Genomic DNA, 72,089 nt, shown 5'->3' with positions numbered 1-72,089 from the left:
CTGCAAAATATAAATAGAAACTCGCCTCGTTATTATTAACTATTTATATTTATAAATCATTACCACTTCTCATTTATACTTAACCGTTACCAGCAATATCGTTAAGACCATTTCGACTGTTCAGTCGTGAAAAGGTAACAGAGACACATACTTTTGTATTTATAATAAGTATGTATTATATGTTAAATGGGATACAGGTATTTCTCTATTTATATTGTTAGGTAAAGTCGATTTATTCTTAAGTCAACATAGCTTTAATATAAAACAGTATCTTCCACTTTAAGCTAACGTATAATAATTCATATAGCAATAGTACCCAATCAGCCACAATACCTCAAATATATAGTTACGTTTATACATTATCACTTATATATAGATAAGAATCAACTAGCAGATTTTTCAGCTATCAATATTTAGTTTAGAACAATAGAATTAATAATTAATGTTAGAATGTTATTATTTTCTATGTTTGTTTCAATAACACAACTGGTATATTTACAATTGCAATTAAATAATAACTCTAAATAAAGACTAATAAAAAGTACAAAAAAATGTAGTTTATTCTTTGAGAGGTAAATTTTTGTAGGTAATAAAACAATAATCTTTTTAATCTGGCACATTGTATTTGTAATATCTCTAAATATAGATACACGAGTCATTTATTATCTATGGTCAAATTATACTGCAAGTAGAAAGAAGTTTTGTAAACAAAATGGCGTTAAATAAAAATTTTGTACAAAATGCCGGATAACTCCAAAAAATTGCGATACCTAACGATGATAAAATTAGACCAAAAAATAAAAGTTTGTACATATTAAATTGTATTCAAAGAATTCCTGCAAATATAATCGTTTTAATACAAAACGCACAATTAAATCATAAAATAAATCAAGTACTTAATTTTTTAAAATGATATTGCATTGTAGTCTTATACAATTGACTGTTATTAAATCAGACAAACTCTGTAGCTGTGATTTCTTGTCTAACTATAGCGACAAATCTGCTAGGCCTACAGTATCTAGTTAACATAAAATAGTTCCGTAATTCAAAGTGCACTTACGACTTTTATATAAAAGTATAAGTATTATATTATATTAAGATTCAATCATGTCCGCGGTCGAGCCATCGTTGATAGCCCGTCTTTACAGTACATAAAATAAAAATATTTACAATATACAAGCTTACGACATTCAATATACTAACAGTTATTATGAAGTAGATGTACTTTTATGTGTAGATAACACATTAAGTTGTGACGCCATTTTGTTAAAAGTCGCCGTTCGAAATTCAACTTCCCGCCAAAATGCTGCGAACTGACACGTTCGGTGCGTCAATATGTTATTTTTCTTCGGTGAACTTTTAACAAACGCACGCCGCTCATACTGTTATGCCTGGGTGACATTTTATACACAGAAATATTTTTTTATAATTAAAAATAAAAAACAATTTATATGTGAAAGTTAATTAAGTGGCAATTCTAATTTTTACTGCACTATATTTTTGCTGACACTTAGGTTAGATTTTTCTCTTTTTTCGTAATTTAATGTATGCACGATCTGCGTTTTTATTATCATTGATTTTCTTTTCTTTAAGCCGGTGTCTTAAGTGATACATACCCTCGAGTCGTTACAACAAACTAATTTATTGATTACAAACGAGCGTAAGTGCCACATAAGACATTTTACTTAGTCTAAACTACTATTGTGTTACTATTATGTAAAAATATGGTTTGCCATCGTTGAACAAAGATGAAAATATGTGTTAAATACATTTAGTTAATGAGTTTTGTTATACTTTTAATGTTCGGGATGGGTCAGAGTGGAGGATGTAAAAAATGTTTCATAGTATTGTGTATTGATCGAATAAGGTTACTAGGTGTGCGGGACCGTCTAAGCGGCCCTTATAGAGACTTAGGGCTTCTCTTGAAATTGTTGTAAGTTGAACATCTATTGTCGGTGAAGACACTTAAAGTACTATTGTTGTAGCATGTAATGAAATCGAATTACGAATTGGTGTTCAACGGCCGCTGGAACCGCGCCATTTTAACTCTAGGCAAAATCATGTGTGAAATTATTTATTTCGCAGTATGTTGCTCAATGGATACTCAAAATGTCTAGTGTTTGATATTGTTAGTTTAATAATTGTAGGATCACACACGACCAGTCCGCGGTACTACTCTTTAATGTCAGTGTTGCTATTTTCAAAATATTAATAGGACTGACAGCATAATTTAATGTGAACTGTATTTAGAAAAATAAAAATGTGTCTATTGTACGTAGTTAGATTTTGTACATACTGCCAAATTAGTGGAGAATTATGTCCAATTCATATAAATTGTTAGAATTAGATTAGAATTTTGTGTAAATTATTTGTGAGGTCCAAATAAATTGCTGCCAATTTTTGTCTTCAAATTGGGTAAATTATAATACTCATAAAACATACAGACAAGATTATGAGAAATATATATAATAATGAGAATAAAATTAAATACAAAATTACTTACCATACGGTGTATTCTTGTTTGTCTCGGAAATTAGTGTTTGATCTCATAAGTGGCGAAAGCCCGGGGTTCCAGCGGCAGTTGAACTGGTGTCTTTACTTGTTTTGATGTTGTTGATATATGTGATTAAGGAATAAACTCGGGTTGCAGTTGGTAGGTAGGTACATATCAATGGTCGGAAAACTTAGTACTGTAAGTATCTTTGTATCTGACGCCTTTGCCTGCTACGATCCATCATTGTCTATGGTTCCACTGTCAATTGTATTTTGGCGCCAAATTGTATTGACTAGTCTTTAATGTTTATTATATGATGTTTTCTTAAAACGGCATTATTTGTAATATTATTTACAGTATATTGGCGCTAAATTATTACATGTCTTTATTTCAGATGTTACAATTTTATACATGTGTTGTTTTTTTTTTCTAAACTGTTTGTTTATGGTGAGCAATAGCGATGATGGACCGGAGCGCAATAATTGCTCTTTTTTTAACTTTCAAGTGAATTGTTTCTTTGATCCGTCTCATTTCTCGTTTCGATATCTGCATTTGAATTCTCACGCGAAGTATAACAGTTGGATGTAATAAAAGTATAAAATAAACTCGCAGTGATTCCATTGATGATGTGTATTTTAATTTATTTTCACCTACATATACATTTAAGAGACACGAACTTCTTAGAACTCCTTGGAGTCACCCTACGGGACCCGGGTGATAATCTTCTTAGAACTCCTTGAAGTCACCCTACGGGACCCGGGTGACAAACTTCTAAGAACTCCTTGGAGTAACCCTACGGGACCCGGGTGATAAACTTCTTAGAACTCCTTGAAGTCACCCTACGGGAGCCGGGTGACAAACTTCTTAGAACTCCTTGGAGTTACCCTACGGGACCCGGGTGATAAACTTCTTAGAACTCCTTGGAGTCACCCTACGGGAGCCGGGTGACAAACTTCTTAGAACTCCTTGGAGTCACCCTACGGGACCCGGGTGACAAACTTCTTAGAACTCCTTGAAGTCACCCTATGGGACCGGGGTGACAAACTTCATAGAACTCCTTAGATCCTATGGGAGCCGGGTACAAAATGTGGCAGAGATAGTAACTACGCGCAGTTCCCTGAAAGTCCCCTTATACCTAAATCCAGCTCACAAGGACACTGGTGTAAGTTTAACGAGCCCCTTTGCTGACGTCAACACTCATCTTCACCGCTTATGTTTCTCTCCCTGCCAAGACAAATCTGGTTGGAGTCTGCTAGTGCAGTTTTAGATACACGTTCTATGTAGTATAGAACCTACTGCAGTTCTAGACAGACCAAGATCTTTTAGAAGATCGTAGAGAGATTTCGCTGGTATACCTCTCGCTCCCAATTTGACCGCATATAAATTAAGTACATAATTATTTTTTGGTAATTCGTTTGTTAGTTCGTATTAAGACAACATAATCTTATATATTAAAACTAGCTACTGGCCACGGCTTCGCCCGGGTGTACCTATATTATACATATATATATATATATATATATATATATATATATATATATATATATATATATACCTTCCTCTTGAATCACTCTATCTATTAATAAAAAGCTCTTCAAAATCCGTTGCGGACTTTTAAAGATTTAAGCATACATAGGGACAGACAGACAGCGACCGCGACTTTGTTTTATACTATGTAATGATAGTGATGCTCGTGTCGCAATGTTTTTATGAAATCTTATATTCAGTATGTCTGAGAATCGGCTACTATATATTTTTCATCAAGTGATAATGAATGTCCAAGCCCAGCGTTCATTTATTTTTGAAATTTTTGTTTTTATAATGTGGCATTAAAAAATAAACACAACCCTATATTTTCTACCATCAACCCCTATTTTTTAATAGCGATTTTAATTTATAGGACTAAACAACATTTGCGGGGTCAGCTAGTAATTATATATATTAAATATGATTAAGTACCAACTGAAAAACTGTATATAGTATATACATGCAACTTTAGTTATATAAATATATTTCTACCCTTACTTAATTGACATATTATTTTGCATATACGGCCCATCTGATGGTAAATGGTTAGCCTATGGACGCCTGAGACACCAGAGGTGGTACGTGCGCGTTGCCGACCCTTAAGAAACCTTAATATATCCTTCTTGAAAAATCCAATGCTGTAGTCTCTAGAAAAAATATCGGAAGGTAGTTACGTAACAGTACTCCAGTCAGCTCGTGACCACAGCCAGTGCAACCTAGTCGTAACGTCGAGTGAGTTAAATACCTTATTTAGCATAAAATTAACGTTACCCAAATACCTATATTAATAACAAGCTGTTCCTGCGACATCGTCCGCGTGGAATTTAACTTCATTTTTCTAAAATAAAAGTAGCCTAAGTTACTCCTTATTACATCAGCTACCTGCCAAAAAAGTCACTTCAAAATCGGTCCAGCCATTTCAGAGATTAGCCTGAACAAACAGACAGACGGACAAAAATTGTAAAAAATGTTATTTCGTATGTATGTACCGTATTCCTATTCATATGCATGTAGTAAAAAACGGTTATTTCAATATAACAAACAGACATTCCAATCTTATTTATACGTATAGATGTGTACGACATGCAAAAGGCTAAAATTGGGGTTTTGGATAACAAAATTTTTGTCTAGACTGTAATAACCAAATGGCTCTATTGAAAATCAGTTTCAGGAGTTTCAGTTTTGGAACCAGTGGAAGTAATAGAAAGTAGTCAACATTTTTACATTAGAAATGTCGTGTCATAAATAATAATCATAATAATATCGTTACCGTCTCGATAACTCGGTCGGTATCCCAGATGGAGTAGTCAGAAATAGAATAGAAATAAAAAGTATTGTCAAGAGATCAGAGGACTAAGATGTCATGCTTATCCTGTAATTTCATTACAAACTGCACTCTACAACCGAAATACAGCTTACAAACCAACACTGATAACGTTTTAAAAAAAAACATCTGCGAAAAACTTCCTTCATGAATTTCTATAAAATATTTTATATATAAATAATTTATTAATTTTATTTTCTAATGGGTATTAGTAGAATAATAGGATTTGTGGTATAAATCTGAAGTTTGGGAGAGTGAACATGTCAGTTTGACCCTCATGTGGACTATTTATTTTATGTCTTACATAGCTATTTAAGGTAATAATATATTTTTAACAATAATATACACTGATAACATTATAACATAGTGGTGGCCCCTATTTTTAACTTACCTGAGTGTACGTCATTCTTGACATTTGTACTGTGATCAAACTGACATGTGTTGACAGTTGTCACTATGTGTTATACTTCATAGTATAATTTGTCAAGTTGTGTTCGAAAAACATTTCACATGTACTTCAACGAAGTTTTTAAAAGAAAATATAATATAATGTTCTAGAAATCTTTAAACAATGGACGCCTATGACATATTTAAAAAACTAACGAAAGGTCTAACCTTCAAACACCGAGTTCTGGGCATTAAAAACAATGTGAGTATACAATTATAACCTCTTAATTTTTGTTATTTATTGTTTATAAGCTGTTTCGCGACATCGTCCGCGTGGAATTTAACTTTATTTTTCTAAAATAAAAGTAGCCTAAAGTACTCCTTATTACATTAGTTACCTGCCAAAAAAAGTCCCGTCAAAATTGGTCCAGCCTTTTCAGAGATTAGTCGGTACAAACAGACAGGTCTATCTGACAGACAAAAATTGTAAAGAATATTATTTTGGTGTATGTACCGTATTTATATTCATATGCATGTAGGAAAAACGCTTATTTCAATATTACAACACTCCAGTTTTATTTATATGTATGTATGGATGATTTTAAAATATTAGTGTCCTGTACTCCATAGCAGGAACCATCAGTAGCTGTTAAAAAAGAAGAATTAAAGATTAAAATTGAAGAACCAGATGAACATGAAATAGAGGATGGTAATGATTCAGATCTATCTGAACCAGAAGCCTCTGACTCAGGGTCAGATAGTGAAAATGCTGACATACAATTGGTAGATGGTGTAATTATTGGAGAGAAGAAAAGAAAAAAGAAGAGAAAAGAACAGTCTGAGGATTTGCAAAAGAAACTTGAGCTTGAAGAGGTGAGTACCATGAGTACTAGACGCATTAATATATTTATAACTAGCAGTTCCCACGCTCCGTCCGTGTGGATTTTAACTTTATTTTCTATATAGTGTGGCACACACTTATGTACATTCTATTTTAACACTATTGTATCCATCTATAGTATTTAATTTTGCCCATGGTCTGTTAGGAAGGTAAGGGAAATTATTAGAAATTCTCAATGGTCTCAGTCCTGTAGCACTTCAGTACTTTGCCAAAATTGCAATGGTCATGGATATGACGATCACTTGAAATAAACATATATATTCATGTGTATAATTTTCTATGTGTATTAGATATGTATTAAAAAACATAATGAAATATTTCTATCAAGTGTACTGTACCAATAGTAGAAAATCTGATTACCTACCTGTAGGAATTATCGTGGGCTATATTATTAAGAAAATGAAATAACCTAAACTAATAAAATTCTAAACAAGACTGATCAAAACAAGTATAAAAATGGTATTGTAATTCTTATACACAATTATAATATATACAATAATAAATTATAATATTTATAATTATAATTTTTATTTTCATTAATTTTCAGCAAAATCGCTTCCGTAATGAGTATGGTATAAAAGTTGTTGGTCGACATGTTCCCGCTGCTCTGAAGCAGTTTTCAGACCTTGTGCCTCAGTACAATGTGTCGCAGGCGCTGGTGAACACGGCAATACAGTGCGGGTACAGTGAACCCACACCTGTACAACGACAGACTCTACCCTGTATGTTGGAGGTATGTTAAATCAAAGCAAACTATTTATTTGATTTGATATATAAACTTCAATTAGAAATTAGGTATAAAAATTTACAATCAGGTACTAAGGGATATACTGGAATTACCCTTAAATAAATTCAAAACATCTGTTAAATAATATTTACTGAGTAAAGCCTATTACTCACTAAAGGATTACTTGAATGACGAGCGTGCATGGCAATAGTTGTTCATGCATGGGATTATCATTTGTTAGTCATAGACATCTATATAAAACATTCTAAAAAAATTGGCTTTTGAAATAAAAAAGTAATTCAATTGAGTTTCTTACCAGTTCTTCGCAATTGGATCTATATACTGAACTGGACAGTAGGGAAAACATTATAATATAAAAAATTTGACGTTCATATGAATTGTTTGTATTACATTCATGATTTTTATTTACAAAATAGGACCGCCAAATACTTGCCTGTGCTCCGACTGGCTCTGGTAAAACAGCAGCGTTTCTTCTCCCTATACTACACACACTAGGAGCACCCCAAGGAGGCCCGAGAGCCTTAATCCTATGTCCGACGAGAGAACTAGCACATCAGATCTACCGGGAGGCACTAAGGTTGAGTGCCTCTACTGAGCTACGATGCAGTGTGGTACGAAACATGAAAGAAAGTAAAGTGAAGGAACGCGAAGCTACAATTAGAAAAAGTGGTAAGTATATACCTAGTTTGACAGCCTCGGTAGTCTAGTAGTGACTTAGCACACTGCTTTACTTCCTATGGTTGATTGCTCGCACGGTGCAAACGGTTATATTCATGAGTATTGTTGTTTGTATTAAAAAAAAGGTAATTGTAAAAAAAACGCAGTATTCATATCCACGAACAGAAATATTTGTATTGTGCGAGAAGTGAGCCCGCGATCTTCATCGAAATTAAGACAATGTGTTTTAGAACTGTACCACTGAGCAGTTGATACTACACAGTTAATAATAATAATAAAAATAATAAGTAACAAGAATTTGGAAATAGGAATAAGTTTTTATAATACCCATAGTCCTCTCATCCACAGCATCATACCTAATCACCTACATCATAGCCTGAAACAATTAAATATATAATAAACACTACATCACCCTTCAAAAGGCTGCCATCTTAAATACCTGTCGTACTGTCCGAAAATTTCTCGAAATAGATGAAAAGGATATAACACCAGTCACACAATAAATACACACACACTCAAACACGCGCGCAAACATGTGCGCACGCACACACGCACGCACACACGTACGCACACACGTACGCACGTACACACGCACGTACGTACACTGCACTTACTTGGTTTCGGCCCGTAAGTGTGGAAAAAACCAGCAAAAACTGAGAAAAAAAAATATATAATAAACTTCTCCAAAAAGCTGTAATTATATAAACCTGTAAAATAGTCTGCAAATTTTTGTCATAATAATAATTTCTATTATAATTGTCATTGTTGGTGATATTCACCCGCAATGACAAGTGTAACACCCCATCAAAGGGAGATATATAATATATTATATATATATATATATATATATATATATAACAACAATAATAATTCTTTGTTGAAACACAAAAATAATATTTTACAAAGTAAAACCACATTAGTAAATAATAATGTGTCGTTGTGTAGTTGATAATCATCACGAAATGAGGAATTCTTTGTGTTCAGTCGTACGGGTAGTTGTTAATGTGTTTGTGATTTGTTTCAGATATTGTCATCAGTACGCCAAATCGCCTATGTTATCTGCTTAATCAAGACAATGTCAGCATCACTTTGGACAAGTAAGTAAAAATAGAGGCTTATAGCGTAGCGGTTATTTATTTAAACTTTATGTTACATAAACTAATACAAATGGCGGTCTTATCGCTAAACAATCTTCCAGATTACCTTTGGGTAGAGAAAGTAACATTAACACATTATGAGCGGGGCAGGTATTTGTACTTGTATTAATAAATATATATATATGTAAATATAGTTTCCCTTGTGTCACTTAAAATTACTTATTTTAAATGGGTAAACTTCCCCATTTATAAGTGACAATCCTCGGAATTATATATATATATATATATATATATATATAATATGACGGATAAGAAAAGGGAATGTAGTGCATGTAATGAACATATATATATACTAACTGACCCACGCAACTTCGTCTGCATGGAATTGATCTTTTTTTTTTCTAAAATAAAAGTAATCTAAGTAACTCTTTATTACATTAGTTACCTGCCAATAGAAGTCAAAATCGGTCCAGTCATTTCAGAGATTAGCCGGAACAGATAGACAGACTGACAAAAATTGTAAAAAATGTTATTTTGGTATATCGTGTTTATATTCATATGCATGTAACATAAAACGGTTATTTCAATATTACAAACAGACACTCCAATTTTATTTATATGTATAGACTATTCTTTATCCAATTTTCACACTGTATATTTCCAGGGTCCGGTGGCTCATCATCGATGAAGCGGACAAGCTGTTCGAGGGTTCTGCAGACCAGGTGTCAGACTTCCGGCAGCAGCTCGACCAGATCATGTCGTGCTGCGGCAGCAAGCAACGCCGGGTGGCGATGTTTAGTGCCACTCACACGCCGCCCGTCGCCAAGTGGACCAGACGGAATCTCAGGGGACTGGTCAACATCACAGTCGGCCAAAGGTAATATAATGATAATAGTAATAATAATCTCAGGACAATTCACACAGCGCCATCTAGTGCCTAGCTAAGCAGAGCTTGAGTTATGAGTACTAGATAACTGATAGAAATGCTTCAATTTATACTAAATAACTCTGGACAATTCACATGGCACTATCTAGGCCCAAGCTAAGCAGAGCTTAAGCTAAAAGCAGAGCTTTTGTTATGGGTATTAGACAACTGATATAAGTAGGGAAGACCGGGGCTACAATTAACAGAGGCAAGTATTAACAAGCTAATTTCTCTAAAACTATACATACTAAACATACAACGCCTGCTTCAAATCGTCGCCTAGATCACGCCACGTGACTCGGGATTGGTCAGTGGTGCATCGCGCGTTATGCGACTGAGCTGTGTATTGGACCACTTTATTACGCAAGTAACGAACATTTTTAACTTTACAATTTTTTTATTTATGCTCACAATATGTGGCATAATATTATGTTTTTTTGTTTTCCTATGAGTATATTTCATACTTAATAATGCCATATAACTCAATTGACAAGATTTTTATAAAATATTTTTATTATGCTATTTAAAACCAAAAATGTACCCTTGGGGCTAAAATTAACAAATCGGCGGGGTAAGTATAAACGTGTTAATATATACCTCAGATATGGTGGCTAGTATTAACAAGGTATCCGACTGTATACCTATGTTTTATGTTCTTTTTTCTTACATTTTATTACATAATGAGAACATACAAACGTAAAACTACTCGAGGAACCAAATCCTTAGAGGTCTACGAGTTGGCTGCGAAAGAAATTATGGAAAAAGTTAGAAATTATACACATGTCTAATATGTAAGTGATTTCACACATGTCTAATGAGCCGGTTGCTGGACCATCAGGAATGCAGAGAGATGTTGGTGACTTCTCGGTTGAAACTGTAAGACCTTTACCAAAACCTCCACCACGAGCTCCACCTACTCGTAAAAGGGCCAAAAAATCTGCCATTCTCTGCGATACGCCCGAAAAAAAGCTCTGGAAGAAGAACACCATATTAAAGAACTGAAAAAGAGGAAAATAGCAGAAAAAAAACAGAACAAAGAGAACAAAAAAGATGAAGGAAAGGGTAAAGGACAGGGTAAAAGCAAGGCAAAGGGAGATAGAAAAATAAATAAAAACAAAGAGAAAATAGAAAAGGCAAAGAGAAAAGTATTAAAAGAAAGTAGTGATTCTGAAGAAGACGAATCTCTTTGTATTGTTTGTGGTATTTCATATAGTGATTTCTCAGGTGGTGATTGGATTCAATGTATCTCTTGTAAAGACTGGGCCCAAACTAAGTGCATTAAAGGTGATATCACATCATTCACTTGCCTGAATTGTATTTCGAACGATGATGAATATGAATAGATAATTTGTATGCTCAATATTCTTAATCGTTAATATTTTTATAAGTATTTGCTGATTTTAATAAAAGTGACCAAATATTGTTGATTATTTATAATACTTTAAAGAATTTATAAGTTTTTGTTCATGTTTAAATATTCTGTAATTTGTAATGTCAATTCATATGAGAAAATGTGCTCTATACACTTCTATATTGATTTCACTTTCATTAATAAAAAATAATGTCATAGATATATTTGTTTTTTTCATATTCGTTAGTATAACATGACGTTAATACTTACCTCAGAGCTGTTAATTCTAGCCCCAAACACGGGGTAAGATTTAACATACGACTTATTTAAGAAAAAATCTATTTAAGGCATCGTTTATTTTATGTTTGATTTAAGTTAAAAATATGATACCTGAATAGTTACAGCACATGTGACCTAAAGATCAGGTCTAAACGTTGGAAAATTTCGGAGATACAATGAAAAATGCAATTTTTGTTAATTGTGGCCCCGGTCTCCCCTACTTAGATATATTTTTTTGCAAATACATGCATAATAATAACCCTGGACAATTCACACAGCGATTATTAGTTGGCTGAATATTGCAATAATTTCAAATTCAAAATATCTTTATTCATGTCAGTCTATTACAGACTTATAATATGTCAAAACTACCGTCAGTTTGGAATGATTTCGAGATGAGAATAACTAACAAGAAACTCAGTTTGTATTTTTTTTTAAATGTACATACATATTTACATTAATATTATATTCATTTAAATTCAAATTTGGGAGATGCAATTGAAAAAAAATAAAAATCTAATCAGTGTTCGCAACCTGAACAGACCAGTCCCCACAAGCAGCACCCGTTCACGATTATGACGGATGAGCCAGTCATCATTGCACTCAACTATATTAGGCACATCGACCCAACCCACCACGCCGCCACAAGTTTGAACTTTATAGCGAGCATGACTGTTTCAAGTTACTCCACTACGTCATTTATATTATTTACAGCATAAACTGTACCAATCAGTTTTCATCCATTACAATATTTAATTTACATTATTTAAATTACAATATGTCATTACGTCATGTCATATGTGAACTGATATAAAATTATCCAAGCATATTCAGCTAACTGTTACTTAACCCCATTGTTTCGTGTCCAGGAACGCAGCCACAAATCTGGTGGACCAGGAGCTGCTGTTCTGCGGCAATGAGAACGGGAAACTGGTGGCGTTCAGACAACTGGTGCAGAAGGGGCTCAAGCCACCAGTTTTGGGTACAGTATGGTTTTTTTCTTACACTTACGAAGAAAAGGTCAAGCTTGCGTCCAAAAAACTCGGTGTGACAACCCTGGTGTTTCAGGCGTCCATAGGCTACGGTAACCATTTACAATCAGATGGGCCGTATGCCTATTTGCCACCATAGTAGTATAAAAAAAAACTTTTCTTAATCAGTCGTAGGCCTTCGCAAAAGAAGAAAAGAGAGAAAGACGTGGCCGGCAGTGAGCGCATTCTTCGTCGCAGTCTGTCTTAGGCCATCGCGCATTAAAGAAGAAAAAAGAGAAAGAGACAGACGCAGTTGGCGGGAGCGTATTCTCAGTCCTTTATTAGGGCGCGCCTTAGCGTCTTTTTAATAATTAACTAGCTCAACGCCAAACGTTGTTTTGCCTTAAAATAAAATAAAAAAATTAGGGGTGGACTACCCCTAACATTTAGGGGGATGAAAAATAGATGTTGGCCGATTCTCAGACCTACACAATACGCTCACAAAATTTCATGAGAATCGGTCAAGCCGGAGGAGTATGGGAACGAAAACTGTGTCACGAGAATTTTATATATAAGATATCATTGCAAAACGGCATCTGACTATGAGCAAAAACATAGACTGTTTATTAATTTATAAATCTTAAACTTTCTATTCTATTTTTTTCTATACTATTACAGTAATCTTACATCTCATTTATTTCGGTAAAAATTAACAAATAATAAATTAAATGAGATGAAACAAAAAGATTTGTGAAAAAATGAGCACTTGATAGGTTTCGCACACAGGCGCTGTATGGGGCCGGCGCGCCCCTGCTCGCCTCTATTAGTACAACGGCCTAGAGAGGCTTGTTGCGGAAAAAAGTCCAACTTACATTTACATAATAAATCCTATTTTAATTTTGCTCATATCTCTTTAATACAGTGTTCGTGCAGAGCAAAGACAGAGCGAAGCAGTTGTTTAAGGAGTTAATATACGACGGGATTAATGTGGACGTCATACACGCAGACAGGACGCAGGCACAGGTATATATAATAGAACTGCAGATAACCCCTGTTAAATATCCTACGATTTATATGTTGATAAAAATAATAATAAGAGTTTATAATACCAATATAGCTGTATAGGATGTTCCTTAGTGTGGATAAATTAATAAAAAAAAGTAAAAAATATTTTGGCGCCAAAATGTAAAAAAACAAAGTTTAAAAAATACATAATTTTATAGAGACCAAAAGGGAAATGTAAAGAAAATATATATATTGTCATATTTATTACTGAAATACATTATAAAAGTTTTTTTAAAGTGATGTAATGGTTGGAAGTACCTACAGTACAAGTATATTTAAAGCTTCAAAATAAAGAAGTATATTGATTACAGATTTTATTGTTATTATAGAAGATTCCCTAATTAAACATCCCCTCTATATAATACGGTGGATTGGACGTTACAGGAAAACGCGTTGTAGGAGCATTCCCGTATAACGTCTTTTTACGACCCCCTATAACACGTTACGTATAAATTATTCGCACTTAATTTTTTCTGTCTAAAGGGGATTTAAATCGAATATTAAGAAAGAAGTATGGACGTCATATTAATATCAAAACTAAATTATAAACATTCTAAATAAAAAACTGATGCATATGAACTAAAAAACTGAACTGTACTGTACAAAACATCAACTTAATTAACATGACCAAATCATTATTACTTACTCTTTTTTTTTTTATTTATAAGTATTACATATATACAATTTGTTTTTACAATTATCGCCAAACTGCTTTGTAGTTTGTTTCCGAATGAGGACACTCATTTTTACTTATACTTAATTCACAATTTAACTATAATATAGAACTTATACTAATGCATTTGCTCGAGTAACCATCTTATCAATTTAAATTTAATTATCTCTTTACTTGAACAATCGTTTACGTTATAAATTTTATTGAATATTCGTGGCGTCGTGTACCTTCATGTTCTCTCACCATAATAGTTGCATACCACCGGTTCAATATATGTACTTATTTATAGTTGTTTGTCTCATGCTATACTCAGTTGTTTTTTTAACCTTATACTTATTGCATTGATATTGCAACTTAGAACTTATTACTACTTAGAAGGAAACTAGTACTTGCTGTCCACTACTGTTTGCTGCTGCGCAACCAAATAGATAATCCCGCAGTTGTAGAACGGATAGGATTCAATATCCCTCCGAATTACGTGAGAAGTGTCACTCGTCGTCGTGTCCGACTGTTTGCAACCGCGTCGGTGCACAAGCCACGCTAGCAATTCTCCCACTATGAGAGCATTGCATTTTTTAAATTTATTTTTAGGTAAGGTCCAAGATGCTGACGTTTATACAGAAGCCTTGCCTTCCATAATTACTAAAATAAGTATATATTTATCATCGTATAATTTTAAGTAGTATAAATAGTTTTAAAATATAAACGTGTTGGCAATTAGCTGTAAGTTTATATTGTGTTAATTAAATAAATAAATAAAATAAATAAAAAATTATAAATTTCAATATAGAAGGAAATCACGCTTTATATGAAGCCCAAGTTATACAGGGGGATTGAAATGCGTTATAAGAGTACCGTGTTATAAAGGTAACCCCCTTTATAACACGGTACTCTTATAACGCATTTCAATCCCCCTGTATTTCATTCACTCTAAGTAAATCAAACAGCAAAAGCAGTGAAACTAGATCAGTCTAGATTAGACAAACTCAGAGCGAGACAGAGGACTGGGACGGTCAGCACAACAAGTAGGATATGCTACACATATATAAATTATAAAAAAATTCAAAGACATTGGAACCATGTGGCTGCGGTTGTCTAGCGGTTTAGTACACCGTCCCATTTCTGATGGCCGCGGGTTCGATTCCTCGCACGGTGCAAATATTTATGAGTATGATTGTTTGTATCGGTCTAAGTGTTCTATGTATAATATATTATATTATACACACCACATGCCACATGGTTCCAATGTCTTTGATTTTTTTAAATTTATAAATTAATTAAAGTAATATTTAATGTTTTATAACTTAGAAATTAAAAGATTTTATTTCCAATGACAAAAGTAAATTTAAAACAGCTCTCGCTAATACGACATAGCGCTTTCTGTTTATACCCTAAGGTTAGCTGAGAGAGAATACCATACGGCAATAACCTCACCTGTTGTACAAAATTTTTTGTTTAATAAAGTATAAATAAATAAATTTCGAGGGATAATATATGGTGTATAAAATGCGCAAATGAAAATGGAAAGTGGAAGTGGACTGTATATTTGATTTTTAGGATGAAAGGAGGCAAGGTACCTGGATTACTCGATGTCTTCCCGGAGGCCGGCCGTCCTCTCGTTCTTGTACTATGCTGCACCAGCACACTATGACACTTCACAACACACAAATATTGTCTATATGCAAAAATATACTAAATCAGTTTATATATTGTCCAAAAATACTAATTTTAATGCGGATGAAAAACTATGATCCGTTCAACGATCTCCGAATGACTACGTGCGCGACAGCCCGAGTCTCGCCGATCGGGCTCGAGCGAAACATCTCTGTCCTTTTCAGATTCCTTGCCAAGGAAAGAGATAGATGTGGAGAGGACGTAAGGAAAGGAAAATAGGTATACAGGCGCAAACAATATAAAAGTTAATAATTATAGAAAATTAAATTTTAATAAAATTATAGCGTGACAACGTGGTGCGTAGTTTCCGCGTGGGCCGCATATGGGTGCTGATATGTACGGAGCTGATGGGGCGCGGGATCGACTTCCGCGGAGTGAACCTCGTCATCAACTATGACTTCCCGCCCTCCGCCATCGCATATATACACAGGTCGGTGTTTTACCCTCATATCGTTTTAGCTTCAATTAGAATACTCATTTTTTTTAATGAATGATAATGGAATTGTGCACCTCCCTGCGCTAACATGAATTTTTTAAGAAAAACTAAAAGAATTTTGATAAAATTAAGGTAACCTAAGTTACTCCTTATTACATCAGCTACCTGCCAAAAAATGTCCTGTCAAAATCGGTCAAGCAATTTCATAGATTAGCCGGAACAAACAGACAGACATACAAAAATTGTAAAACGTGTTATTTTGGTGTATGTATTTATATTCATATGCATGTAGTAAAAAACGGTTATTTCAATATTACAAACAGACACCTCGAATTTTATTTATATGTATAGATTTGGCATTATATACGTTTGCAGAATCGGCCGCGCGGGCCGCGCTGGTCAAAGAGGACGCGCCATCACGTTCTTCACACAAGATGACGTTGTGAACCTCAGGAGGTATGTCCAAGAGTCCAAAGTACAGGCCTCGGTGGTTTGCCGGTTTAGCACAGCGCTTTCTGATAGTCGTGGGTTCGATTCCTCGCACGGTACAAGCTTTTGTGTTAATGACTGATTGGCCTACCTTTTTAACACACTGTTTTACTTACGACGGTCGCGGGTTCGATATCGCACAATACAAACATTTGTATTAATGACTGATTGGCCTAGCTGTTTAGCACACCGCTTTAATTCCGATAGTCGCGGGTTCAATACCTCGCACGGTACAAACTTTTGTATTAATGACTGATTGGCCTAGTTTACAAGACCGCTTTAATTCCGATAGTCGCGGGTTCGATATCGCACTATACAAACATTTTTATTGATTGTATGTATCGGTCTATGTGTTTTCGGGTGTTTTCGGTGGTCCCGAGTTCGATTAGATGGCGCTGCTTGTGGGTATTACAAAACAGATATAAATACATAAATAGTTTTTTTATTAATAACATATATAATATGTATAGAAAAACCCAGACCAATACAAATAATCATACACATGAATACAAATATTTTAATCGTGCGCGAATCAAACCCGTGATCCGTCGGTAGTAAAGCGATGTGCTAAACGGCTAGACCATCGAGGCCATCAATCCTATATGAAGAAATGACTATATATATGACACATTACTAGACTATCTCTAGACACCAACACAAGGAAATTCAACCTTAAGTGTCTATTTATTAAACCCATTTCAGCATTGCATCTGTAATGAAACAATCCGGCTGCGATGTACCAGAGTACATGCTGAAACTCAAACAGGACCCGAACCGCAGGAAGAAACTTATGAAGAAGGCACCGCACCGCGACAAAATATCCACTGCACTCGAGAAACCCAGCAAGTGAGTGCTTGTACTGTTTTGTAATACTCTCTCGGGCACTACAAATGAAAGGTTTCTTAAGGGTCTTATGGATGATAATGGAATGGTGCACCCGCCTGCGCTGTTTACGCTGGCAGGGCACCAGTGGAGGATGATAAGATGAGCATAAGGTCAGGTCAGTTAGCTCATGGTGGTAAATTCACCATGAATTTATCGCGATGGTTTCCACCACATGAAGGTCAACCTGACATGGTACATTGCTAACAATGGGGTTATTAGTCCACATTACTAACAATCCTCTTGCCCCCTTTTCTTAAGGGTCTAAGAGGTCCACATAGCATCCTTGGTGTTTCAGGCATCCATAGGTTACGTAGACTACCGTTTACCACCACATGTAGAACTAATTAACATAAATTACTATTACTCTACTTAATTCACAGGAGGAAATTGGAAGGTGACAAACATACAGACAAAGCTGAAACAAAAGACACGAACATAGTCAAAAGCGGAAAGAATAATAAACTTAGGAAAATAAATGCAGTTGAAGGAAACAAAAATAATAGAAATAGTAAAATATCTGGTGAAGCAAACAAAAATAATGGCAATAGGAATAAAAAGAAATCTAATCTCAAGAGAAGAAAGAAGAAAGTGCTCGCGAATAAAGTGAAGAAAACTAGTAAATGATGTTATTTTAAATATATGTAATGTTTATGAAATTACCTCTTTTATTATGTATGTACAACCGTACCACTGCCGTCGTCGTCCCTCTTCCCAATTGTTACATAAATCTTTGTAGCTGCTAATGCATGTGTTCCTAGTACAGATAGGATATTGTACATCTAGATAGATAGATAGGTGCTGCTAATGCATGTGTTCCTAGTACAGATAGGATATTGTACATCTAGATAGATAGATAGGTGCTGCTAATGCATGTGTTCCTAGTACAGATAGGATATTGTACATCTAGATAGATAGATAGGTGCTGCTAATGCATGTGTTCCTATAGGATATTGTACATCTAGATAGATAGATAGGTAGATATATCGTTTATTTGTTTGTTACTAATCACACACAACATGTTCATAAGAATAGACAATACATAATACGACATAAGATTTATAAAATTGTGTTATTATGTGTGATCTGTAGCAATACAAAAATGTCGAAGCTCAGAGTGGAACATTGTTCAGGGGAATAAAACACTGATTTTCAGCTTTAACCCATTTGAAACGTGAAAATAATTATTAAAATAAATATATAAAAAAAGAGCAATATTATTGGTGATTGTCTGTGCGGTGTGTGTGTATAATAAAAATAATGTAAATAGTTCAGAGGATAATTGGTATAATTTTAACTGACTGGTAAGGATTAAACGAAAAAAAAAAGAAAATATTAATAAAAGTAACATAGAAAAAAAAATTTATTATAAATCATTACGTGAGATTGCAACCGCTAGCCAAGAAATTTCTGTGGAATGCCTAAAATTTGTTTTTTAATAAGTATTCTTTCTGATGTTCATCTCATTCTTTCTTTAGCATTATCAAATTCCAACTGTCTATCGTCGTCCCTCTCCTCTTATTGTGACGTAAAGCTGAATTTGTCGCTGCAAATTCATGCTCTCCTAGTACATTAACATTTCTGTACATTCAAACTCTCGTCGTCCCACTTATTGTTACGTAAAGCAGTACTAAACAAGTTTGTAGCTGCTAAGTCATGTGTTCCTAGTACAGATAGGATATTGTACATCTCTTTCTTTCTTTGGCACTATCAAACTCGATCATATCGTTGTCCCTCTTCCTCATTGTTACGTAATGTAGAAATTAACATGTTTGTCACTGTAAATACATGTTCTAGTACATTAACATTTCTGTTACATTCTGTTTCAAACTCTTATAGTTCCTCTTGTATAATTGTTACGTAAAGTAGTAGTAAACAAGTTTGTAGTAGCAGCTACAAACTTGTTTACTACTATTCATGTGTTCCTAGTACAGATAGGATATTGTACATCTCTTTCTCACTTTAGCACTATCAAACTCAACTGTCATATCGTTGTCCCTCTTCCTCATGGTTACGTAATGCAGAAATTAACAAATTTATCACTGTAAATACATGTTCTCCTAGTACATTAACATTTCTGTACTTTCAAACTATTATCGTTCCTCTCGTATAATTGTTACGTAAAGTAGTAGTAAACAAGTTTGTAGCTGCTAATTCATGTGTTCCTAGTACAGATAGGATATTGTACATCTCTCACTTTAGCACTATCAAACTCAACTGTCATATCGTTGTCCCTCTTCCTCATGGTTACGTAATGCAGAAATTAACAAATTTGTCACTGTAAATACATGCTCTCCTAGTACATTAACATTTCTGTACTTTCAAACTCTCGTCGTCCCTCTTCGTATAATTGTTACGTAAAGCAGTACTAAACAAGTTTGTACGTAATTTATGTGATCCTAGTACAGGTAGGATAGTGTTTTTTCAAACACTTGTTTACTTGTGTTTGCTCTATTTGATAAATCAGGGACTAATTTCCGAACTGACTTTGCAGGATAAAAAAAAAACAATTTATAATAAAATATTTTATTATAATTATATAAACTCTTACGAAATATACAGTCTTGATTGTATTTATTTACAAAAATCTATATCATTTTAATCTGTTAAACTTAATAGAATATAATAGAATAACCACAATTCAGATGCATTACTAAACGTAACTATTATGAATAAAACTAATGCTTGTACTAAAAATAATTTACAAATATCTTTATTATTTATTACCCATTCGCCCGGGTGTACATGTATTATACATATAAACCTTCCTCTTGGAGCACTCTATCTAAAAAAGCTGCTTCAAAATCCGTTGCGTAGTTTTAAAGATTTAAAGCACACATAGGAACGGACAGACAACGACAGCGACTTTGTTTTACACGGTGTAATGATAATAATATAGTCATAAAAAGTCTATCTTATATATTTTTTTTATTAGTACCAATTTGAAAATGTTAGTACATTTGCAAAATGATTCAAATTTGAATTTAGTAATGCATCAGAATAATTTATAGAAAATATATTTAAACTGCCAGCTGAATGTTATGGCACCTGAAAATAAAAACTAGTATATAATTGATTTCTCAACTGATGTAAGCCTCTTATAAATGTAAATGTAATATAATTTTACATTCAGTTTAAAAGTCACTATTAGATGAATGGGAGAGAGTAAACTGTGCTTTTTAAATTAAAAAAAAATACTACATCGATCAACATTTTAAATAATAATTACGCTTAGCCTCATAATTCCAAACACACAATATATGCGGATATGAAAGTCCACTATTTCTGTTTTACTACTTTGATTTACAATATTACAGGAAAAATGTCGTAATTATTTAAATTTAAAAAATAACAAGAAAAAATATTTTATTGTCTCTGCGATGTCTTTAAAAAAAAATCTGCGTCCCGAAATTAAAAAAAGAAAATATGTGTGTAAAAAACTAAAAAAAAAAAAAAACTTCATTGTCTCCGCTTATATGAAAAACCAAAAAATAAAAAAAAATCTGCCTATATCGCCAATGCCCAATAAATTAAAAAATATATAACTCTGCTTACGATAGACAAAATAATTTCATTCAAACTCTTTGCTGCATATTAGTGACCATAAGTTGAGATTATAAAAATGATAATATTTCCTATAATTTTAAGATTTCCTTATTACGACATTCTTCCTGAAAATGCTATGCATGTTTTTTATATAATCGAGATATTTGGAGATTCCAAACAAACGGTCAATAACTACATACTACTTCAAAATTGGGACTTGTATATTAATTCATACTTAATTATACAGCAACATTTATATACATATACATTAAAATTTACAACATATTTAACACAAGAGATCTCTAACATATTCTAAAACACATATTTCTATATTACATTTTCTTTATATTTATAATATTATAAGATTTTTAATATTATCAAATTTGATAAAAATATCCTTTTAATTCTGATTTCAAATAGAACAGATAACAAAATATCTTTTACTTCATAATTTATACAAAATGTATAACAAATATTTAAAAAAAATGATCCCGTTTTCTTTTTAAAACCGATTAACACTACCACATTCATTAAACACATGGCTGAATGTATTACATTCCTTGGAATCCCAATAGATGTCTTCCATCTCACTCGCACAGCCAGTCACACGGCAGCCTCGGCATTTTGTTTGCAGGCCACGGCAAGTAGCCTGCTGTCTTAAACACCCAGTAGTCATAAGAGACTTTACTAATAAGTAGAACTAGTATTAAAACTTCTAAACCTATGATGTAATAGATATAATCTGTCCAATCTCGGGGCGTGTGGCAGACACGTGACTCAATTAGTTCCACCACAGCACCCATGTTGTCCTGGCATTCTAGACTTTTGTAGTCCGGTATGTTTTTGAAGTTTTCCTGTAGCCACGGCTGAAAATTATTTATTATTATTTATACTGTATATTGCACCAATTACAGAGAAAAAATTATACAAAAGGCGGTCTTATCGCTAAGCAATCTCTTCCAGACTACCTTTGGGTAGATAGAGAAATAAAAATAAAAATATAAAATTAATCTGGATTCTATCAACTGTCACATTAATTCATATTTTAAGAGAAACGATGTTGTCGGCGAAGTTCTTGCCACTTTCCACAATCTTCCACCGTGCGTTTTAGATTTTGATACAAAACTGTTATATAGTATGGTAATATGTGTTGTGCCTGCGACATCGACTGCGTGTTGATATAAAATAGTATTTTGACATAATCAAATAAAGAAATATTCCAAAGAAAGAAATCGTTCTGCTTCAAAAATAACGATTTTCCATACAAACTTTAGGTTAAATTTTTACAGATGTGGAATGTCATAATGTAATATATAATAATATGTATATAATTCGAGATTTTTTTTACATAATTAATACAAACAATCACTGTAATCCAACGCGGCACATCGAGGCAGCGTACCCAAGATACTGGCAGCGTTGCCTCTTTGAATGGCCATACTTAGCCTTTGTGCAAAATAGCTACCAGCTCTCGGGTCACAAGTAACCTCGATGAGCCGCATTGAAATAATGTCATAATTATTTATATTTCATCAACAACCTCAAAAAATATTCAAAGCTCTAACTTTAAAAATGACGAGACTTCCATACAACCTTTCATCTGTCTACTTTCAAGTCCTTACAACCCTGTTTTCTCTACTTATATTTAAATAACATGCAGACTTTCATGTCCCTTATACCTCCTAATCATGTAACTTTTTAACTTTTTACGTTAAATCTTAACTCACAAATAGACAAACAGTTTTGGATTCAAGATTTAAATATACGTAACAAAAAATCATTAAAAATATAAGGTATCCAGCTTGAAACCAAAAACATTTAAGTTAAGTCGAAATAACCATCCTCTTTGATGAACTTTTTGTTACATACCTTTAGCATTTTTTCAGTGTTACAATCGCAGTGTATACGATTGCCTGCTATCAAGAAAGTAGGGCCCGTAGTGTCGAAACGATTCCATAGCACATATGTGTGGATCTGTTAGAATAGAATAGAATAGAATAATATATATTACAATCACTCATCACAACACAACAATGATGATCCTCACAGCTCACATATAAATCTATACATATAAATAAAATTAGAGTGTATGTTTGTAATATTGAAATAACAGTTTTATACTACATGCATATAAATATAAATACATTACGTAGACCAAAATAACATTATTTACAATTTTTGTCTGTCTGTCTGTTTGTTCCGGCTAATCTCTGAAATGGCTGGACCGATTTTGACGGGACTTTTATTTTAGAAAAATAAACTTAAATTCCAAGCAGACGAAGTCACGGGAACAGCTAGTTATAACATATAAATAGAAATATGTAACACAATACAAATCATTACATAAAAAAACGAACAAGAAAATCAAACAAAAGAAATTAAAAAATATAAACACATGTTGACGATTTAAGATAAAAAAAAAACAAAGTTCTTGTATAAAAATATAATAACAACTACCTGTCCCGGCAAACGTTATACCTTAAAATAAAAAAAAAATTGGAGTGGACTACACCTAACATTTAGGGGGATGAAGAATAGATGTTGGCCGATTCTCAAACCTACTCAATACGCTCACAAAATTTCATGAGAATCGGTCAAGCCGTTTCGGAGGAGTATGGGAACGAAAACTGTGTCACGAGAATTTTATATATAAGATTTTAATGCCTGATGATGCTTTGTTTAGACATAGACACCTATATAAATATACATTGTAAATAAACTGGCTTTTAAAGAAAATGAATAAAACATTCAATTGAATATCTTGCCAGTTCTTCTCAATTGGATGTATATTGTTTAAAATATACCCTGTATCATCATTTATCATCATCATTTGGTAGCAGAGTAGTTTCCCAAACATATATACTGAACTGGACGGTAGGTAACATTAGTGCTAATTGGTGGTTTGTATTCACACACTTAAACTTAAAAATGTAAAGTAATAATAAATTATTTAAAAGAGCAACACGCAAGTTTCTTGCTCATTCTTCTTGTGATGAGACAGCTTTCCGAACGAGCGGTAGATTAGAAAAATGTAATGACTATTCAAAAGTGCTTCAATGTAAGTTTATTTGAATAAATGATTTTCTATTCTATTAAATGAAAATCCCGAGCATGAACAACTATTGCCATGCACGCTCGTCATTCAAGTAATATAAATACATTAGTAATAATTAGACTTCATACTCACAGTTTTAAGTTTATTGTGTACAATGGAGAAGAAGATGAAGTTGTCTATGAACTTAGTGCCCTCCAGCTCCACGATGTTCACTATATCGTTGTAGTCCACTATCAGCTGCCGAAGGTGTTCATATGTGGGATCATCGCCTACTGCTTGAAGCGATGTTATCTGCAATCAAAGATAACATTTCAATTAATAATAAATAATAATATATAACCCTGGACAATTAACACAACGCCATCTAGTCCCACGGTAAGCAGAGCTTGTGTTATGGGTACTAGACAACTGATATAAATACTTAGATATTTTTTTTAATATATACGTAATAATGTATATTACGTATATATTTAAAAATATATCTAAGTATTTATATCAGTTGCCTAGATGGCGCTGTGTTAATTGTCCAGGGTTATATATTATGTGTACATATGTATGTAAACGTTTTGCCTTACATATGTATGTACACATAATATATAACCCTGGACAATTAACACAGCGCCATCTAGTCCCACGGTAAGCAGAGCTCGTGTTATGGGTACTAGACAACTGATATAAATACTTAGATATTTTTTTAAATATATACGTAATATACATATGTACACATAATATATAACCCTGGACAATTCACACAGCACCATCTAGTCCCACGGTAAGCAGAGCATGTGTTATGTATGGGTACTAGGCAACTGATATAAATACTTAGATATTTTTTTAAATATATACGTAATATACATATGTACACATAATATATAACCCTGGACAATTAACACAGCGCCATCTAGTCCCACGGTAAGCAGAGCTCGTGTTATGGGTACTAGACAACTGATATAAATACTTAGATATTTTTTTAAATATATACGTAATATACATATGTACACATAATATATAACCCTGGACAATTAACACAGCACCATCTAGTCCCACGGTAAGCAGAGCTCGTGTTATGGGTACTAGGCAACTGATATAAATACTTAGTTACTTTTTATCCTCTAAATACATACATAGTTAGAGACCAATCATAGTCATGAATACAAATGTTTGCATCGTGCGAGGAATCGAACCCGCGACCACTGGAAATAAAGCGGTGTGCCAAACAGCTAGATCACCGACGCCATCGATCAATGATCAATTAATAATCACTATAGGACCGAAACTGCTTTCCGAATACAGAACGTAATGCAGGGTAATGTAGAATAGAATAGAATTTTTATTAACTCGTTTTTACAGTAATAACATAAGAAATACAAGAATAATTTACTCATTAAAAAAACGGAGTCAATGTGGGCCACAACTCAGTATAATGCTGGAAATAGTTTCCAGCGCTGATTTTCAGTACGGACGCGCAAATATTACAATTAAATGTAGAAATAGTAAGCAATGGGTACTAGTAAGGAATGGGTCCACTCACATTGTTGTAAGATATATTGAGCTTCACTGTATTCGGAGGCAGGTTGGTGGGCATCCTCTTCAGGTGTCGCTGGGAGCAGTCCACAGCGACCAGGTTGGTCACCTCTTCCCCCACCAGCTCCAGACGTTCCAACACGCAAGTGCAGTTGATATTCTCAGGTTCCATTCTTCGGCAACTGGCGTTGAGCTGTACATCATGATTTTAGCTACTTAAGTTTCACTCTCTTATTAATATTATAAACGCCAAGTGAAGCGAAAGAAGTTTGTGAGCGACACATTTTGCGTGAAAGAGCGAATAGCCATCCGCTATTTGTTGCTCTTTCACGCAAAAAGTACTGAACGGATTTTGATGATTTTTGCAGTAATATAGCTTATACAACAGAAATTTCATGTGGGTGGTAAAGCGGGCAAAGAACAAATTCATTTATTCATGTAGGACATTTTAGTCGCTTTTTATATTATATGTTTTTACCCTACCGTCCAGTTCAGTATACAGATTCAATTGATAAGAACTGACAAGAACTCAATTGAATTGTCTATTTTTTTTTAATAATAATAATAATAATAATCTCAGGACAATTCATACAGCGCCATCTAGACCCAAGTTAATCTAGCTAAAGCTTGGGTAGTACCCATAACTGATACAAATACATAGATATATTTTTGTTCGTAAATAAATACATATTATACATAGAAAACACCCAGACCGACACAAACAACCATACTCATGAATACAAATGTCTGTGCCGTGCGAATCGAACCCGCGACCATTGGATATAAAGCGGTGTTTTTTTCTCGACTGGCAACATTACCGATAACTGTCTTTAGTCAGCTGGCCTAATAATTAAATACTTTTATCTAATTTATTATAATTTTTTTAGTGTAATTGATATAATTAGTGAGTTTAAGCTATAAAAAGTATCGATTGTTGTTTGTGTTCATTTTTATATAGTATTTGTGTACAAAAATCGACACATAAATATTTCTTACCGGTCAACTGTCAAAGTTCGTAATAAACTTATATTTACATCAATCTTGTACATGTTATCGCGTAATTCAATTTAAATTATTATAACATTCCTTTATTATTACTTATTTTGTGTTACATGTTAATATTGTGGTAATTTTAAAAGTGAATTCAAGTTGTGCGTCGAGGAAAAAAAAAAATTACCCACTAACCAAATATTGTAAGTACTAACTGAAATATAATTAATTCTTACATTAAAATACACAACAAGAGAGTGAAACTTTCCTAATTTAAATAGTTATTTATATATATTTCAATAACAATACTGAATCTTCTAGAATTGGTTGATTTTAATTCTCTTATTGGCGCTTGTGTAATACCCCAAGAAACCCATTCTTACAAGTAATAATATTTAGTATTGTTATTTATAATTAACAAATTTACTAAAATTACTTACATATTACATATTACATAGGGTTTATATATAAAATAAATAAATTGTAAGGAAATAGCACACATTCTAAATTCCATTAAGTTCCTTTATATTTAAATTAATTACTCAGCATATTTAATAATGATGTCCCGAAGAGCCTGTGATCTTGATGCTAAACTTAAGGTGGCATAATTAAAGAAAACCCAAGACTTGAATAAAGTGTTGTTACAGGAACGGGAAATAGTGAAATAGAGATGAAATCTCTATTTGACAAATATGTGGCCCTGAAGGGGAACTTGTAGAACAATGTGTTCTGTGAGGACCTACGCACAGGGATAGACTTGTTTAACTTGTTAATGAATATGATCACTGCAGGGACACATATGAGTCAAATTTACAGCGTATCACTCACCTCGAGAGACACCTTGAGGAAACAGCATAGTTCTATGTAACACAAACTGTTTTAGCTACAATAACACCTTAGATCTGTATACAGAATTGTTAAATGTCACTTGTGATCAAAAGTCTACTCAGCCGTTGGTGACCATAGATTTAACTAATACACCCAGCTCAAACAGTTGTATTAGTCAATTTAATAGTGTACAAATTAAAAAAATATATAAAAATAAACAAATTTATTAAAAAGTCAGAAAAGTTAGTGAGAACTCATACTAAATGTTTAAAATCTATAATTATTAAAGACAAAAATTAGACCTGTTACAAGAACTTCAAAATTGTAAAACAAATTTACATTATTTAGAACAAAATAAATTAAAGAGTAAAATTCAAGAGTTAGAATCTTCATTATCTAATTTAACAAAAAATATGAGTGTGCTCAACTTGAAATTAATAATTATAGTAAATCGTGGATAAATTAATAGAGTTGGGAAATTACAACATGGAGCGGTTTACCTCATTGACAGAGAAATGTTGTTGTGAGACACCTAATCTCCTAAATCTTGTCAGTATAGCCCTAATGGAAATAACAAGTCAATCACATCGGTTTTGACTGAGTCAATCACTCCTTGTTCTAGTTTACTAAATCTAACTTGTCTTTAAAAACTGATAATTGTAATGTTGCACCAATAAAACAATTATTTATTCAGATGAATATGGTAAGGGTCTGGGCCGTTCATTATCAGAAAGTCTATATCAACATGTCATAAATAATTGTCTTTTGCTTCATTGAAAATATTTTAAATAAGGTCCAATGGTAGGTATGATAAGTTAACCACATTAGTCATAGCTTTAGGCAACTGATGTAAAAAAAAGTCATGTAATTAAACTTGTAAACTCTTTGCTTAATATTGCTGAGCTGGGCATAGGTAAAATAATATTATGTGCATTTCCTTACTTGTTATGACCATTGAACAAAATAAGTTCATATATTATATTAATAATTTAATTTATAATATGACATGTCGTCATAATGACTTTTTATTTTTGATAGTAACAAATTTGTTACAAACTTTTGTATGACTGGAGATAGATTTTATCTGCCTAAAAAACAAATAAGAAATATAGCTAGTTTACTAGCTCATAATATAAATCTTGTTATAAGAATATAATGGGTTGCATTAATCCAATTAGTAGTACTTGTACTAATGTTAATACTAAACATACTGAAAATATTGACATAAATATTGATTCTAGTAATGAGTCCTTTTATTTACAAAAATTTAAATATGACTTCTATTTAAACTGTGAAAAAGACAAAGGGAAAGCTATCAGAATTGAAAATTGTTCACCAGAACATTTTTTACGTGAATTAATTATTCAATTGTTTTTAGTAAAAATAATATTTTCTATGTTTAACTGAACATTGGCTCAAAGTCCAATATGATATATATAAAGAGAATATTGTCAGCTGCTTTAAACAAAATAGTAAATAGAGGAGGTTCTATGATATTGGTGATATATATAAAAGTAAAAGGCAGTGATATTGATCTTTCTGTTGAATGTTGTAAAATTTCCTGTTGGAACTAGACAATTATATAGTTATATAAATAGACCTCAAATATTTATAATTTATTAAAGAGGTAATGGAGGATATTTTAAAAATTTTAATATTAACAAAAAAAATAGTGTGTGGTGATTTCAATGTTGACATTTTATCACAAATACCACAAAAACTAAATTAATGAGTTTATTTCAATCCTTTGACTTGAGTAATGTCTTCCACGAACCCACTCGTATCACTGCCACGTCTGCTACTTGCTTGGATAACATATTTAGCAATAGTGACTATTTAGATAAAATAATAATAAACAACCTTCCTTCTATCACTGTGGTCAAATAGTTATTTTTCCAAATCATAAACAAAATTGGGAAAATTAATTTATTAAAAAGAGACTTGACTAGTTATAAGATAAATAAATTTAAAATATCAGTTCGTAGTAAATTAGATTTTTATCTTCCATCTAATGAACCTAACAAACTTTATACAGATTTCTTCAATATTGTTTCTAACGAATATAATAAGGCTTTTAACAAAAAAACTATCAGTATTATTAACAAAACAAAATTTTCAGAATGGGCTACAAAGGGAATTCTTAAAAGTAGAAATATATTATTTGATTTATATGCTCAAAAAAATACCGTTTCGATAGTACATTCGTAAATTATGTAAAAAGATACTCAAAAACTTTTAAAAAGGTATGTAATGTAGCAAAGTCTAATTATCTAAATAAAAAAATTAAAGAGTCCAAGGAAAGATAAGGACAGTGTGGAATATTATTAACAAAGAAACTGGCAAAGTTAAAAGTCCATATAACGATTTTACGCTAAATTATAATATAAACTAGTAACGTCCACAAAAGAAATTGTCAATATTTTTGAAAATTTTTTCGCTAATATTCCAACTGATATTACTTCCTCTTTGGACTCTTCTCCTGGTACAGCTAAATCATTCCTTATTGATAATGTTGTTTCTTGTCCGGTTACATTTAAATTTACATTTATTGACATTGCTACAATTACTAAAACATTTAAACAATTAAATTTAAAAAATACTGAAGACCATTGGGGCATGTCTGTTAAAGTTATTAACACCGCTATAGATGTTATTGCTCCATATTTAGTAATTATTTATAAATGTATTTCTGACGGTGTTTTTCCCAATTTAATGAAACATAGCAAAATAACTCCACTCTTTAAGTCAGGAGAAAAAACTGTGGTAGGTAATTATAGGCCTATATCTATCTTACCAGTATTGAGTAAAGTGTTTGAAAAAATTATGCTCAATCAAATGCTACAACACTTTAAAGTAAATAAACTGCTTCACAGTCGACAATTTGGTTTCACGGCCGGTAAATCAACTACTGATGCCGGTGTAGCTCTCATTAAATATATATTTGATTCTTGGGAGAGGTCTCAGGATGCAGTCGGTGTATTTTGCGATCTTTCAAAAGCATTTGATTGCGTTGAACATGAAACACTTTTGCTCAAACTTGAACATTACGGTATTAGATATGAAGCACAAAGCATGATGAAATCCTATCTAAATAATAGAATGCAAGTTGTCGAAATAAATGGTGTAAAGTCTGAAGGAACTAGTATTAAAATGGGTGTTCCTCAGGGCTCTATTTTAGGTCCTTTCTTATTTTTAGTTTACATAAATGATCTTCCTTATATGGTAGAAAAGATAGCTGACATAGTTCTGTTTGCTGATGATACTTCATTAGTATTCAAAGTCAATCGACATATTGATGATTTGGACGAAGTAAACGGTGCTCTTTCTTATGTTTTAAAATGGTTTACGGCTAATAATATGTTACTAAATGCAAATAAAACTAAATGTATCAAATTTACTCTCCCCAATGTAAGACCGGTAGATTCAAAAATCATGTTGGACAATAAACCTATTAATTTTGTGGATGATACTGTATTTCTAGGTATCACATTAGATTCCAAGTTGCAATGGGGTGCCCATATTACTAAATTAGCGAGTCGACTTAGTTCTGCCGCTTATGCGGTAAGAAGAATTAGACAATTAACAGACGTGGCAACAGCTAAACTTGTGTACTTTAGTTATTTCCATAGCATTATGTCGTATGGTATTTTGTTATGGGGCAAAGCAGCTGATATAAATACAATATTTATTTTACAAAAGAGGGCCATTCGCTCCATTTATAGCATGGGTTCCAGGGAGTCTTTGCGAGAGTGCTTTAAGGAATCAAATATCCTCACCGTTGCTTCTCAATATATTTATGAAAACATCATGTATGCCAGGAAGAATATAGACAGTTTCAAAAGAGTTAGTGATTGCACTAATAAAAGCTTACGTAACAATAACAAACTGATTTTACCTAAATGTCGTTTGGCTAAAGTTAGTAATTCGTTTTATGGCAATTGCGTAAGGTTTTACAATAAAATACCAGAGTCTGTTATAAATCTGCCAGAAAAAGATTTAAATGTCAAATAAAACACTTCCTTTGCAAAAAAGCTTACTATAAAATTGAAGAATTCGTTAACGATAATAATGTTTTTGTAGAAAAATTTTAAATACATAGCACTGACAATATTATCTGATTACACTAATAATGAGTGCGTAGCGATTTCTATGTTGATTGTCGCATGCCTCTTACTTGTTACACTGTAATTATTTATATAAAAAAAACATCTATCAAAAAGAGCAACACACAAGTTTCTTGCTCATTCTTCTTGTGATGAATCTGCATTCCGAATGAGTGGTAGAATCAAAATATGACTATTCAAAAGTGCTTGTAATGAGTTTATTTGAATAAAGATTATTTCTATTTCTATTTCTATTTCTATTTCTAAAGCGGTGTGCTGGACCGCTATACCACCAAGGTCTTTTTAGAAACCAGACTATTTACAATGTCTATTTATATAGGTGTTTATTGCTGCTGCTATACACCAGACTGATAGGGAACTCTGTGTGGTTAGAATAGATCAAATAATGAAGTGTCTTGGAGTCACCAACCTCTTTCTGCACCCGCAGATGGTCGATCAGCACAATCTGCACATCTTTGAACCAGTTGAACTCCAGGTCTAGTGCGCAGTATGTCTGATTATAGTGGAGGAAGGTCACCAGGGAACTGTTGTTGGTCTCGTACATCGCTTTCTGGAAGTGCTTGCATGGAAGATACTTGTTCCCTGAAATTGGAAAGTTTGAAGTGAATTTTCCATATAGAACGGGTAAATTTTTCGTAACCGGAAATCCTAATTAACCCAATTTTCGGTCACGAAAAAGCGTAACCTCTGTTGAAGGGGGTACACCAGAGGTGGCCATCTTGATAAGACCCAAGATCTGTTTAGTATTGAAACCCTGTGCGATCTACCAATTACATAGTTATTGAAATCATAAATTAAACAGCATACTTCAGTACAAACTGTTTTAGTCTATCCTTCAGACAGTTCGGCTAAGGCAATTTGTTCACTAGTGAGGTAATAGAGTGATGAGTTTTAGGGTACAATGGAACTGGCATATACTTAGATTGTATAAAAGTCCCTAAATATTAGAATTAAATAAAAAAGAAAAAAAAAAACAGTACACAATCATGTAGTATTTTTTTATTTATGAAAGAGAGAAAACACAAATGTGAAAATTATTCTTAGTAAGTAAGCACTTTATATTATGAAAATATCATCTATGCCAGAAGGAATATAGACAGTTTCAAAAGAGTTAGTGATTGCACTAATAAAAGCTTACGTAACAATAACAAACTGATTTTACCTAAATGTCGTTTGGCTAAAGTTAGTAATTCGTTTTATGACAATTGCGTAAGGTTTTACAATAAAATACCAGAGTCTGTTATAAATCTGCCAGAAAAAGATTTAAATGTCAAATAAAACAGTTCCTTTGCAAAAAAGCTTACTATAAAATTGAAGAATTCGTTAACGATAATAATGTTTTTATAGAAAAACTTTAAATCTATAGCACTGACAATATTATCTGATTACATTAATAATGAGTGCGTAGCGACTTCTATGTTGATTATCGCATGCCTCTTACTTGTTATACTGTAATTATTTATATAAAAAAAAAACATCTATTAAAAAGAGCAACACACAAGTTTCTTGCTCATTCTTCTTGTGATGAATCTGCATTCCGAATGAGTGGTAGAATCAAAATATGACTATTCAAAAGTGCTTGTAATGAGTTTATTTGAATAAAGATTATTTCTATTTCTATTAGATTAGATTAGATACTCACAGTATTGCGTAGTTGGGAATTGCCAATCTTTTTTACGGTAACATTGCGCTGTCTGGTATTTATATTTTTTGCCTTACCACGATCTACTGGACTAACAGTCCAGTTGATATATATAAAGAGAAAGGCAGTCCGTTGAACAAAATGTTAGGACTTACAGTCCAGTTGATATATATATAAAGAGAAAGGCAGTCCGATGAACAAAACGTTAGGATTTCCGACACAAAATTCAGTTATATAAATAGTCAAACTATTTTAGTTAATTAACTAACTAACTAGTATAGTAATTTTTTTACTGAAAATATAGTTCGAAATTTTAATTGGATATGGACAAACCACACGATGGAATATATAGATCTGTGGTCGGCAAGAATTGTTAGATGGGGGCCGGATAGTGTGAGAAATTTTAACGAGGTCCAGAAAAAACTGCTAGCTATTTATCATTTTGAATTATAAAATACAGGACATAAAATTAATATGAGACACCGACGGTGGGCCAGTTCTTTATAGTTCGAAGAGTGTCTTATAACTGGGCGATCTTCAATCTCTAAGGATATTTGTTGATGGCGGCAAATATGTAATATTTGATAGCGGTCCGAGGTTCGACCTTTCGCCGTACGCAAACTAGGACATGTCCTGGAAAAACGAGACGGTTGACGAGGACTACAATAACTAGGACATGTCTTGGAAAAACGAGCCGTTTGGTGACCCTGGTGACTCTATATTCAGCTATATAAATAGCCAAACTACTTTAGTTAATTAACTAACTAACTAGTACAGTAAATTATTTATTTAAAAATAGTACAATTTATTAATTAGTAGTTACTGTAAACAATAATAAATGTTTTCGTTTTTATTACTAAAGTTTGGTATTCAATTTTTAAACCATTTTTTCCAATAAAACAAGAACTATATATAAAATTTACCTTTTTTTTTATAACACAGGGGACAAACGAGCATGCGGCTCACCTGATGGTAAGTGATTACCGCCGCCCATGAGCACCCGCAACACCAGGGGATATGCAAGTACGTTGTCGGCCTTTTAAAAAGGAATAAGCTCTTTTCTTGAAGGTTTCAATATCGTATCGGTTCGGAAATACCATTGCTGGAAGGGGATTCCATAATGTGGTTGTGCGAGGCAAAAAGTTTCTAGAAAACCGCACGGTGGAAGACCGCCATTCATCCAGATGATCAGGATGGTTCAGTTTCTGGCGGGTGGTACGATGGTGAAACTCAGCAGCTGGTATTAATCCGAACAATTCCTCAGAACACTCCCCGTGATATATGCGGTAGAAAATGCACAGAGATGCAATATCACGCCGCAAAGCCAATGGGTCGAGTCTGTCACATAGACGTTGATTACCTGACAAATCCACTGAGATATTCCTGTTGCTATGCACCAGACTGAGAGGGAACTCTGTGAGGTTGTTCCCGGAGGCGTCCAGGACCGTCAGGTTGAAGAGGTACGCAAACGGGCGCTGTATAGACGGCTGCAGCTTGGAACTGGTGAGGTTGTTGTTGGAGATGTTCACACACGCTAGCGATGAGTACTTCGGGAATTGACCTGCGAAATTATTATTTTTTTTTTTGACGGCCTTGGTGGTCTAGCGTTTTAGCACACCGCCTTACTTTCTATGGTCGCGGGTTCGATTCCTCGCACGGCACAAACATTTGTATTCATGAGTATGATTGTTTGTATCGGTCTGGGTATTTTCTATGTATAATATGTATGTATTTACGAAAAAAAAAGCATTTGTATCAGTTGTCTGGGACCCATAACACAAGCTTTAGGTAGCTTAATTTGGGTCTAGATGGCGCTGTGTGAATCGTCCTGAGATTATTATTAATATTATTTCAAGCTATTACTGGCCCATATTATAAATACCTGTTAGACTAACATACACATGTAATCTTACATCTATACATATAAATAAAATTGTAGTGTCTGTTTGTAATATTGAAACAACCGTTTTTTACTACACGCTTATGAATATAAATACGATACATTTTTACGATTTTTGTCTGTCTGTCTGTTTATTCCGGCTAATCTCTGAAATGGCTCGACCGATTTTGACGAGACTTTTTTTGGCTGATAGCTGATGTAATAAGGAGTAACTGAGGCTATTTTTATTTTAGTTAAATTCCACGCGGACGAAGTCGTGGGTACAACTAGTAATATTATAATGGAACGGATTATGATGAAACTTCAGTAATATAGCTTATGCATCAGAATTGCGACTTTGAAGTGGCAATGGGCAGGGCACATAGCTCGTAGGACAGATGGCCGTTGGGGCAGTAAAGTCCTCGAGTGGCGACCACGGACCGGAAGACGCAGCGTGGGAAGGCCTCCAGCAAGGTGGACCGACGATCTGGTCAAGATCGCTGGAAGGCATTGGATGCGAGCAGCGCATGACCGATCGTCGTGGAGATCTTTGGGGGAGGCCTATGTCCAGCAGTGGACGTCTTCCGGGCTGCGATGATGATGATGATGATCAGAATAACATATAGGCTATATTTCTATTGACATTTAATGCGGGTAAAACCGCGGGCTCAGCTAGTAATAATAGAAATATAAATAGTGTCTGTAGTCAGATCATTGCACTGACTACGGAAATCTGCCACGGTAATGCCGTTATATTTTTTTTTATAACAAAAAAAAATATTTTAATAGTCACCCAGTGTTCGAAATTAGATCATAATTATTTTAAATTTAATAAATTTACATTACTTTTTTCTTTACAATTAAAGTCTGTGGTCAATTTGAGAAAATCGATGTTTGCCTTTAATGTTTTTTGTCTATAGTATTACTGAATGTATATATTATACCGATATATTTTTTTTATAACAAAAAGATATTCTAGTGGGCACCCAGTATTCGAAATTAGATCATAATTAATTTAAATTTAAGTTTAACATTCTGTAACACTATAGACAAATAACATTAAAAGCAAACATGTAGCTTCTCAAATTGACCACAGACTTATACATATAAATAAAATTGGAGTGTTTTCTTGTAATATTGAAATAACCGTTTTCTACTACATACATATGAATATTAATATACATAGGTACATAGGTATACCAAAATGACATTTTTTTACAATTTTTGTCTGTCTATCTGTCGGTCTGTTTGTTCCGGGTCATCTCTGAAATGGCTGAACCGATTTTAACGGGACTTTTTTTTTGGCATGTACCTGATGTAATAGGGAGTCACTTAGGCTACTTTTATTTTAGAAAAATAAAGTATAATTCCACGCGGACGAAGTCGCGGCTACAGTTAGTTATAAATAAGTGTGTATGTCAAATAGATGGTACCTATACACTACCATGTATTTGACATATATTTTAAGATGATACTCACTAGTAAGAATCGTTTGACTTCCATTATGTTCCGATGCTGGAGGTTATGCCAGAAAATGTTGAAATATAGTAAATGAGTAGTTCAAATAACAGCCCACATGATGGAATATATCTTATATATAAAATTCTCGTGTCACAGTTTTCGTTCCCATACTCCTCCGAAACGGCTTGACCTATTCTCATGAAATTTTGTGAGCGTATTGAAGAGGTCTGAGAATCGGCCAACATCTATTTTTCATCCCCCTAAATGTTAGGGGTACTCCACCCCTAAATTTTTTTTTATTTTAAGGCAAAACAACGTTTGCCGGGACAGCTAGTATATATATAGAGTGTTACAGATACAACAAGATAATTGACGCCGCAGTTTCGCCACTCCTGAATCTTCACTCTTCAAATTAGAGATTAAGAGAGAGAACTTAAAAAAATGAGTCAAGATTCGAACCCCTAGCGGTGCCCTCAGACTAAAGTCTCCATAAGTCTGGAGTCTCCATAAGTAAGGTTTGGAGTGCCATTTGCTCTCGTTATCGTTGAATGAAGCCAGCTGCGGCCAACAGCATTAGAATACCAAAATTCAAAATTTAAATTCAAATTCAAAATATCTTTATTCATATATTCATGTAGTACATATATTTATACAAAATATTTTTCGGTTATTTAAGATTTAATTTAGATTAATTTTTATTATTTTATATGTATGACTATTCAAAAGATCTACCACGTGCGCTGTAGCATGGTGAGGGTGACAATTGTCTTTATTTGTAGACTAGAACATTTTGGCTGGAATTAATTAAATTACTACAGTTATTAATCTAAATATATATAACTCAAAGACTGATATAGTGATCTATCAACGCACAGTCCAAACTACTAGACGGATCCGGCTGAAATTTGGTATTCAGGTAGATGTTGTGACGTAGGCATCCGCTAAGAAAGGATTTTGATTAATTCTACCCCCAAGGGGATAAAATAGGGGATGAAAGTTTGTATGAAACTTTGTCAATTTTAAACCGATCGGGCTGAGACTTTGCATGCATAAAGCTACTATGACGTAGGCATGTCAAGAAAGGATTTTGATAAATTCCACCCCTAAGGGGATAAATTAACGCGAGCGAAGCCGCGGGCAAAAGCTAATGATTTAATATATTACGGATATGGTACAAATGAAATATTAAGTCATAATTTGTAAATTTTCAACTGTGGCGGAGACTTTCAAGAGTGAAACGATACGTTACTGAAACTGTCACCCGCACAGCGCACAAGGTATAGTATATTTGAATAAACATATAAATAAAGATTGAAGAAAACAATAATGATTTCTATTTGTGTACTAACCAACAATCTTGCCGATATCGCCGTCTGTGAGTGACATAGACACGAGCCGCCTGAACACAGCTTGGGATACGTCCAATTCATCGATGGTCGCGTTCAACACGTGCAGATTCGTCGTGTTCTGCGTCACTGTAACGTCATATTCATCATCATTCTCGTCATCATCGAGAATATTTAATAATAATAATAATAATCTTAGAACAATTCACACAGCGCCATCTAGACCCAAGTTAAGCTAGCTAAAGCTTGTGTTATGGGTACTAGATAACTGATACAAATACATAGATATATATTTTTTTGTAAATACATACATATTATATATAGAAAACACCCAGACCGATACAAACAATCATACTCATGAATACAAATGTTTGTGCCGTGCGAGGAATCGAACCCGCGACCATCGGTCGTAAAGCGGTGTACTAGACCGCTGGACCACCGAGGTCGTCAAATTTATTTAATACATTTAAACTTTATTACATCATTTTAAAGTACATATGGCGGACTTAACACCATGCGGCATCTACCAGTCAACCATCGGTATGCTGCAGAGAATAATTGCGCTATCAGTGCGTCTGGTAGGATGATACAACCAACAAAACTGTCTGGCAATTTAGGAAATACAGTTTAATAGTTGTCTGATTAAGATATATAAACTTCAGCTTTAATATGTTTTTAAAGTAAGAAGTTATTGTGAATGTGTAATATTTAGAATTTATAATGACTTGATTGATTTAATATTTGTACGCTGGAAACAGCAGAATATGATGAAACATATATTATATATACTTACCACCATTGTACATACCATATTCTGACAAATAAATATATTATTATTATTATTATTATATATATATATATATATAATAATCGTAATATATTCAAACACGTATATTTATAAAATAATACAGTTTAGTGGTTTTTGTCCGGCGGGGGTTGGATCCACACTAAGTGTCCGGCAATGAGCAGCGCAAGTAATAATACTGTTACGAAAAATATGTGAAAAAATTTAGTTTCTTAAAATACCGAATATGATATGAAATATTTTACACCTTTGTTACCTGTTAACTGCCAAAGGTACCACGATCCAGTTTTCATGTTTGGGGATCTTACCTGTGGTGGTTACACACATACAAGAACTTTCACAATTACTAATAATATAATATATCTGGCCGTCGTGGGCTCTTGCTCTAACATACAAAAACATATGAATAAATAGCTGCATATATGTATATACACATAAATAAACTGAAAATATAAGAGATAATATGTAAGAAACTAAATACAAATACATGTCTGTTAGAAATATTGTTTTTTTTTAAGTGACTGAAATAGCTTTCTGGTTTTATGGATGAATGGATTGATGCGCCTGCGCTGACAGAGCTTACCGGATTAATCTAGAGGGCCAACAATGGAGGATGATAAAATGAGCATATAGGTTCGATTTTTTATTATTACGAAATTTGAATACATTTGACCGCAACCTCACCTGATGTTAAGTGATGATGCGAACTCATGATCATCAGCTGTTACATAATACACTTGTCCTAAATATAAACCTTCCTATAGATTTACTGTAACTATTGCTAAAAACTGCATTAAAATCCGTTACGTAGTTTAAAAGATCTAAGCAAACATACAGCGGAAGCCACTTTATTTTATACTATAATTTAATAACCCAATTTTAGAACCAGTGGGACGATCGAAACGATATTCTCCGTTTTCGGGCACGATTTCGGAATGAACGTTTTTCATGGTACGAATCACACGAAATATCGATCCGAAATTTCGGAATCGCACTTCGTGGTAGACCTACAGGACGCTTAACACTATTCCGGATGTCCCAAGACTGCGAACAAACAGCGGAGCCTACTTCATTTTATACTATGTAACGATAACCCAAATTTAAGATTTCAAACGCCAAAACGCCGCTTATAAATATTCAAACCGTTCCAGGACTCTACAGAAACTGGGTCATCTCCTGGGAAAACGGAACGGTTAGCGAGAACTCTACAGAAACTAGGATACGTCCCGGAAAAACAGTCCAGTTGGCGAGGACTACAACAACTAGGACGTGTCCTAGAAAAACGGGACGGTTGGCTAGGACTCTACAAAAACTGGGTCATCTCCTGGGAAAACGGAACGGTTAGCGAGAACTCTACAGAAACTAGGATACGTCCCGGAAAAACAGTCCAGTTGGCGAGGACTACAACAACTAGGACGTGTCCTAGAAAAACGGGACGGTTGGCTAAGACTCTACAAAAACTAGGCAAGTCCTAGAAAACGGAACGGTTAGCGAGAACTCTACAGAAACTAAGATATGTCCCGGAAAAACAGTCCGGTTGGCGAGGACTACAACAACTAGGACGTGTCCTAGAAAAACGGGACGGTTGGCTAGGACTCTACAAAAACCAGGATATGGCCTAGTAAAACTGGACTCTACAAAAACTAGGATATGACCTAGTAAAATTGGACGGTTGGCGAGGACTCTACAAAAACTAGGATATGTCCTGGGAAAACGAGACGGTTGGCGAGGATTCTACAGAAACTGGGATATTGTACTGGGAATACGGGACGGTTAGCGAGGATGCTACAGAAACTAGGACATGTCCTAGTAAAATTGGACGGTTGGCGAGGATGCTACAGAAACTGGGATATGTCCCGGGAATATTGGACGGTTGGCGAGGATTCTACAGAAACTAGGACATCTCGTAGTAAAAGGGGACGGTTGGCGAGGATGCTACAGAAACTAGGACATGTCCTAGTAAAAGGGGACGGTTGGCGAGGATGCTACAAAAACTGGGATATGTCCCGGGAATACGGGACGGATGGCGAGGATTCTATAGAAACTAGGACATCTCCTAGTAAAAGGGGACGGTTGGCGAGGATTCTACAGAAACTAGGACATGTCCTAGTAAAAGGGGACGGTTGGCGAGGATTCTACAGAAACTAGGACATGTCTCTAGGACATCTCGTAGTCATAGTAAAAGGGGACGGTTGGCGAGGATTCTACAGAAACTAGGACATGTCCTAGTAAAAGGGGACGGTTGGCGAGGATTCTACAGAAACTAGGACATCTCGTAGTAAAAGGGGACGGTTGGCGAGGATTCTACAGAAACTAGGACATGTCCTGACAAAACTGGATGGTTAGCGAGGTTGCTACAGAAACTGGGATATGTACTGGGAATACGGGACTCAACGAGGTTGCTACAGAAACTGGGATATGTACTGGGAATACGGGACGGTTGGCAAACTAGGACATGTCCTAGTAAAAGGGGACGGTTGGCGATGATGCTAATTAAACTGTCCTAGTAGATAGGGGACGAGCGCGAGGATGCTACAGAAACTGGGATATGTCCCGGGAATACGGGACGGATGGCGAGGATTCTATAGAAACTAGGACATCTCCTAGTAAAAGGGGACGGTTGGGAGGATGCTAATTTATACATGTCCTAGTAAAAGGGGACGGTTGGCATAAGGATAATTTATCATTCAGATATGTCCCAATAAATAATATTAAAGGTTTCTACAGAAACTAGGACATGTCCTAGTAAAACGGGACGGTTGGCGAGGATTCTATATATTGTTAGTAAAAGGGGACGGTTGGCGAGGATGCTACAGTTATGTCCCGGGAATACGCGGTAGGCGAGGATTCTACAGAAACTGGCCGTCAGTAAAAGGGGACGGTTGGCGATTCCTAGAAACTAGTGCAAACAATTGGCGAGGATGCTGAAACTGGGATATGTCCCGATTGTGTCGGTTGGCGAGGATTCTACAGAAACTTATGTCCTGAAAAACTGGATGGTTACATTTAAATATATGTACTGGGAATACGGGACGGTTAGCGAGGTTGCTACAGAAACTGGGATATGTACTGGGAATACGGGACGGTTATTAACGAATTTCACAGAAACTGGGATATGTACAATACGGGACAAAGCGAGTATATATATGTCTGGGAATACGGGACGGTTAGCAGCGAGGTTGCTACAGAAACTGGGATATGTACTGGGAATACGGGACGGTTGGCGAACAGAAACTAGGACATGTCCTAGTAAAAGGGGACGGTCGAGGATGGTACAGAAATAACATGTCCTGTAACGCAGTGGACGTTGGCGAGGATGCTAAAACTGGGATATGTCCCGGGAATACGGGACGGTCGGCGCGAAACTAACATGTCCTAGTAAAAGGGGACAAATGCTACAGAAACTAGGACATGTCCTAGTAAAAGGGACGGTTGGCGAGGATGCTACAGAAACTGGGATATGTCCCGGGAATACGGGACGGTAGGCGAGGATTCTATATACCGTCATAGTAAAAAACAGTTAATTAAGAAACTAGCATGTCCTAGTAAAAGGAGACGGTTGGCGAGGATGCTACAGAAACTGGGATATGTCCTGATAGAACGGGACGGTTGGCGAGTTTGCTACAGAAACTGGGATATGTCCCGAAAAAACAGTCCGGTTGGCGAGGACTACAACAACTACGACATGTCCTAGAAAAACGGGACGGTTGGCTAGGACTCTACAAAAAACTAGGCAAGTCTTGAGAAACGGAACGGTTAGCGAGAACTCTACAGAAACTAGTGTAAGTCCTGGGAAAACGGAACAGTTGGCGAGGACTATAACAACTAGGGCATGTCTCTCGAAAAACGGGACGGTTGGCTAGGACTCTACAAAAACTAGAACATGTCCTAGTAAAACTGGACGGTTGGCGAGGACTCTACAAAAACTATGATATGTCTTAGTAAAACTGGACGGTTGGCGAGGATTCCACAGAAACCAGGATATGTCCTGACAAAACGGGACGGTTGGCCAGGATTATACAGAAACTAGGACATGTCCTAGTAAAAGGGGACACGTGGCGAATGCTACAGAAACTATGACATGTCCTAGTAAAAGGGGACGGTTGGCGAGGATGCTACAGAAACTGGGATATGTCCCGGGAATACGGGACGGTAGGCGAGGATTCTACAGAAACTAGGACATGTCATAGTAAAAGGGGACGGTTGGCGAGGATTCTATAGAAACTAGGACATGTCCTAGTAAAAGGGGACATTGGCGAGGATGCTACAGAAACTGGGATATGTCCTGATAGAACGGGAATTGGCGAGTTTGCTACAGAAACTGGGATATGTCCTGACAAAACGGGACGGTTGGCGAGTTTGCTACAGAAACTGGGATATGTCCTGGGAATACGGGACGGTTGGCGAGGATGCTACAGAAACTGGGATATGTCCTGACAAAACGGGACGGTTGGCGAGTTTGCTACAGAAACTGGGATATGTACTGGGAATACGGGACGGTTGGCGAGGTTGCTATATATATATGTCCCGGGAATACGGGACGGTTGGCAGGTTGCTACAGAAACTGGGATATGTACTGGGAATACGGGACGGTTGGCGAGGATGCTACAGAAGCTAGGACATGTCCTGGGAAAACAAGATGATTGGCGACTCTAACAGCAGCCTTGCACCCGTACAACTCATCAGGTCGTCTATTTATAACGTGGTAATTGCAATTTGTATGTGGCATTCGCAGTTTCATGTTAATTATAATGTATAGAGATAGCGAGCGCGCGGTCGCTCGGCCCGACCGGGCAGCTGTCAAATTAAGTGATTACACGCATAACAAAGGGCCATGTGTTGATAACCTTTGGTCTAATTTATACACTCGACCACTCGAAATTCGACATAAATAATTTATCATTCAGTAAGACTACAGATAAATAATATTAAAGACAAACAGTATTAGGCTGTTCTCTATATATTTTACGGCTTCGGTGATCTAGCGGTTTAGATTAATTTATCATTCAGTAAGACTACAGATAAATAATATTAAAGACAAACAGTATTAGGCTGTTCTCTATATATTTTACGGCTTCGGTGATCTAGCGGTTTAGCACTAAATAATTTATCATTCAGTAAGACTACAGATAAATAATATTAAAGACAAACAGTATTAGTCTATTCTCTATATATTTTACGGCTTCGGTGATCCGCTAGTTTAGCACATCGATTTACTTTCGATGGTCTCGGGTTCGATTCCTCGCACGGTGCAAACAATTGTATTGATGAGTATGATTGATTGTATCGATCTGCGTTTTTTCTATGTACTTACAAAAAATACATACATTTAAATATTTATATCAGTTGTCTAGTACCCATAATAAGTAACCTTTTACCGTCTTATTTATTTATTAACACAATTTCACCAGACACTTTAACAATAAACAAACGAGTATATATATGTCACAACATCAATTAGCATCATATTGGCCGCCGGTTCTGTTTAGAACATATGCCCTCGTAAAATCTTAGTTGGTAAGTATAATAAATTTTGTAACGCACTGTCGTTCAAATGCCTCTTGATCTCCGACTCTCTCGCGAACAAATATTTACAAAGTTACGTATGACGAGATTTGTTTAAAAACACTGTAATATCACGCAACTATTTATATACCGTCTCAAGAAAACAGTTAATTAAAGCGTACGAGTATGGTTTATGTGTCTTTCGGTGAAGGACAGCCTATATTTTCTTACATTTGCTTTATTTATACCCAACTGGCAATAATAACAGCTAAAATATGAGTAAAAAATGACAAGCGGATGAAAATAAGTAGTCAGTTAATGATTTTGTAGAAACAAATAAAAGTTTTTATTTGTGTGCATTTTTTTCTCCATTGTATTTCGTTCTATTTCCTTCTTACTTTCCCTCTCTCTCGCACATATCTGTTTCCTTCTCACGCAACATTCCACTTCAAAAGTGACGAACATAATATGAAATTTATAGCTGTAGTATGGAGGTCTGACTACTATCGAAAATGAGACCTTTTCCATTATGAATGAGTCAAATAGTGACATACCTTTTGTCATGTGGAAAAATCTGTAAGACCATTCTCCGTGATATATCCCTAAGTAGGATGGAGGTGTGGGATTTTACCCACAAAAAGATCATACGGTGTACTTACGAGCACCATTGGCGAAGTCACGAGGGCGCGTTAACATAATTACCCAGGTTCCAACGGACCCAGCCTAGACGGGTGGAAGTTCTAAATTGTTGTCACTAATTGCGAAATAGGTCGCCACGTGTATAACACCAAAATGTTAGGGAATTTACTCTCTAATAAATTTATCACATTGGTTTCCAGGGGCAACCGCGTTAAGTTGAAACTGACATGGTACTTTGCTAGCAATGCGATGATTATATATATAATAAGAATAAGAATAGAATAGAATAGAAATCATTTATTCAAATAAACTTACATTGAAGCACTACTGTATAGTCATCACATTTTCATCATTTTCATTTTCATGCTGACAAGAATAACATGCAAGAAAATTGTGTGTTGCTCTTTTAAATAATTTTATTCTTACTTACAATTTAAGTTTAAGTGTGTGAATACAAACTATCGATTAGCACTAATTCAATTAAATAATAGAATAGAAAAACATTCAATACACAACAACTGGTTAAACAATTAATAAGAGGAAATAAGTCATAGTGATTAGAGCAGACCAGTCCCCACAAGCAGCACCCGTTCACGAGTATGACGGATGAGCCAGCCATCACTGCGCTCGACCATATTTTAGGGAGCCCAATGACCCGGCCCACCACGCCGCCACAAGTCTGGACATTTTAGTGAGCATGCCTACTCAAAACACCAGACCTACTACATCATAGCTACTCACAATTGCCATCTGATGGTTATAGTATTCACATTTTACATAAGAATGCATGCGGCAATCAATACAAAAACCGCTACGCTTTCATATTTCTAAAATAATTAAATCAAGAAAGCAATGAGATAAACAAATTATGACGTTGTATGCTAATAATCTAATTATTTACTTGATATGTTGTCGTCTATGAATTCGTCTATCCTGTAATAAGCTCTCTTACACAAAAATTGTTTAATATAAGATTTGAATTGCCTCTCTGTCAGATTTAGTGCAGATTCTGGCAGTTTATTATAAAATATATATATATGTTACTTGTCCTATTTTTATATATTATTGAAGTAAAAATTATAGTCTTAAGGAAGGTCTCCAGTGGGAAAACCGTGAAGGTCAATCTGACGTGGTACATTGCTAGCAATTGGATGACTATTAGTTCACATTACCAACAGTTTAGGAAGTTTGAAAGTTGCGCCGGTTATAGAAAAGTTGCGAGGTAACAGATTGAGCTGGTATGGGCATGTTATGCGGAGGAATGAGGACCATGTCTTATGGAATGTGTATAATATGAATGTGGATGGATGTAAAGGGAGGGGACGCCCTAAGAAAAGATGGATGGATTGTGTGAAAGATGATATGAATAAAAGAAGAGTATGCTCAGATATGACGACCGATAGAGAGCAGTGGAAGAGAATGACATACTGTGCCGACCACAAATAATGGGATAAAGGCAAGGTAATGATGATATCAACAGTCTCCTTCTATATGATTATTACTTGTCTTGTTTTTATATGTTAATGAAGTAAAAAAGTGTCTTAAGGATGGTTTCCAGGGAGAACCGCCTGGAGGTCAATCTGACGTGATACATTGCTAGCAATGAGATAATTATTACTCTACATTCCTAACAATCCCTTCCCTCTATACTGATATGTTACTTGTCTTGTCTTTATATGTTATTGAAGTAAAAAGTACAGTCTTAAGAACAAATATACAGAAGTCAGCAATCGGGTGGTCCGTCTGGGTTACAATTAGAAATAGATTTATCGACACAAGCATAATAAAATGTCGCATAAAAATAAAACGAGACCAGAATATTCTTGTTCAAAATAAACAGATAAATTATTGAACTCGGTAGCGTGTTTGCGACTCCTGGCGCTGTCGCGGCCGGCGCGCGCGCTCCGTGATTTACGACCCGTCATAGAGTAGGCAACGATCAGAGAACGCGTCTAACTCTAGAGAACTCATCTCGTGTTCTCAATGTTGTGGTTTTTTATTAGTATTATAATAGAGTCTAGGCCTAGAGGCCTCTAGGCTATAATACTAAGCTGAAAATACAATGCTCTAGACCCCAGAGAACGCGTCTAAAACTCACCTTGTGTTCTCAATGTTGTGGTTATAGCTTTATGTTGTTCTTATCTATAAGCTATATTACTGTAAAGTTTCATCAAAATCCGTTCAGTAGTTTTTGCGTGAAAGAGTAACAAATATGCATACTCACAAACTTTCGCGTTTATAATATTACTAGCTACTCGCCCCGGCGTCGCCCGGGTGTACATGTATTATATATATATAAACCTTCCTCTAGAATCACTCTATCTATTAAAAAAACCGCTTCAAAATCCATTGCGTAGTTTTAAAGATTTAAGCATATATAGGGACGGACAGACAGCGACAGCGACTTTATTTTATACTATGTAATGAAGATAATGGAATGATGCATCCGCCTGCACCAGTGGAGGATGATAAAATGAGCATGAGGTCAGGCCAGTTAGTCTATCTTGGTAAATGACAATTTACCACGATGGTTTCCAGGGGGAATCGCGAGGAGGTCAACCTGACGTGGTACATGGCTAGCAATGGTTATTGGTCCACATTACAGATAATCACCTTCCCCCTCAGGTTGTCGTAATTACCACAGACTATCAAAGTCAGATTAAAAGAAATGCAAATAATAATATACAACGGACTGTGTTCTGATGAATTGTTTGACATGATGCCTACGGCTACCTTTTACCATCGCTCCGCTCGCCATCGACAGGGAATTCATCCCCACACGCTGGAACCTAAGTGGTCTCGAACAGTGCGGTTTCAGAGGAGCTTCCTCCTGCGTACACTTAGATTGTGGAATAAACTTCCTGGCGAGATTATCTCGAGAGACTTCATGGGGGTTTTTCAAGAAGGGTATATTAAGGTTTCTTAAGGGTTGGCAACGCACATGTGAAACACCACGTTTCAGGCGTCTATAGGCTACGGTAATCGTTTACTCTCAGATGGGCTGTATGCTTGTTTGCTACCTACGTGGTATAAAAAAAATATCTCAAGACAATTCATACAGCGTCATCTAGTCGTAAACTAAGCAAAGCTTGTGTTATGGGTACTAGACAAGTGATACAAATATATAGAATCATTTTTTTGTAAATACATACATAATATACATAGAAAACACCCAGGCAAATGTACACATAAATACAAATGTTTGTACCGTAAGAGGAATCGAACCCGCGACCATCGGATGCAAGTCGGTGTGCAAATCCGCTGGACCATCGTGGCCATCAAAAATAGAAAATTCTTTATTCTTCCCATCACAAAATGAATAAGAAAGAAACTAGAGTGTTGATCGAAATTAATATTGTAAATTGAAATTTTTATGTTGAAATGTGTGAATACAAGATAGCACTCTTTTTTTTTATTATCCTATGGTGGTAAACAAGCATACGGCCCATTTGATGGAAAATGGTTACAGTAGCCTATGAACGCCTGAAGCACCAGGGGTGTCACGTGCGCGTTGCCGACCCTTAAGAAACCTTAATATACCCTTATTGAAAAACCCCATGCTGTAGTCTCGTGAGAAAACCTCGAATATTATAATAAAAAAAGATTATACAATATTATCTAGTTTATCACAACTGAAGCAGCCACATAATGATACTAAACCTAATTAATAATAATACTTCTTAACGCGAGTAAAGCCGCGAGCAAAAGCTAGTTATATGAAAAAACGATTTCCTGTTTTATCGGTGAAAATAATGTATAACGACGACCACAGTTGGTGAACTAAGAGAGACGGATGTCAAAACGAGTAAGCTCCCAAAATACTTACCTCTTTGTTCGGTCGGCTCTTTGTTTGTCGGTTATAACCATTTTCATAATAATGAATAAATGTTTTGACTATGAAAGAACACACTCATCGCTGGTCAAAATTAGTATTGCTAGTGATATTTAAAGGGCTTCTCATCTATACATATAAATAAAATTGGAGTGTCCGCTTGGAATTTAACATTATTATTCTAAAAAAGAAGAACGTAGCCTAAGTTACTCTTTATTACATCAGCTACCTGCCAAAAATGTCTCGTGAAAATCGGTCCAGCCAGAACAGACAGACAGACAAAAATTGTAAAAAATGTTATATTTATATTCATATGCATGTAAAAAAACGGTTATTTCAATATTACAAACAGACACTCCAATTTTATTTATATGTATAGGTATCAGCTGGTCCACATTGGCAATATAAATATTTGTACTCATGAGAAACATTTGGCGGCGTGAGATCACATCAGACCATTTGTTGATAATTAAGATACACCACAGCTGAGCTCTGGCGCCACAAGTGTTAAAAGACATTTTTTTTTTATAACAGAGGACAAACGAGCATGCTGCTCACCTGATGAAATAGAAATAGAAATAGAAATAATCTTTATTCAAATAAACTCATTACAAGCACTTTTGAATAGTCATATTTTGATTCTACCACTCATTCGGAATGCAGATTCATCACAAGAAGAATGAGCAAGAAACTTGTGTGTTGCTCTTTTTTTTGATGGTAAGTGATTACCGCCGCCCATGAGCACCCGCAACACCAGGGGAATTGCAAGTACGTTGTCGGCCTTTTAAAAAGGAATAATCTTATTATGTTTTTATATTTCAGCCTAAATAAATCGGTGCTGCTTGGTACAAGTGTTAAAAGACATTTTTTTTTTATAACAGAGGACAAACGAGCATGCGGCTCACCTGATGAAATAGAAATAGAAATAGAAATAGAAATAATCTTTATTCAAATAAACTCATTACAAGCACTTTTGAATAGTCATATTTTGATTCTACCACTCATTCGGAATGCAGATTCATCACAAGAAGAATGAGCAAGAAACTTGTGTGTTGCTCTTTTTTTGATGGTAAGTGATTACCGCCGCCCATGAGCACCCGCAACACCAGGGGAATTGCAAGTACGTTGTCGGCCTTTTAAAAAGGAATAATCTTATTATGTTTTTATATTTCAGCCTAAATAAATCGGTGCTGCTTGGTAGTTTGTATTCACACGTTTCAACTTGTAAAATGTGAACTTACAAGGATTGTTTAAAAGAGCAACACACAAGTTTCTTGCTTATTCTTCTTGTGATGAGACAGCTTTCCGAATAAGCGGTAGATTAAAAAAAATTGGTGACTTTTCAATAGTGCTTAAATTAAGTTTATTTGAAAAAATGTTTTTCTATTCTATTTCTATTCTATTCTAATTCTATTTGTTCATTATTGGAGCGACATACGTAGGGTTGCGGGTAGTAACTGGATGAGAAGGGCTGAAGATCGTGCCCAGTGGCGTACCTTGGGAGAGGCCTATGTCTAGCAGTGGACTGCAGTGGGCTGATGATGATGATTATTATTTTCCTCGCTTAATATTGTTAGACCATGTTGTGTGGACTGATAAACTTATTACTAGTAACGTACAATGTCAGTTTGATGCGTTTCTCCCTGAAGACTTGACCTGACGTTGTGATAAATTCCTAGTGATTTTTTTACAGCACAGGGAACAAACGTGCGTGCGGCACCTGATAGTAAGTAATTACCGACGCCCATGCCCACCCGTAATACCAGAGGATTTTTTTTATGGAAGATAATGGAATGGCACACCCGCTTGCACTAACGGTATACGCTGGCGGGACACCAGTGGAGGATGATAGAATGAGCATTGTGCCAGGTCAGTTAGCCCATCGTGGCAAATTTACTAAAAATTAACTACGATGGTTTCCTGGGGGAACCACGTGGAGGTCGACCTGACCTGACTTACCCCCTGTTAGACCATGTAGGTGCACGATATAACACGACCGCGTATCTTCACCTTTATATCAATTACGTATCGGCCGTTAATTTAAACGTTGGCTAAAAGTGTTATTTATAAGTTAAAACAGATTAACAATACAAAAGTGTACACTACATACATGCGAGAACTTTTTATGATTAAATTTTATATTGAAATATTAAATCTATTATATGCTTTAATATAATATTTTATGTATAATATATGTGTAATTATGAAACTATGTATAATATAATATATATCCCTACAGTGAAAACTTCTATTAAAAACTTCCCCTGTATCAAATTGCAGCGGGAGCCTAAGAATTAAAATAAATCAAAATATATACGTTAAAAAGAAACTGTGAAACAAATAAAAGGTTGAAAAAAAAATTAGACGTGTCATGCATCAAATTTCCCTGCGCCGCGTTATTCTATAACCTAACTACTCTGTATGTAGTCGTATGCAACGCTCGCTTATGAACTAGAGTTACCACCTGTCTCACAAAATCGGGTATGTCCTATAATTGAGTGTTAATTGAACATGAATATCTCCAGTTTCTCGGCACAAAATCGAGATAAAAAAGTACATGGAATTTTTTTTTTGATGTCGGTTAATGAAATTCTCCTCTAATTTTTGACGTGGGCAATATTTTTCTTAATAGTTTTATATTTTGTTAGATAGAGTACAAGGTGAACATCTTCTCATAACTTTGTTAATTCCAGACATAAACAGATAGCAGAATTTCAAAATCAAAGATAATTTGTCTCGGATTTAAAATGAAGAGGTGGTAGCCCTAGTGTGGGCTGCGCGTGCGCCGCTCAGGAATGCATTACGAATGCACAATACCTGCAGCATGTTACACAACGTGTGTTTCTAGCAATTATGTTGCTGAATAGCCATATATGTACATTACTGTATTATATTAGTTGCTCGCAAATATATATGTGTCGTATGTATGCATGATTGTATATATATTCATATATATGTATGTATATGTAAGTATATTATATTATTGTATTGTACTTTTTTTTATAACATAGGGGACAAACGAGCTTGCGGCTCTGCTGATGGTAAGTGATTACCGCCGCCCATGAGTAACCCGCAACACCAGGGAATTGCAAGTGCGTTGCCGGACTTTTAAAAAGAAATAAGCTCTTTTCTTGAAGGTTTCAGAAATACCATTGCTGGAAGATGATTCCACAATGTGGTTGTGCGAGGCAAAAAGTTTCTAGAAAACCGCACTGTGGAAGACCGCCATTCATCCAGATGATCAGGATGTTATTTCAGTTTCTGTCGGGTGGTACGGTGGTGAAACTCAGCAGCTGGTATTAATCCGAATAATTCCTCAGAATTGTATTATGTTATAATTTATAACATTTCTTCCAATATTGTTACCATTATTACACCTCTACCAGACGCAAATCTAATCACTTCGCTCTATCCTAAGGTTACCTGGAAGAGATCGCTTTTTAACAATAAGGCCGCCCATTATTAAGTCTTTGTCTTGTTTATTATTGTTTTTTTATCATTTTATAATTACATAATTGTGTATGTAATTGTATTTTCTGTGAGAGGAGCAATATAGAGTTTCATTCATTCATATGTGTGTAGACGTTATATTAACGAGTTATGTAATATTTTTGTATGTATATATATTTATATATGTCTATTCATTGTTATAGTTATTATTAAAGTAAGGTTAGATAGTACACTGATACTGATACTGCTAGATTAGTCTATTTTAGTTATTTTCATAGTTTACTCTCTTATGGAATATTACTATGGGGAAAAGCGGCAGATATTAAAAATATATTCATATTACAAAAATGTGCCATTCGAGCGATCTACTGTATGAAGAGTCGTGACTCATTAAGAGAGAAATTCAAAGAGGCAAATATTCTCACCGTTGCTTCTCAATTTATATACTCAAATACACTAACAAAATCTTCACTTATTTAAAAAAAACAGCAATAATCATAATATTAATACTAGATTTAAAGACAAACTTGCTGTTTCTAAGTATCGTTTAGAAAAGTCAATAGGTCTTTTATGAGAATGGGTATAAAAATTTGCAATAAGATACGGTATACCAAATTCAAAATATGTGTTAAATCATATTTACTGAGCAAAGCCTATTACTCACTAAACGATTACTTGAATGACGAGCGTGCATGGCTATAATTGTTCATGCACGGGATTTTCATTTAATGTTAGACATAGACACCTATATAAATACACATTGTAAATAAAATGACTTATTAAGAAAATAATATAAATTGAGTTTCTTGCCAGTTCTTCTCAATTGGATCCTATATACTGAACTGGACGGTAGGGAAAAACTATAATATAAAAAAAAAATACGTTCATAAGCGGCTAAAATGTCCTACATGAATAAATGATTTTTTAATTTATAAGTTTGAAAAAAATTATTGAGCAAAGTGCGGTATTAAAGACCGATATTAAAGATCAGCTTTGCACAGATTAGATTATTATTATTATTATTATTAATTCCAAGAAAAAAGAATACTAACTTGTGTTTGCTAAGGCATCTTTCAGGCTGATGCTGTCCAGGTCGCAGCAGAAGACAGACGCGTCTCCGACCCTGGCGCATGTGCCGCGTTCTGGTGGGCACTGGGAGCGGGACATGTGGAAGCACTTCCCTCTCTTCAAGTGAGCCTGGCTCACTGTCTTCGGCTTCTGCGTAGAGGCTGGTGGCTGATGCTGTACTGGTTTCGGTCCCTTTTAATTTAAAATTAAATTTATCACACACAGCGCCATCTAGTCACAGCCTAAACAAAGCTGATGTTACTAGACAACTGATATAAATACGTAGATATTTTTTTACGTAAATACCTACATACGGCTTTGCACGGGTGTACATGTATAACATATAATAATAATAATCTCAGGACAATTCACACAGCACCATCTAGCCCCAAGTTAAGCTACCTAAAGCTTATGTTATGGGTACTAGATAACTGATACATATACATAGATATTTTTTTTTTTGTACCTACATATTATACATAGAAAACACCCAGACCGATACAAACAATCATACCCATGAATACAAATGGTTGTGCCGTACGAGGAATCGAATCCGCGACCATCGGTCGTAAAGTTGTATGCTAGACCGCTAGACCACCGAGATCGTCGAATATATATAAACCTTCCTTTTGAATCACACTATCTTTAGCTAAAAACTGCATTACAATCCGTTGCGTAGTTTAAAAGATCAAAGTGACTTCAATTTATACTATGTACAGATAAATAATACATGTGGTTGTATACGTATGGTTCGGAATCTTCTTTATAAAACATAGATAAAGAAGATTTAGAAACAACATCGTTAAACGTAACCATTCAGAAATTTTATTATTTTTATTATATATTTTGTTTGTTTGTATATGTGTTAACTTAAGCAGTGATAACTAATCATAATTATCATCATCATTTCAGCCCCGAAGACGTCTACTGTTGAACAAAGGCCTCCACCAAAAGTCTCCACGACGGTCGATCCTGCGCTACTCGCATCCAACACTTTATAGCGATCTTGACCAGTTCGTCGGTCCACCTTATCGGAGGCCTTCCCACGCTGCGTCTTCCGGTCAGCAGTGGCCACTCAAGAACTATACTGCTCCAACGGCCATCTGTCCTACGAGCTATGTGGCATACCGATTGCCACTTCAATTTCGCAATTCACTCACTTACGTCACTTTGGTTCTTCTGCAGATTTCTTTTCTGATACGATCACACAGAGAAACTCCGAGCACCCTCTCCATTGCCCTCTGAGTGACTTTGAGCTTATTTCTGAGCGTCACAGCTACTACAATGATCGCTAGTATAGTAATAAAAGTATTTACCTGTCTGTGTACTGGCTGCTCTAAGTCGTCTACTCTCATTTCAATGGACGGCAAATGTAGCGTCAAATATATAACTAGAATCCATATCGTCACCTGCGAACAAACACATTACTTTTATTTTTATTTGCATATAAAATCTACAGAATAACCTCTATACAGCTTTAGTCACAAAAACTATACAATACTTATTTTTATATATTTAATTGAATTGGGTGTTATTTTGTGGAAGTCCATTACACTACTTAATGGATTTATATTATTTTATTTAATTCCACTACAATTAACATGTGTGAGACTACATATATTTTGTGTGGAAACTTATTTTTATATCTTATACTTATATATAAAATTCTCGTGTCACAGTTTTCGTTCCCATACTCCTCCGAAACGGCTTGACCGATTCTCATGAAATTTTGTGAGCGTATTGAGTAGGTCTGAGAATCGGCCAACATCTATTTTTCATCCCCCTAAATGTTAGGGGTAGTCCACTCGTAAATTTTTTTTTTATTATTTAGACAAAATTTTTTGTTTCTATTTTTTTTCTTCTAATTCTATCATCAACCCCTATTTATAAAGTTTTAGTAAATATATATATATATATATATATATATAAAAAGAACTGACTTCCTTTTTAATTTGAATCTTTGCGCTTCATTCTTTTTGGCCAGCTCCTAAAGGACGTAGCGTGATGTTATAGATGTCTATAAATATCTTTCTTAAAAATTAGCCTATGAAATATAAAATATTAGACATAGACACCTATATAAATATTTATTGTAAATAAACTGCCTTTAAAAAAAAAACTAATTCAATTGAGTTTCTTGCCAGTTCTTCTCAATTGGATCTATATACTCAACTGGACGGTAAGGAAAACATTATAATTATAACGTAAAAATTTTTCCGTTCATAAGCGGCTAAGATGTCCTACATGAATGAAATGAAATGATTTTCTCAAATCCATCTGGCAGTTCCAGAGCTAGGCGCGTTCCAACAAGATCTGTTTTATTTGTTACTATGTAATATATTAATAGTAATTTTCCGCTTAATGTTTATTGCTGTTTAAATCATTCCACAGTACAAACATTACATAAATAGACAAGTGTATCTACATCTAAATATACGAATCCCCGTATTATTGGAACAAAATGGCAAAGGGTATCACGCAAATATAAAATTGTTATCATTTACACGACGTCTGCGTCTTTATACGCGTGATAAACAAAATTACTTGAAAATTAAAAACTTAATGAGATATTTGTAAGACGCAATAAGGTTTTTTTATGGACCACAATGGAACCCGAAAGGAAGATTCTTGCTCGTTCCTCTAGTGATGAGACAGCTTTCCGAACGAGCGGTAGATTAAAAAATGTAATGACTATTCAAAAGTGCTTCAATGTAAGTTTATTTGAATAAATGATTTTCTATTCTATTCTATTCTAGATATTTGTAAGACGCAATAAGGTTTTTTTATGGACCACAATGGAACCCGAAAGGAAGATATTTGTAAGACGCAATAAGGTTTTTTTTATGGACCACAATGGAACCCGAAAGGAAGATACTTGTAAGGCGCAATAAGGTTTTTTTATGGACCACAATGGAACCCGAAAGGAAGATATTTGTAAGACGCAATAAGGTTTTTTTTATGGACCACAATGGAACCCGAAAGGAAGATACTTGTAAGGCGCAATAAGGTTTTTTTATGGACCACAATGGAACCCGAAAGGAAGATATTTGTAAGACGCAATAAGGTTTTTTTATGGACCACAATGGAACCCGAAAGGAAGATATTTGTAAGACGCAATAAGGTTTTTTTATGGACCACAATGGAACCCGAAAGGAAGATATTTGTAAGACGCAATAAGGTTTTTTATGGACCACAATGGAACCCGAAAGGAAGATACTTGTAAGGCGCAATAAGGTTTTTTTATGGACCACAATGGAACCCGAAAGGAAGATATTTGTAAGACGCAATAAGGTTTTTTTATGGACCACAATGGAACCCGAAAGGAAGATATTTGTAAGACGCAATAAGGTTTTTTTATGGACTACAATGGAACCCGAAAGGAAGATATTTGTAAGGCGCAATAAGGTTTTTTTATGGGCCACAATGGAATGGTGCACCCGAAAGAAAAAGTAAAGAAAATGTACTAACGATTCTTGTCTGAAAAAAAAATAGTAACATAGTATTGAATCGAAATCATTACAAAAAAACAAAGTCGCTGTCGCTGTCTCTCCGTCCAAAATCACATATCGTCACATTCAAATTCAAAATATCTATATTCATGTAGGTCTATTAAAGACTCTTATGATATGTCAAATATACCGTCAGTTCGGAATGATTTCGAGATGAGAACTGACGAGAAACTCAGCTCGTATTCTTTACTAAATAAATGTTGTACATGTTTACAATAATACCATATGTATGCTTAAATCTTTAAAACTACGCAACGGATTTTAAAGCGGTTTATTTTAATAGATAGAGTGATTCAAGAGGAAAGTTTATATATATATATAATACATGTACACCCGGGCGAAGCCGGGGCGAGTAGCTAGTAATATTAAAATAATGCACCTGAAAACATAATTCGTTGTTATTAGACAACAGAACAGTGCACCCGCCTATGCTGACAGATTACGCTGGCGGAGCACCAGTGGAGGGTGATAGGGTCATCATGAGGTCAGGCCAGTTAGCCCATCGTGGCGTAATCTCATTGAAATGGTATAGCGTAACATTAGAAATAGAAACAATCTTTATTCAGATAAACTTAATATAAGCACTTTTGAATTGTCATATTTTCTTATTCTACCATTCATTCAAAATGTAAACAAGAAGAATGAGCAAGCAACTTCCGTGTTGCTCTTATAAATTAATGTTGTACAGAATAAAATTTTTAAGAACTGTCTGTGAATACTAACTGCCGCATGAAATTTGGGTGTAGCTCTTTTAAATATATGTTTTTTTAGTATTACATTGTTAAGCATTTTGTATTAATACAAACTATCAAATAGCAAAGTTGCTATAAAGAAATCAAGAGTTATTTGAGTAACAAAATAAATCAGACATAGTTATTAGAGCAGACAAATCTCTATAAGCAGCACCCGTTATAATAATAATAATCTCAGGACAATTCACATAACGCCATCTAGACTCCTGTTAAGCTAGCTAAAGCTTATGTTATAGGTACTAGATAACTGACACAAATACATTTTTTTTGTAATTATCAACATGGTATATCGATACAAACAATCATACTCATGAATACAAATGTGCCGGGCGAGGAATCGAACCCGACACCATCGGGCTAACCATCGAGGCCGTCAAATGTGTTACACATCAATAAAATGAAATGAAATTATTTATTTTTATAACGGCTTCAATAAATACATAACACGCCGCTGGTAATAAGGAAACTGAGAACTGAGACGTTCATTACGAATGTATTTTGAAAAACACGGCACATATCATCTATGATTCACAGGTATTTTTAGCGCTAAATCTATTTGTTCCTAATGCGTAACTTGATGATTCTGGTAGGTAATTAAATACAAGATGACTGTCAATATGATTTAAAAGCAACTTGGGAGAACGAGTTTTTTTTAACAGACATTAATGGAATGGTACACCTACCTGCACTGACGGTTTACGCTGGCGGAGCACCAGTCGAGGATGATAAGATGAGCATGAGATCAGGGCATGTCTTTAGCTATCCCATCGTGGTAAACTCACCAGGAATTTATCACGATGGTTTTCAGAGGGAACCGCATGGACGTCAACCTGACATGGTACATTGCTAGTAATAGTGTCATTTGTCCACATGACCAACAATCCCATTCCATCGAGTTATTCATTTAATTCACAGCTTAATAGCATCACTAAATATCATCAGGAATGAAGAAGTGCTTGAGAGGATTAAAGAAAAGAGACAGATCATAGATATTATTGAGAATAGGCGGGGGAAAATTTTGGGGCACTTGATACGACACGACGAACTAATTAACAACATTATTGAAGGAAATATAGATGGAAACAAGGAAGGGGAATACCAAGACACAGCTATATCAAGCAAGTTAAAGAAAAAGTTGGAGTCGTGTCGTATCAACAGCTAAAAGGACTGATGGAAGATCGTGGAAGGTGGCGGGAGCTCCACCGACAAGAGCACAGCTCTTAAATTATGAAATATCATCAAATTTGTCATATACATAAAATTTGGAATGAAATATATTTATTTTTTTCCATTTTCGTTATCTATCGGCAATCAGCCTATTACCTTTTATTAGATTTTATAACTTTCGTTATCTGTTGCTTTGAGTTACCTCATGCAGTCATGTGGTCGCTCCGTTTATATTTTTTTTTTCATTTGGTTGTTTTTGTTAGGGCTGCCATTGTCAGGTGCGTGGACCTGTAGCACTGCGACCTACATAGATCTATTGTGCTCGCCCTTTTCAGAGTTCGCTACCTAGACCCTCCTTCCATTCTTGTCCCAGACGACAAAAATTTAAGGACATTCTTAGGAACTCCTTTTATATACATCAGCTGTGTTAAATTGGAGCCAGACCTTTTCAGCCTGCATACGTAATCCTTGGAGTCCAAGAGAGTTGTGGCCAAAGGGTTGGAATGGTGTTTAAGTCTTTGAAAGTAAGGAACGTTTTATTAGAAGACAAACATAGAATACTTTTTCTATGCAGATCAATCATGAGCAAATGCACAAAATCGCAGGTAATAAAAATGGCCATTATGCCTCCGTACGTATGTGTGTGTGTGTGTGTGTGTGTGAAAACATGATTTTTAATGTTGGAGTAGGATACCCTGGTTTGTTTGTAAATTGATATTAGTTGCAGAGTGGCAACATCGTCCTAGTACAATTTTGTATACGAGAAATAGAAATAGAACTCGACTCGATTCAAATAAACTAAACATAAGCACTTTTGGTTGGTCATATTATTGTTATTCTACCACTCATTCCTAATTGTTCAGAAAGGATTCTTGGAAAGAAAGAAAGAAATATAAATATTAAAATAAAAATAAATTTATACAAAATTAGTCATAATCAGAGCAGAATAGTCCCTACAAGCAGCACCCGTTCATGTACATAACGATTAGGTTATATTTCATAAAAAACGGCTAGTCTGAAGTCCTACTGAAAAATAGCTAGAGATTAAAAAAAAATATTTACATAAACTTATCCTAACTTAAAAGTAGTACCGTACTTGGACTGTTTTTATGATTATTATTTTGAAGCGTATTTTTTTAATTTTTTGCTGTTGTTTTTTTTTATTTTGATAATTTTACATTATTACTAATTAAATGATTTCGAGATGAGAAGAACTGACAAGAAACTCAGCTCGTATTCCTTTCAAGTAGATGTTGTACATGTTTAAAATAATACAGATTCATTTCTAAATTCAAATACTAGTAGTCACTATATTCTTCCAAATTAATCTGTTTTTTTATTTATTTGAAAAGAATATGGGCTGAGTTTCTTGCCAGTTCTTCTCATCTCGAAATCATTCCGAACTGACGGTAGATTTGACATATCATAACAGTCTGTAATAGACCTACATGAATAAAGATATTTTGAATTGAATCAAACTTCGAAAAAACTGTCTGTCAATTTCTGACAGATGTCTTCGCTTAAACAAACTGAAATGTCGTCCAAGCGATGTTTTTTTTTTTTTTTTTATGGATGATAATGGAATGGTGCACCCGCCTGCGCTAACGGTTTACGCTGGCGGGGCACCAGTGGAGGATGATAAGATGAACATGAGGTCAGGTCGATGTTGCCACAAGGTAAATATTACTAAGGCTGGAAACCCTGGTCACTCATTATAATTTTTTTTTAAGTTTTTCTATTTTATGTTGGGCTAAAAAGGACTTGTATCCAGAGCCGTAAAATAATAAATAAAAAAAAAAGTTATTCCCTGACGGCCGCTGAGACGGGCTGCCCGGACATTCGACCAATTATCCAATGAACTACTTCCTCTCGACGTGCGAGAGAATTGTATCAAGGACCTTTATAGTTCTTGGCGTCTCGACCGACTCCAAAAAAGGAAGTTCTCGGATCGATCACTGTTAACCGTGATATCTACGCGTCGTTTGTAATGATGAATTTTAAAATGATTCTTTTTTTATGTTTTTATGAGGAACAAAGACAGAGACAGACAAAAAAAAGACAATACGAACAAAGGGGTACCCAACCCCTTTGTTCACATTGTCTCTATATTATATTATTAACTAGCTGTACTCGCGACTTTGTCCGTGTGGAATATAACTTTATTTATCTAAAAAAAAAATAAAAGTAGCCTAAGTTACTTCTTATTACATCAGCTACCTGCCAATAAAAGTCCCGTCAAAATCGATCCAGCCATTTGCGAGATTAGGCGGTACAAACAGACAGACAAAAATTGTAAAAAAAAATATTTTGAGTATGTACCGGATTTATATTCATATGCATGGTACCAGTAAAAAATGGTTATTTCAATATTACAAACAGATACTCCAATTTTATTTATATGTATAGATGTATGGATAATGTAGGTATTATCTGTGCAATAAATCTTCTAAATATATATAACTCAAAGGTGACTGACAAGTGATCTATCAACGCACAGCCCAAACCACTGGACGGATCGGGCTGAAATTTGGCATGCAGGTAAATGTTATGACGTAGGCATCCCCTAAGAAAGGATTTTGATTAATTCTACCCCCAAGGGAATAATAAATTAGGGGTTGAAAGTTTGTATGAAACTTTGTCAATTTTAAACCGATCGGGCTGAGACTTTGCATGCATAAAGCTACTATGACGTAGGCATCCCCTAAGAAAGGATTTTGATAAATTCCACCCCTAAGGGGATAAATTACCGCGAGCGGGCAAAAGCTAGTAATATATATAGATTAATATAATTGGTGTACGTCATCTCATATTGTCAACAAATATAATTACCTGAACATTATGCAAATTAACAAAAATAACGTCTCCATTTAAACCAATGTATAAGTATATTGGTTTACCTAGAACTGTTTAAATATATAATGCGAGAGTATATTAGTTTTTGCCTAATTGACACACCATTAGTGTTATATAACCTGTCTACACGTATGTTTGAAGGCCTCGGTGATCTAGCGGTTTACCAATGGTCGCGGGTTCGATCCTCGCACGGTAAAAACATTAAATATTCTTAATTGCACTTAAATATATTTGTAAGTATATTAATTACAACTAATGTTAACAAAGGAGGACTTATCTCTAAAAGAGATCTCTTCCAGTCAACCCAATAGAGCGTGACATAGGAAGTGTTGAGTGGGTCAAATTGTGCAAATAATAATTTAATAAAAATGTCATAAATAATTAAAACTAAACATAAAAATAAAATATACCAAAATACAAATACCAATATAATATAAATAAAGATAAAAAATATATATATATATATATATATTAATATATATATATATATATGTACTTGAATACCTAAACAAAAAAATACATTTATAATAAATATATGATAAACATAAATATATACTGAATCAAACAATAAATACTACAAAGATATATCTATACAATGATGACACTAATCACATAGCAGTTATCAAAGGTAGTATGATTTTAACTTTTTCTTAAAAGAACCACTAGATGGACTTTTTTGAATCTCCAAAGGGAGATTGTCATTATATAGCTTCAGGTGACGAGATTTCAACCGGGAGGAAATCATTGACGGATTTGGGGGAAGGGAGTGGTTTTTATTGTGTACTAATAACCCTAGCTGGTAATGTACCATGTCAGGCTGACCTCCACGCGGTGTCCCTACGAAACCATCGTTATAAATTGCCATTTGTCACGATGGACTAACTGACCTGAATTCATGTTCATTTTATATCACGTTAACATGATTCCATTATCATCCATAAAAAAAATTATTGCCGGTGTGAAATTATACAGGGTTACTGGTTAAGTCGACCTATTAATAATCAATAAATATATATTTTTAAAAGTCCTTCTCGGCTGTGATTACGGAAGAACGCGGTCTATATGTACCTAGATACAACCGAGATTTTGTTTTGAACGTCCCTGAGTATTTTTATAAAACAGTGTCGAGCCTAATACTGGGGCTTACCTCGTCAAATAGTCGATGTTATTGTGTAGATAAGATAGTAAGTCCTTTTATATAGTTACGTTACAACGTATTCCCCCATTGCTGTTTCTATATTTAGCTACCAGACTATCTCGTGCACACACGATAATGTCACATAAATATGTTATTCAACAAGTTACGACCGACTATTGCACGAAACAAGAAAAGACAATCTTCTTACAATTATATAACGAACGATATTCGTACGTATAAAAGAAGAATAGAATAAAAAATCTTTCATTCAAATAAACTTAATTTAAGCACTTCTGAATAGTCACATTTTTTTTTAAATCTACCACTCATTCGGGAAGTTTTCTCATCACAAGAAGAACGAGCAAGAAATTTGTGTGTTGCTATTTTAAATAATCATTGTAAGTTTACATAAAAGACAATCTTCGTACAATTATATAACGAACGATATTTGCACGTATAAAAGAAGAATAGAATAGAAAATCTTTCATTCAAATAAACTTAATTTAAGCACTTTTTAATAGTCACAGCATTTTTTTAATATACCACTCATACGGGAAGCTGTCATCACTAGAAGAACGAGCAAGAAATTTGTGTGTTGCTCTTTTAAATAATCATTGTAAGTTTACATAAAAAAGACAATCTTCGTACAATTATATAACGAACGATATTTGCACGTATAAAGAAGAATAGAATAGAAAATCTTTCATTCAAATAAACTTAATTTAAGCACTTCTGAATAGTCACATTTTTTTTTAATCTACCGCTCATTCGGAAAGCTGTCTCATCACAAGAAGAACGAGCAAGAAACTTGCGTGTTGCTCTTTTAAATAATCATTGTAAGTTTACATAAAAGACAATCTTCGTACAATTATATAACGAACGATATTTGTAAGTATAAAAGAAGAATAGAATAGAAAATCTTTCATTCAAATAAACTTAATTTAAGCACTTCTGAATAGTCACATTTTTTTTTAAATCTACCACTCATTCGGGAAGCTGTCTCATCACTAGAAGAACGAGCAAGAAATTTGTGTGTTGCTCTTTTAAATAATCATTGTAAGTTTACATAAAAGACAATCTTCTTACAATTATATTACTTAATATTTTTACACTTACATAAACTAAACTAACCTGTTTTATTATTAAAAATAAATAAATATTACAAAATAAAAGTCTCCTAATGCCAAACGATCAAAGCGTATTGTTTAATAGCATTTCCTCAATTGGGTTATCAAATGCAAAAAGGTTTTTCCAAATCTGACTGGTAGTTCCAGAAACTAATGCGTTCAGACAACCAAATCCAAATGGTGAAAGAGTAATGTTATAGTAGTTTTCCTCAATTGAGCTATCAAATGCAAAAAGGTTTTTCCAAATCTGAGTTAGTAGTTAGTTTAAGGTAGTTCCAGAAGCCGTCGGAGCTGCGGAGGAAGGCTCACGCACACCTAGAGCTCCGGCAATAACCAGTAGAGGTACTTCTTGGGGTTTTAGCTGGTTGGATTCCGGCAGTACCCGCTCGTTACCCCTAGAGCGGGCGGGTCTCCATGACTGATTTACGCAAGAAAAAAAAGGTAGTTCCAGAAACTAATACGTTCATACAACCATGTTAGTATAGATTAAAAATCTTAAATTATTTATTTATTACTAGCTGATAGCCGCGACTTCGTACTAGCGTATTTTTTTTAAATTAAAAATATGTAATAAAATTAAATAATAGTAGCGGAAGTTACTCCTTATAACATTAGCTATCTGTGTGTAAAAGTCTCGTCAAAATCGGTCCAGCCGTTTCAGAGATCAGCAAGAACAGACAGACAGAAGAAAAAATTGTGGTGTAAGTACCGTATATGCTTTCATAGGCATTTAGTGAAAAGCTGTTAATTTGAAATAACAGACAGACATTTCAATTCATTTATTTGTATAGGTAAAGTGAAGGAGGCTTGTCAAGGAAACACCATTCTATAAATAGAGGCTAGGTGCATTTGAGTTCACATTGCACACACACACACACACACACACACACACACACACACACACACACACACACACACGCACAGTCATAGACTATGTGAATAATGCCGCATATAATTACAGCAATTTACATGCTTTTATATTCATCCCACAATATTCGGGATATATTCCGAATATTATGGGTACTTATATTATAAATGCGAAAATAACTCTGTCTGTCTATCTGTTTCGCTTTCACGCCAAAATTACTGAACCGATTTAAAGGAAATTTGTTACACTAGTAGTCTAGATCCCGAGAAAGGATGTAGGCTCCTTTTTAATGCGAAAACAGGGTTGTGAGGGGTTGAAAGGGGAGTTGAAAGTTTGTAAGGAAGTATTGTTATTTTTAAAGCTAGTATATTAATATGTGAAGGAAAAACACTTTTATGAAAATTCTGCGAGCGGTGGAGTATGAAATTTAGCACACATATATTACTAGCTTTTGCCGGCGGCTTCGCTCGCGTTAATTTACCCCTTAGGGGTGGAATTTGTCAAAATCCTTTCCTAGGGGATGCCTACATCATAGTAGCTTTATGCATGCAAAGTCTCAGCCCGATCGGTTTAAAATTGACAAAGTTTCATACAAACTTTCATCCCCTATTTTATCCCCTTGGGGGTAGAATTAATCAAAATCCTTTCCTAGCGGATGCCTACGTCATAACATCGACCTGCATCCAAATTTTAGCCGGATCCGTCCAGTGGTTTGGGCTGTGCGTTGATAGATCACTACGTCAGTCACCTTTGAGTTATACATACATATATATTTAGATATATCCGTTTGTATGTCAAAGTCGTGACGTACCTATATATATACCCGTTATTGAAATATTGTAATTCAATTGTTAGGACGCAGATAATAATCTAATACACAAATACCAGTGTATATTAGTCAACAATGGACAGTAACAATTCAAATTCGACACCTCGACGTGTTCAGCATAAAACAGAAATAATTGCGACAAACAGAAATACCAAACATGACTTATAACGATAAAATATATCTATATATATATTAAGATACATATTAGATAAAATATATATAATAAATTAAAAAAAAATACAGGCAGCCAAGTTTCAAGGTATCCACGCCTTGAAACTTGGCTGTCTGTATTTTTTTATTTATTATTTTGGCGGAGACTTAACACCATGAGGTATTTTCTCGCAGTCAACCATTGGGCAAACATAGATCTATGTGGGCAGTAAAAATGTAGGTATACAATTTAAAATAACAATTAAAAAAAAAATAATAATAACAAAGATTATAAACTAGTCCATAATTATATTCAAATTCAAATTCAAATTCAAATTCAAATTCAAATTCAAATTCAAATTCAAATTCAAATTCAAATTCAAAATATCTTTATTCATGTAGGTCTATTACATACTCTTATGATATGTCAAATCTACCGTCAGTTCGGAATGATATCGAGATGAGAAGAACTGACAAGAAACTCAGCTCGTATTTTTTTCAAATAATAGTGGAACATGTTTATAATAAATATAGTTTTTAAAATTCAAATTTGGGAGAATAGAGTGATCACCAGCATATGCTATTGCTTAAGCAAATAGTCTAATCAGCGTTCGTAACACGAACAGACCAGTCCTCACAAGTATATATATAATACATAATATTAAATAAATAAACACATATACCCAATATTTATAAATATAATAATACAATTCACACAGCGCCATCTAGTCAAAGCTTGTGTTACGGGTACTAGATAACTGATACAAGTACATAGATATTTTTTTTCGTAAATATATACATATTATACATAGAAAACACCCAGACCGATACAAATAATTATACTCATGAATACAAATTTTTGTACAGTGCGAGGAATCAAACCCACGACCATCGGATAGTAAAGCGGTGTGCTATACCACTAGACCACCGAGGCTGTCAATATAAAAATATACTCATACATATATTAACATACATACACATACAATTAAATATAATATATATATAACCTATACAAATCAACAGTGAATGTTCAGATGCGCAATTAGAATGAGGCAGCAGATTTTGTTATCGGGCAGGTTGCTATACCGTCATACTCGTGAACGGGTGCTGCTTGTGGGGACTGGTCTGTTCAGGTTACGAACACTTATTAGACTATTCGCCTTTGCATGAGCTGGTGGTCATCTAGTCTTAAGCTAAGATCTTAAGCTAAGAGCTCGTATTATGGGTACTAGACAATTATGTATGTAAATATATACGAGTATGTCGCAAACGTTGTTTTACCATATAAATTAAAATCGCTATTAAAAAATAGGGGTTGATGATAGAAGGGTGAAAATTTAGGGTTGTATGTATTTTTAATGCCACATTGTAAAAAAATAAAAAAAACAATGTTAGGGTTGGACAAATGGTATGAAAAATAGATAGTAGCCGATTCTCAGACCTACTGAATATGCATTTAAAATGTCATAAAAATCGGTCGTTTCGTAGGAGTATGGTAACTAACATTGTAACACGAGAATTTTATATATAAGAAGATTATATATATGTATTTAATGTTTTTTTTTGTTGTAAATATACCTATATAGAAAACATTTGTCTATGACCACTAATCATAAGCTAAGAACATGTCACGAGGTATGACTGTTTGTCACGTTAACCTCAAAAACCGTGAACAAACATTTGTTATACATACAACTGTTATATTTACACGCAACGATAAGAAATAACATGTACATATATGTATGTACTCGCTATATACCCGTGACTTCGTCCGAGTGGAATTTAACTTTATTTTTCTAAAATAAAAGTAGCCTTAGTTATTCCTTGTTACATCAGCTACTAAAGTCCCGTCAAAATCGGTCCAATCATTTCAGAGGTTAGCCGGAACAAACAGACAGACAGTCAAAAATTGTAAAAAAAGTTATTTAAATTTATGTACCGTATTTATATTCATATGCATGCAGTAAAAAACGGTTATATCAATATTACAAGTAGACACTCTAATTTTATTTATATGTATAGATTAGCTATCTACGAATGAAAGTCCCGTCGGTCCAGCATTTCAAGCAATTAGCAAGAACAGCATCCCTGTATCAAACACTCTGGACCCTCGTCACCAAATAAAATTCAAAATTCAAAAATCATCACTCAAAGGTGACTGACGTAGTGATCTATCAACGCACAGCCCAAACCACTGGGCGGATCGGGCTAAAATTTGGTATGCAGGTAGATGTTACGACGTAGGCATCCACTAAGGAAGGATTTTGATTAATTCTATCCCCAAGGGGATAAAATAGGGGATGAAAGTTTGTATGAAACTTTGTCAATTTTAAACCGATCGGGCCTCAGCCCGCATGCATGCATGCAAAGTCTCAACTTTGCATGCATAAAGCTACTATGACGTAAGCATCCCCTAAGAAAGGATTTTGATAAATTCCACCCCTAAGGGGATAAATTAACGCGAGCGAAGCCGTGAGCGAAAGCTAGTTACTAATAATCCCCTTTCTCTTCATTTCATTAGTGGCTTTACGATTTTTTTATTAATGGCAATGGAATGGTACACCCGATTGTGCTAACGGATCGGGCTGAAATTTGGCATGCAGTTAGATGTTATGACGTAAGCATCCCCTAAGAATGGATTTTGATAAATTCCACCCCTAAGGGGATAAATTAACGCGAGCGAAGCCGCGGGCAAAAGCTTTATTCATATAGGACATTTTCGCCGCTTATGAACGTAATTTTTTTTCCAGTATCACGTGTGGAGTCGTTCATCTCTGGAATTCTATAGCTGAGAACATCCGACGTGCACAGACTAATTCAATTTGATAAACAACAGAAGCAACACTCATTTACTGTCATTATAATTCAACCGCCTCCTGTATTGGGTCAATGATTCATCAACGATTTTCATTTCTCACTGTTCTAGCTTAATCCGATAATTCTACGCTGTGGTCCGCTCTAATGGTTAACAGCGACTTTACTTTGTTATATTTAGATAGATAGATAGATACAATGTTTATCCGTATATAAAATATTACAAACAAAATTCTATAATCAAGACGTGTAAAAAAAGTATACATAAGAAAAATTAATACATAAAAAAACACACTTGTCTTTATTCATGTAAGTCTATTACAGACTATCAATTCGGAGCGCTTTCGAGCTAAGAACTGCCATGAAAGTCAGTTCTTATTATAAAATTTCATGAAAATCAGAACCGGCTTAACCGATTTTGATGAAATTGTATGAGATGACAGATATGAGATGAGAAGGCAACTATCACTGTGACACGAGAATATTTATCATTAAGATCATTACATAGTATAAAACAAAGTCGCTGTCGCTGTCTGTCCCTATATATGCTTAAACCTTTAAAACTACGCAACAGATTTTGAAGCGTTTTTTTTAATAGATAGAGTAATTCAAGAGGATGGTTTATATATGTAATACATGTACACCCGTGCGAAGCCGGGGCGAATAGCTAGTTATATATATTAATTCATTCATACATAAACTTAAGAGCACCGCTCTTGTCTGTGGAGCTCTTGCCACTTTCTACGATCATCCATCATACTCTTTAAGCCTTGATACGACACGACTCCAATTCTTTCTTTAATTCGTTTCATGTAGCTGTACCTTGATCTTCCTCTCCCCCTCTTTCCATCTATCTTTCCCTCAATAATTAGTTTTCAAAAATTCATCATGCCGTATCAAGTGCCCCAAAATTTTTCCTCTTATATATTTATCTCTCTTATATATCAATATATATTAAAAAAGAGATATATATTCATAATATTAATACTAGATTTAAAGACAAACTTGCTGTCCCCAAGTATCGTTTAGAAAAAGTTAATAAGTCTTTTATGGGAATGGCTATAAAAATTTGCAATAAGATACAAAAGGATATGTTGGAATTACCCTTAAATAAATTCAAAACATCTGTTAAATCATATTTACTGAGCAAAGCCTATTATATTACTCACTAAACGATTACTTGAATGACGAGTGTGCATGGCAATAGTTGTTCATGCACTGAATTTTCATTTAATGTTAGACATAGACACCTATATAAATATACATTGTAAATAAACTGGGTTTAAAAAAAAATCAATTGAGTTTCTTGCCAGTTCTTCTCAATTGGATCTATATACCGAACTGGACGGTAGGGAAAAAAATAAATATTATAATATAAAAATTTAACGTTCATAAGCGGCTAAAATGACCTGAACATGAATAAATGATTTTTGAATTTGAATTTGAATTTAGTTTGGTACTATGATAATAATTATTTTTAGTATTGCTATGTACCAAATAAAGAATTTTCTTTCTTTCTTACTTACTTGTATTGTATTCATGCTACATTATATTACACAATTAAGTATTTTATTCAACACTTACGAAATTTTATCCTTATATATTTTTCCATTGATTACACATACTTCTCATTCATCCATTGATGAATTAAACTCTTCATTTTACATATTTAAAGTCAATAATATCATCATAAATAATGCTTTTTATTTTTATAGTGGATTCACTGAAAATCAGCGCTGAAGTGACACGCTGCGGCACCAGCTGAGTGGAGGCCCTTTCAACTCATAGCGAAATATTAGTTTTTAAGTTTTCTATATTTTTACTCTGTAGGTACTATGATGCTGAATAAATGATTATTATTATTATTTACTAGCTGTACAGGCGACTTCGTTCGCGTGGAATTTTATTTTATTTTTCTAAAATAAAAGTAGCCCAAGTTTCTCCTTATTACATCAGCTACTTGCCAAAAAAGTCCCGTCAAAATACTCCAAAGGTCCAGTCATTTCAGAGATTAGTGGGAACAACCAGACAGACAGACAAAAATTGAAAACAATGTTATTTTGGTGTATATACCGTATTTATATTCGTATTCATGTAGTAAAAAACAATTTCTCAGGTTCTTTCAATACAAACAGACACTCCAATTTTATTTACATGTATAGATTATTACTATCCAAAATACGCACACATACTTATATGTGTGTGTTTCTTGCTACATAATTTATCGGTTATACGTCTGTACGTCTGTATATCTACTAAACTGTGTACATAATTGACACAGCGTGCGGTCAATTCGGTTAAACTGTTTACCGAGTTATTCTACGACCCCACCCTGTTTGCTGTTCATACAAACATTTCTGTTGCTATGCACACAGAATGCTCGACAATTTATGACTCCTAACGTTTACCTACATATCGACCTCCGTGGTCTAGCGGTTTAGTACGCCGTCTTACTTCCAACAGTCACGGGTTCAATTCCTCGCAGTAAACAAACATTTGTATTCATGATTGTTTGTATCGATCTGATGTTTTCTATAAATATGTATGTATTTATCTTAATTATATTATAAATGCGAAAGTTTCTAAGTATGAATGATTGTTACGCTTTCACGCAAAAACTACTGAACGCATTTTGATGAAACGTTCCGTAGTTTTTTGGTGTATAAGAGTAACAAACCATCCTTCCATCTATCCATGCATTCTCACAGACTTTCGCATTTATGATATTAATAATATCTCTGTATTATAGTACATAAGTACAAACGAAGTCGTGTTAAAAATACAATTCAAATTTTATATTAAACAAATGTTATGTAGAAAAGTCTATTATAGGATAGATGAATTTATAAATGATAGCAATATATAGCAAGTATAAGTTTATCTGCGGACAACGTTGATAATTTATTTTTCATACTGATTTCTTGATATATGATAGCGTAGCGGCTTTTGTATTGATTGCCGCATGCATCCTCATGTAAAGTGCGAATACTGTAACTACCATATAGTAATTTTTGTAGCTGTGACGTGGTCGAGTGGAATGAGTAGTCATGCTCACTAAAATGTTCAGACATGTGGCAGCGTGGTGGGCCGGGTCATTGGGCTCCCTAAAATATGGTCGAGCGCTGTGATAGCTGGCTTATCTTGTAGGGACAGATCTTCTCTTATCACTACGACAGATTTAATCTTATTGTGTATTTATATTTGACCCTAATAAATTAGTGCTGGTTGGTAGTTTGTATTCACACGTTTGGACTTGAAAATATGAACTTACAAGAATTATTTAAAAG

General features: G+C 34.5%; 2 protein-coding genes across 2 annotated transcripts; one reads left to right on the top strand and one right to left on the bottom strand.

Annotated features, from left to right (window-relative positions):
* Positions 1–5,828: 5,828 nt before the first annotated feature.
* Positions 5,829–18,531, top strand: LOC131848569 (DEAD box protein 52 homolog). Its single transcript, XM_059198484.1, has 12 exons — positions 5,829–5,994; positions 6,363–6,605; positions 7,181–7,366; positions 7,798–8,050; positions 9,084–9,156; positions 9,821–10,033; positions 12,581–12,693; positions 13,605–13,705; positions 16,379–16,524; positions 16,906–16,986; positions 17,722–17,865; positions 18,285–18,531. Exons 1-12 carry the CDS (start codon positions 5,917–5,919, stop codon positions 18,526–18,528), a joined length of 1,875 nt encoding a protein of 624 aa, XP_059054467.1. The 5' UTR covers positions 5,829–5,916; the 3' UTR covers positions 18,529–18,531.
* Positions 18,532–21,412: 2,881 nt separating this feature from the next.
* LOC131848570 (protein halfway-like) lies at positions 21,413–55,004 on the bottom strand (the record flags this gene model as incomplete). The annotated part of the gene is made up of 9 exons (XM_059198485.1): positions 21,413–22,313; positions 23,317–23,421; positions 24,635–24,793; positions 26,034–26,219; positions 32,378–32,550; positions 34,971–35,171; positions 38,300–38,425; positions 53,580–53,787; positions 54,912–55,004. Coding segments are annotated over 9 exons (1,530 nt in total), but the record flags the coding sequence as incomplete, so codon positions are not given.
* Between the last annotated feature and the right edge of the window lie 17,085 nt (positions 55,005–72,089).

The sequence above is a fragment of the Achroia grisella genome, unplaced genomic scaffold (genome assembly GCF_030625045.1).
Source record: "Achroia grisella isolate CSIRO2021 unplaced genomic scaffold, CSIRO_AGI_Agris_v1 utg5611, whole genome shotgun sequence".
Classification (NCBI taxonomy): Eukaryota; Metazoa; Arthropoda; class Insecta; order Lepidoptera; family Pyralidae; genus Achroia; species Achroia grisella.
The sequence above is the reverse complement of the archived record's forward strand: the minus strand, read 5'-3'. Positions and strand labels throughout refer to the sequence as shown.

Bases quoted from the DNA above. Each gene is read 5' to 3' on its own strand.
- LOC131848569 (XM_059198484.1), top strand. From the start codon at position 5,917: ATGGACGCCTATGACATATTTAAAAAACTAACGAAAGGTCTAACCTTC. The intron at 10,034-12,580 runs GTAATATAATGA...TTTCGTGTCCAG, and splicing joins AACATCACAGTCGGCCAAAG to GAACGCAGCCACAAATCTGG. The intron at 17,866-18,284 runs GTGAGTGCTTGT...CTTAATTCACAG, and splicing joins GCACTCGAGAAACCCAGCAA to GAGGAAATTGGAAGGTGACA.